This window comes from Xiphophorus couchianus, chromosome 20 (assembly GCF_001444195.1).
Source record: "Xiphophorus couchianus chromosome 20, X_couchianus-1.0, whole genome shotgun sequence".
In the NCBI taxonomy this organism is placed as follows: Eukaryota; Metazoa; Chordata; class Actinopteri; order Cyprinodontiformes; family Poeciliidae; genus Xiphophorus; species Xiphophorus couchianus.
This window is the reverse complement of record NC_040247.1, coordinates 27,587,764-27,659,592: the sequence shown is the minus strand read 5'-3', so window position 1 is coordinate 27,659,592 and position 71,829 is coordinate 27,587,764. Positions and strand designations below refer to the sequence as shown.

General features: G+C 40.6%; 3 protein-coding genes and 1 long non-coding RNA gene across 13 annotated transcripts in view; 1 reads left to right on the top strand and 3 right to left on the bottom strand.

Moving 5' to 3' along the window:
• The window catches only part of frmd4ba (FERM domain containing 4Ba), a 54,491-nt gene extending 29,472 nt beyond the window's left edge, over positions 1–25,019 (bottom strand). For 2 of the 7 annotated variants that reach the window (XM_028002282.1, XM_028002283.1), the window contains exons 1-5: positions 6,648–6,956; positions 2,191–2,256; positions 1,960–2,054; positions 1,744–1,836; positions 590–674 (exon numbers count right to left, since the gene is read on the bottom strand). In XM_028002282.1, the coding sequence (XP_027858083.1) occupies positions 590–674; positions 1,744–1,836; positions 1,960–2,054; positions 2,191–2,256; positions 6,648–6,809 (501 nt within the window). In that variant the 5' untranslated portion in view covers positions 6,810–6,956. Of the gene's footprint in view, positions 1–589; positions 675–1,743; positions 1,837–1,959; positions 2,055–2,190; positions 2,257–6,647; positions 6,957–24,772 lie in introns of those variants that run through there. The other 5 variants (XM_028002287.1, XM_028002281.1, XM_028002286.1 and 2 more) reach the window with 5 other exon arrangements.
• Positions 25,020–33,949: 8,930 nt separating this feature from the next.
• On the bottom strand, positions 33,950–35,562 carry LOC114135465 (cingulin-like). The gene has a single exon (XM_028002774.1). The coding sequence runs from the start codon at positions 35,560–35,562 to the stop codon at positions 34,297–34,299; it is 1,266 nt and encodes a 421-aa protein (XP_027858575.1). The 3' UTR covers positions 33,950–34,296.
• Positions 35,563–41,195: 5,633 nt separating this feature from the next.
• Positions 41,196–43,449, bottom strand: LOC114136123 (uncharacterized). The gene is made up of 3 exons (XR_003593740.1): positions 43,314–43,449; positions 42,018–42,097; positions 41,196–41,878 (listed from the first exon to the last, which is right to left on the bottom strand). It is a non-coding gene; the product is annotated as an uncharacterized LOC114136123 (long non-coding RNA).
• A 31-nt stretch (positions 43,450–43,480) lies between these two features.
• mitfa (melanocyte inducing transcription factor a) lies at positions 43,481–69,047 on the top strand. Of its 4 annotated transcripts, XM_028003918.1 has the most exons (10): positions 43,481–43,585; positions 48,510–48,696; positions 63,918–64,118; positions 64,198–64,293; positions 64,840–64,948; positions 65,202–65,285; positions 65,464–65,520; positions 65,655–65,730; positions 67,112–67,259; positions 68,201–69,047. In XM_028003918.1, the coding sequence occupies exons 2-10, from the start codon at positions 48,682–48,684 to the stop codon at positions 68,603–68,605; spliced, it is 1,191 nt and encodes a 396-aa protein (XP_027859719.1). In that variant the 5' UTR covers positions 43,481–43,585; positions 48,510–48,681; the 3' UTR covers positions 68,606–69,047. The 4 variants fall into 4 exon arrangements, with proteins under 4 accessions (XP_027859719.1, XP_027859721.1, XP_027859720.1 ...); XM_028003920.1 differs by lacking the exon at positions 43,481–43,585 and having other exon boundaries at positions 48,525–48,710; XM_028003919.1 differs by lacking the exons at positions 43,481–43,585; positions 48,510–48,696 and adding an exon at positions 63,199–63,458 and having other exon boundaries at positions 68,170–68,601.
• Positions 69,048–71,829: the final 2,782 nt, after the last annotated feature.

Genomic DNA, 71,829 nt, shown 5'->3' with positions numbered 1-71,829 from the left:
ACTGAATGTAACTAATGTTAACTTGTGCTAACTTGGCCAAATTTAGGTTTAGGAAGTAAAAGTTTAATGTAGCGCTAATTGGACAAACTCAACATCATTAACACAACATACTTACTATTGGACAGCATTATTTTACCATCTCACCATATTATGTCATCTTGTGGAAGGGACTCAGTCAAATCTCATGAAGTTGTTGATTAGTTCAAAATGGCGGTTTGTAAAGAACGATGAGGCTCCTATTTATCTCTTGGCTAGTCCAACAAGCATGGTCATAAATTTTACCAATAGTTTGATAAAAAACTACTCAACTTCTGCCCCGAGAGCACAAATTCATCAGTTGGGTTGAAGTTTGTGGGGCACATTTTTCTTGTGTTTGTGTTGTGCAACGTTTTTTCTATAGATTTTGTTTTTGCTTAATGCCACTGCTAGTTATTAATAAACCCATAGGCATTCTTATGAATAACAAATGTTCAATAATTTTACAGGGCACCCACCCAAAAAGATTATTAGCACAATGACATTTAATTAAAAAACATTCCACATTAAACAAACATAACAGATACATATCACATTGCTATAAATCACTTACATTAAACACTAAAGATTTAGCGTTTAAGTAGAAAAGCTCCACGGTCGTATTCTCTTTCAATAGGGTGATCTTCACAATATAAAACCTGCAAAGATATATATATATTTTTTTTAATCAGCAAAACAACAACAAAAATTAATAAATAAAAGCTCAGTTTTTATCTATGTGCAAGTGTTGATCCACAGATCATCTTGTTTAAATCTGGCCGTATTGTTTGGAAATCTAACAGGATGACATTCATTGTGCTACATCACCGCCACCTGCTGGTTGATTGATGTTACTGATCTCAAAGGAGCACTACCTTCTTTAAGGTTCTTGTACTACAAATGAGAAAAGGGTCAGTTTGGGGTGTTGATCTATGAAGGGATTCATATATTTTTGATGATTTTAAAAAAAAAGTATGAAACACTTTCATAAATTAAAAAAATTATATAGTTATTTACTCATATGACCATCCATATATGTATTTTGTGGTCGTCATATTGTGCCATTTTTAGTGTAAATCACATGTCTGTCACCCCAATGTTCTTTATTGGGATTACACAATAAAAAAAGTAAACCAGTAAGCTTTGTTTCAAGTAGACAAATGAAGTTTACCCGAGTAAACACACAATTTATTAAGTTGTTGTTAAACAAACAAGAATAAATGATCTTTGTCAAACTTAATTTGATTACATTAACTACATTTTCTTAAGTTGTTGCTCCATTCTCTTTTTTCTCAGTTCAAGTCAAAGTGTTGCCACCGCCCGTTTCCAAAATAGGAATGCCGTGTTCAGGGTGGTGCGCAGTTTTTTGTTGCTGTTGTTTTTTTTGTCACTCTTGTAGCAAAAAAAAAAGCCAGATTTTTGGGGAGAACAAACTTGTCCTGCTGATTCTTCCACCACACTTTTCAAACTTCTATATGTAAAAAAAAAATAAATGTTGAAAACCATAGTTTGAGTTGGGCTATCGTAAAGTTCAAAGAACAGAAGTAAGTCTGCAGCCCACCATGTGGCTCACGTCTCCGCAATCTACTCTGAAGGTGAACCTGATTTCATCACGCAGTCTCTACGCTACTGTGCTCAAAGGTTTTTGACGAACAGAACGGCACATCCTTTTTGCCTAAGCATCCAATTGGTTCACATTTGGCAAGCTCTGAGAGTGATAATACTCACCTCACAAGAAACTTGATTTCCAGTGGCCCCGATGTCTTGGAGAAGGCATGATCAAGCACTTTACGATCCAGCTGGAGCCAGTTATTCTGACCACTGAGCAGCAATAAAATAATAGATCACATCTCACGCTATGCTGCTACCTCAGCCTCCTTCCTCCTTCCAGTTTCTGATTAAAGAAAATTCAAACGCCCTACAAATGAGATGAAACGGACTCACATGTCGTCTATGAAGCACAAGCCGAAGTATTCCTTCTCTTTCAGGTTGAAGTGAGACGCCACCAGATCCAGCAGCTCCCGAGACAACAGCTTCGGCTGCGGGGGTCCGGGGCAAAATAAAAGGGAAGCAGAAAACAAAGGAAGGAAAACAGATCGGCATGTGTGAGAGAGTTAAACTCCCGGTCAACCAAACCATTTCCCCTGAAAAAGAACCGAAAGTGTGAAGCTGTACCTGAACCAGCAGCTCCAGCTTCCTGCCGTCGAGGAGGTGAATCTGACACACACGACCTTCGGTCATCTATAAAGGAAGTGCAAAAAAAAGTTAAAAATCCACTGAGATTGTTTCTATAAAGTAATCTCTAGTTTCTAGGCAAAGGGGAGGCACTTTGACCACAAATGAGATTTGGTTTTAAACCTTTGAAACCTCAAAAATGTGATATTAGTCCTCCGGATCGCGAGTCGATTTCACACATTTTCATCGTCATCCTCTTGCTAGGAGACAAAACGGAAACACAACGCCATCCTGCTCCAGTGATTCACCGGATTTCCATTGTACTGTTGGCAATTAAAAGTTTTAGGTTACACTTTGCTACAATTAGAAGAAACAACCAAGTATTGTCGAGAGGAGCCAGTACAGGTGGCTCGGGCATCTGGTCAGGATGCCTCCTGGACACCTCCCTGGTGAGGTGTTCCGGGCACGTCCCACCGGGAGGAGGCCCCGGGGAAGAACCAGGACACGCTGGAGGGTCTATGTCTCTAGGCTGGCCTGGGAACACCTCGGGATTCCCCCGGAAGAGCTGAACAATTGGCTGAGGAGAGGGAAGTCTGGGCCTCCTTTCTGAAGCTGCTACCCCCGCGACCCGACCCTGGATAAAGCGGAAGAAAATGGACAGACGGACGGACGGATGGATGAACCAAGTATTCCTTTACTGGGATCCAGGTCGATTCATATACACATTTGGTATCCACATATTTCCATTTTGTCCCTTTCTACCTTACATTTATCCCTGTAAACAAAACGTTATACTGTACATCTGTTTACAAAAACACTGCATATCAGTTCCGTGGGCAGTTACAGATTTTTGATGAAATAGGAAGCAAAATAGTCATTAAAATGCTGAAATCTTTTATAAAAATGTAATTAATTGCATAATTCTTTCTGGAGGTTTTGCATTCAAACTAATTTTCTTTTAGATCTGATGCCCATATAGGACAGTCAAACTTAATAAAATATGACACATTATGACCTCTGATCAAAGTAAAACAGGTCAGACCAACTAGTAGATGTCATTAAATCAAGTCATATGACTACAGTTTTCTATCCATCCATCCATCCATCCATCCATCCATCCATCCACACAGGACCGAATTTAAAAGGATGTGGGCCTCGGGACAGGAGCCAGTTTCAGTGCCCTATCCACTAAAAAAAATATTTTAATAAGGCAAATTACAGTACATTATTAGGTAGTCCTATACATAAGCAAGTATGAACTGATGCTTTGTAGGTTTAATAACTTCATGTTGTCTCCAAAGAAATCGACAATAGCTTCATAATTGAATGTGGTTCTATTCTTTCTTAGTGATTCCAGTTTATTTCTTGTGTCTTGTCCTCTTAGTTACTCTAGGTTTAATATGTTTCTTATGTTTAGTCGTTTATTAATGTTAGATTCATTTTCTAGTCCCCAACGTGTCTTCTGTTGTTCTCCTGTCACTTCCTCTCTTTCTCTCTCTTCTCAATCTGCTTCCTGCTCATCAGTCCAGGTCTTTTGTTTCAGCATTCACCCTCACAGTATTTAAACCCTCCTTCTGCTGACGCTCCTTGCTGGTTCCTCCTGTTTAATCCAGTTCCAGTTATGTTTGTGTTCATCTGGCTGTCTGTAACTTTTGGCTTTCATCATTACTTTCATTAAACCTCCAACATGCCACTCCACGTCTCTGCCTCTCTGCCTATGGGTCTACTTCAACCACTATCAAAGATCTCTGACCTGCTGTTTATACATATTTTCTTAGGCAAATTTTATTTCCGTTTGGTACCAGTAGAGCTGTCTGCCGTCTCTGAATGTGTGCGCTGTGTCTGTTAATTCTCTGATGTCAGTGAAAAACACAGTGTTAAGCTAATTGGTTTTTAGTGCTGGAAAGTCATGGTTACTTTGAAGTCCAGCTACTTCGACCACAAGGCCAGAGGACGCCCTGTTAATTGTTATTTTTTAAACTTAATCTTCCCAGAGTGTGTTTTTAAGCGCCATAGCAGAGCTGTCATTTCACTTTTAACAGCAGCACAAGCTGCTTTCCCACTTTGTTGTTGTTTTTACTGCCCTGGACCGCAACGAGAGACGTCTCTGCAAGGAGCGTTTGACAACACTACAGAGGTCATGCCAAGACAGCATGATGCTAACTGTTAGCTCGGACAGCTGCACAGGCTGAGAGCTCCTAGGCTTCAACTCTGTGTTTCACAGGAGGCAAGAAAAAGTGTCTCTAATAAAATTAGCAAGAACAAAAAAACTAAATGGAAACTAATAGCATCTACTCTTAGAGGATGTGTAGATGCTCCCTCAAGAGCATCTACTCTTGAAGGACAAACTCATGGCCTTTGTCCCAGTGATTCTCTCTTTTCTTAGGTCTGTTGGTGAAGAAGAATATAAGCCTGACATTTAAGCTTCACAATGCCCTTCCTGTTATTTTTCTTTCAAATTGTCCTTTCAGTGGAGGGGAATATCTTCGTACAGTAAATGGTGTAGAGAAACTCAAGTAGACAACATGTCCCTCCGCTCTCCATCACTTTGATGTAAATAAACCACACAGCGAGTTTCACCTGAGCAACACACCTAAAGCCGCAGGTACAGTCTGTGTTCTCTGATCAAAAGGCGGTAACAAACTCAACGGTTTCTGTCAGAGACCTGTTGTGTACCTTTGCTAGTGGAAGTTACAGCTAGAACAGCTCCAACAGGTAATATTTGGAGGCTGATAAACGTTAACGCACTCGTTGCAAAGCCACAAAGCAGCGAACAGGATCTGTAGCTGGAGGTAAGCGAGATCAGAAGAATGAAATGTTGACACTGCTGTGGAACCTCGACTGTGAAAGGAGGCTTCGGCCTGTGGCATTTGGAACTTAAACCTAGACATGTCACAGAAGCCTAAAATACCAAAAACTAGGACTGCGGTGTGTATGGAAAGCCACAAGTGTCAAAATTCAATCATTTAAAAAGTCCCAAAATTTATATTTAAGCTTGCGAATGTTTTGATAAACATGAATACAAATTAATAAATATATTTTAATTTTAATTAAACACAAACTAAATATATTTTTTGTTACTTAAATCTTTACTAATTATAAATATATTTTTTAGTTTTTTGCCTTCTTGTCATGTACTGCAGAACATCATGAATTTATGTGATTTCGCCAGATTGCTGTAGACTCACTCAGCAGGCTTAAACATACTGTAAAAAGATGATTGTTCTGTAGCTGGGGTTCTGTGCAGATTAACCAATCAGCCATTTGGGTTTTTCCTTTATGAGATGCAGAAGCAGTTTAGATTATTTTATTACATACTTTACCATGGGAGGTAAAAACTAATGTAAAAAAAATGACATTGAGATGAATAATCAATATTTTAATTACACTTACAAAGTTAATTAACATAAAAATGACTAGTTAATTTACATAACAAACAAAAGCAGGCCTAGGAGAGAGCCATGGGGAACCTCACTGATTATTGGTGATGCTTGGGGTCTAAATTGTTTACTGAACATACTAAATACATTCTTATGAACCATTTCCAGTGAGTAAGGCACCAGTCGGTGCTGTTTTGTATGCTATTTTGTCAGTTTCTGTTGTAAAAGTGGCCCATACAACCAACCTTTTTCACACCCCATTCCGTTGTTTGTCCATAGGACGATGGAACTGTATGGTTAGGATGGAGCTACTGGTGTCACAACACAGTCTATTGATTGGGGAACAATAAAACGTTGATGCTTGCCACAAGAACGAGACATACCAGTGCGTCAGTCATAATTCAACGCTCTCCGGAATATGGCGGACCAATAAATAGCTTACCGACCCAACAAACCCGTGCCGTACTGCTCAGGGAAAATGAGTTTCCAGGGGTCCAAATTAATCCGACACATCAAGAGCCAATGATTCCCGACCTCTATATAAAAATATTCTAAGAGATTTCTTAAATTCCCTTTTCCCTACTTTTAATTTATCCTGTCCTAAAACAAACACCTTCATAATATGCAGTTTCAGGTGGTGCTTTTAGCAGGCAACTTACTGGGAAAGTTCTCAGACTATGTGATGATGGTTTCGTCACATGATTAAGAACAAAACAAAGAGAGCTCTTGACACCCGGGTCAGGTGTTTCAGCATCGATGCGTTTAAAAGTTCCCCTCTTCAGCCATGCAGACAATGAGATCAAACAACATTTTGTGCTGCTTTTCAAATGACTGCCATATGTGCAAGGCAGAGGTATTCTTGTTAAAAAGAAAAAAAAAATCTGGTTTTGTGACTCAACCGGAGGAAGCCTGATCCTCATAAGAATAAACACGGCACACAATTATGAGGCTTGACAGAAAAAAAGAAGAAAAAAACAGCAGCTGATTTGAGGAAAGTTAAGCAATAAGAACGTAATTTGTGACAAAACTAAAAAAGATGCTTGTCACAATTTTCTTGTCCTAAGATTTGAATGTTACCTGGTAGCATTTTCCCATCTTGAACCAGGATTCCAAGAGGCGCCTGCATGGGATCAGCCCACGACTGTACCACGTCCTCAGTGTCTCGTGCGCCAGGCTCCAGACGAGCTGGCTCCCCGACGCCACCAGGTCTTCCAGTCCACGTATGATGCGCACGGCCATGCCTGCCCCCCGTAGTCTCCTCTCTTGGCCGGACTGCGTCTACCCTCTAGCAATGGGACCTCATGTCTTCAGGAACAAGTCAATCGGCCGATCCACGGACCGCTTTGTTTTGCTTTGAAGCAACAAGCTGCAAGGAGCATCCACACACTGGCCCACTATGTCTCCCTAGCTGATGTAATGTCAGTGTGAGTCGGCGCTCTGGAGAGGCTGGAGCGGAGTAGTGCGCCTTAGGCTCGGTCCTGGGCCCCGGTCCAAAACACTGCCTCAGAGTGCAGGGGAGGGCAGGACAGAACCAAGAGGCCCACTGCCGCAAAATCTCCGTCTGCCCCTCCACGTTTAAAAAAGAAAAAACGAAGAAAACTCAAACACTGACCGCACAGAAACAAACCTCCAGACTTCTACACCCAACACACCCTTGAATTGCAGAGGATGTTTGTACGTTACGTCTCCATAAATGACAACATTTCTCCACCTTTTTTTCCCCCCATTTTATTTCAGTGTTTAAATGTCATTGTCTGCATAGGGCGTGGGGCCGATTTCCTGAGCAGAGGAGACCAGACATTCCCACCCGTTGCGTTGTGAGGCAGCACTAAAAATAATTGCTTTTGTCTGAGCCAGCAGATAGAACTGACACGGCAAAAACCCCCAACAAAAAACAACAAAGTGAAACTACGAGGGAAGAAAACACACATACACACACGCACATGCACAGGGGAACGTCTTCCTCTGCAAAGCTGCAGATCACACACCACCTGATTCAGCTAAAACAAGTTACAGGAACGCCAGTGGGATGGAGCGGCTCATCTGGAAACTATATCTGCCAGTTTGTTTACGTGACCCTCAGACTCAAAGAGTCTAAACAATGTTTAATGGAACGATGGAATGATGTGTTGGAAATATTCACTCTTCCAGTTCACATGGATGGATGGATGGATGGATGGATGGATGCTAGGCCTGACTTAAGAGGGGGCATCAAAATGACAGTAACCCCAGGGCCTCAATTTTGTCAAAAGGGGATGGTAAAGATTTTTCTTTTTGTTTTTCAAACATTACACTTTATATTGCATTCACAGGCCCAGATTGTGTGAGTTTTACTGTGAATCATTTTTATGAGTTTAAATAATTTTAATTGTTTGAAAATGATGATGTTGTAGTCAATTTTATTGGGAACAATATGGTGTTATTGGCAAGAAAACATTCTAAACCTGCAAGGCATCAGCTTGTACTTGCTGATGTTTAGGGCTACCTAAGAATTTACAGCAATTTGCATTAGAAAAATATTTTTTCTAAGTGGATAGGGGACCAAAACTGGTTCCAGCCCAGGGGCCCACATCCTAGTAAATCCGGCCCTGAATGGATGGATAGACGGTTCGGAAAGGAAAACAGGAATCGGGAGAATCGGTAACAGTAGGTCAAAGCCTATGGAAGTAAATACAATATGTGCCATCAGAATTTGAATTAAAAATGCCTCTGAAATTTGAATGTTGTATATTTGTACTTACTTTTTCAGTGTTAAAACATATTCAGAATATATTTTTAAGCTAAAATAATTTTCATTTTCATTATTTCTATATAGAAAAAAATTCAGTATCATTATTTGTACATGGTTGCAATTATCATTTGTTTAAAAAAATGCACGTTTACTTCCATAAAAGCCTGAAACCACAGACTGAAAATTAGCTTCAAAAGTTGATATATCCATACTTAGCCCGTCAAAATAAAGTATTCATCCAAATCCCTAACACATTCAACCAAACAGTTCTATGCTGAGGTTGGAAACTACGTACTCCGCCTAGAATAGATGTAGAAAGGCCACATAAATGTAGACATCTTGGTTTTTTATTGTAAACATAAAAAATATCTTTTCTGTAGCAAAGAGGCCTTATAAACCTTTAAATAAAAAGATTTTGGCAAGAAGAAACAAAAACATACAGCAACTTTGTAGCTTACCAATAAACATCAGGCGTGCTGGAAAATTAATTAATTTTGCCAGTGGAGACAGCCTTCGTGAGGCTGAGCTAGTTTACAAAGAGAAAAGAAGGTAAAACTTTCCGTCTCAAGATGTGCAAAGCTCTTAGAGACAGCCGGAAAAAACTTGCATTTGTAGTTGCAGAGCGATTCTACGAGTTATTGACTCAAAGGCCTAAGTGCAAATTTTCACTTCACTCTGCAGATTTTTACTTAACAAAATGCAATTATTTAGTCTTTTTCAACTTACTTTACAATTATGCACAACTTTGCATTGTTGTTCCATTACAAAAAGTCTCAATAATATGAACTGAAGTTTAACGTAACGTGAGAAAAATGCAAAAAAAGCCAAAGGAAGACGAATAATTTTACAAGTTAATACACTTATATTCTATTACAAACCATCTGAGTATCTTCTGACACCACCCATTGCCTTCGCGTGTGATTATACAGGCTGTTTCTCAGCCTCTTGTTGTCTCGAGCCTGGCACAGAAGCAGTCAGCACTATGACTTCACGCTGTAGTCATCCTGACTTTTGTGACTAGTGTCAACACATAAGCCACTCACTTAAAGGGACAATTTTATGTAAAATCCACATTTTTCAGCTTTACATCAAGTTCTAATGTTATTCCCTCATCAAAAAACACACCTCCAGTGCTGCTTTGTTTCTTCCCTGCAAGTTTGACAAATTTTTAATCTCCATGGCAACCATTCAGCTGTGCAAAAAGCCTGGGTGGAGCTATCTCCGCCTTCGAGGTGCATCTCCTCCCCAGAGCTGCATTTTCTGAACTTCTGTCCTTCTGTGTCAGAGAACAGCCGTCCCCCCGTAACTCCCCGCATCAGCTCCTTCAGACTAGCCAGCAGCAATTAGCAAACACCTGGTGAAACTGCGCATCAGCAGAGCTCATTATGCTAGCTAATTCTCAGTGCAACGCTGGTAAAAATAAATAAATAAATAGAATTAAAAAAACGTTGTTAAAGGATTAATAGAAGTCATGTTGTGATGACTTCCTGAAGGAAAAGTTTCAGAAAGAGCAGGAGTTTGTTAAAGAGACAGCAATTTCAAGGTGTTGAATTACAAAGTTGAATTTCTACATATATATATATTTGATACATGTAGCATTTTTACAACTGAAGGTAACATAGATACTTGATAGAGATATAAAATGTCACTATTAAAATACATGATACCGTCCCTTTAAATCTACAAATGTCCTTAAACTGTTTTCACAAGTACTTTATGATTTGAAGGATGATGTGGAGTTGTTTAGATTTTGATTCTGTAATTCTGCAGTACCCTCGTTCTGCCAGTAGGTGGGGAAATTGAGTATCAGAACATATTCCCTCTTTGTCCCTTAGGGACAAAGAGGGAATATGTTGAGTGAAAATTGAACAATTGTGTCTAGAGTGTTTCCTCATGTTCCCTGTTTCAACTATTAATAGGGCTTCGCGTCACTTGTGACTTAAACTGAAGGCTTAACTCAGAAAATGACCTCCAGGTTCTGCTCTGTTCTGTCCCAAAGGTTCAGAGTTAATAGGTCTGACTCTGCTGGGAATGCAAGGCGGGAGGAGGACACCAGCGGAAGCAATCGTGTTGCAAATATCATCAGTTTATCATCCCGGGGCCATTTTTCAACATCGAATGCCAATTACCCTGCATAATTGCTGTCTGATTAATCGTCTAAGTAGGGAGGGGAAAGGCCTCCTGGTGAATGCAAGCAAGATCGAAGAGCTAGAAAAAAAAAACGTGGAGGGCTGTAGAGGGGTGGGTGGGTGAGGGTGTTGGCGGAGACAGCTGTCATCCACACGGGTCTTGCAGCTGACGAGCTATATGCCGCATACTGAGACTGCAGCTGACCCGCTGAATGGAAGACATTCTGCGACTGTATGCCTGACGCAAACACGCCTGCAGAGCAAGTCATAAGCACGGCAAAGCACACGCATGCCTGTCGTGCCTCCTGCGGGTGGACACAGCTGTCAGAGATTATGATACCCCCCCTCCCGTCCCCCCAAGGAGGATGATTTGTACTCATACATCATGGATGAACTGTTAGATTAAGCTCATAAAACATGAATCAAGCCTATCATCGGTTTTTTTCATGGACTTTGCTGAAAATGCTGCGTTGCCTTTGTAGTATCCTGAAAAAGTATGAACTTTCTTTCTGGTATTATTAGTAAGGCTGCCGTTAACGATTATGTTAGTTATCGATTAATCTATTGATTATTTTTCACGATTAACCGATTAATCGGCTAAGAAAATGGGGACATTCTGTAGATATTTCATTTAAGCCTTTTTGTTTGTGCAATAATTGAAATACATAAAAATGCAAATAAACAATTAAATTCCTGTTTCAAATAAGAAAATATACATTTTATTGCCTAACATGCAATAACAAAAACATATTCATATATGCCTTGCGAGAGACTGGCAACCTGTCCAGGGTGACCCCGCCTCTCGCCCAGAACGGTAGCTGGAGAAGCACCAGCACCTCCCGACCCCAATAGGGACAAGGGTGTAAGAAAATGGATGGATGGGACGGATATTCACATATTTTAATTTTAATCTTAAATGCAAAACATACATATTCGTTGCACACTTTTGGATTAATTACTGCTCTGAATGTGCGGTTCTTTCAGCCATGTTTATTAGAACAACACAAATCAAGAGGAACTAGTGGATCTGTGTCTTGCCCAAAGCCATAAGAAAGCCTGTTAGCACCAGTTTGCTGTCGAACAAGCAGACAAAAATCTTTCCCCACATCTGCTGAGGAAACGGGAAAGTGTTTTAATCGCAGCCAATTAACGCCGTGTGATTAAGCTCCTTTTGAGGAGTGAATGGAGGCACTGAGGAGCTCATTGTGTGCGCCGCGGAGGTACAGTCAAGCTCGGCTTTGTGTGGCTAGGCAGGGGGTGGGAAGAAGAAATTAAAGGCAGGAAAAGTGGCTGCCACCATCCACCTATTGGCCCGTCCTGGGTGTCTGGGGGGTTTTATCTCCTCTTGTTGGGTTCTCTTGTGGCACACGAAGGCTCTCAGGGGCAGCCTGGAGGCCAGAGGCCGTGACTAACCATGTGTGTGCATAACCCAGACGCTATGAAGAGTAGGAGGTCAAAGAGGGGGAGGATTCTGGGTTGAGGGGGTTACAGAGGCTGCGGTGTCAGCCAACAGCTCTGCACTTGTCTGACGTTACAAACCGCCGGTCCCTAGATTAGATACTTCTAATCTAGGGATTAGAAGTAAAAGACTATGTCGGAACATTTGTAATATCATAGCTGAGCCACCAGAAACATGGGTTGTCTGTAAAATTAAGATACTGTAATCCTAAAGACAAGTTCCTAGAGAATCAGACTGGAGACAATCAACTGAAAATGGGCTTGAGTTCTGGACAAAAAACTTTTTTAGAGACGCACAGAGTAGTGGGTCACTTCACAGATGAAGCTAAATTTCACTTTGACTGACCTGTCAGAAATACAAAAATCCAATCTTTTCCCAATGCTATGAGCGCTCTACCTAAGTACTACCAGGCCACGCAGGCAATCAGTGTTGATGTTATTACTGGGGAAAAGACTCACAAACCGCTTTCAGATCATAATTCTGTGATCTACACATGTGCTTCACACATCGTACTAACAAGTCTTGACATAGACTGGAGGGGTGGGTTGAAGTCAACCCTCCTATGTCACTTATAACTGTAAAGAGAACTTTTGAATCTTCTCATCACCTAACTTGTGTCAAATGATGCCTTAGACTACGTTCGCACAGCAGGTCTTGATGCTCAATTCCGATTTTTTTTTTTGTTGAAATCACATCTCTTTTGCATGTTCGTAGACATGATTGAATGACGTGACCACAATCAGACTTCTGTGTGAGCACTTTACGACCCCAAAGTGACCAGCATCCACAGAAGAAGAACGTAGCTCTCTGTTTACGGAAGTAACAATGTATTTATGGATACATTTTAAAATTAGTCAGAGCTAACTGCGTTGTCACAAGCTCATAGCAGCACAAAGGAAGCCAATAAAAAGAAAGTACAACTAATACCGATGATCTTTTGTGGCACATTCGCTGTAGAGAAGTCAGTTTGGATGCGTAATCAGAGCCAAGAGAGGTGGGATTGTGATGTGATGCACTTCAGTGACGCAAGCCTCTGTCATCATCTCAAAACTATCATTGTCAGACACTGTTTGCTTCCGTATTTACCAAGTCTGACTTCTTCTGGTGTCAAATTATGATGCATGTCAGTAACACAGTGCTCAGGGAATTCCCTAGGTATCTCTGGCCTTTGATTTCACCGTCTCAAATGCTCTGAAAGCACACAGCCCGTGTGTGATCACACCAAAGTCAACTTGTATGACAGACAAGGACATTAGGAGACATTGGGAGGTGCAGTGTTGGGATTTTATGGTGTAATCATGATTGAAAGGAAAAAGTTGTTTTTTGTTTTTTCAGTTTCCGAAAAGTGTTCAGAAGTAGAAAGAAAAAGAGAAAATGCTGTTCATTCAGGCTAAATTCAATACTTTTTGCAGTTTGAATTGTTTTGCACCTAATTTTTGGCGGGTATGAAAAGAAGCCATCTGTCACAAGACTCTTGGGAGACATATCATTGAATTGGTGAAGGGGCATTTTGACCCGGAATCAACATCGTTGGATAGTAGAGAGACTGGATGCATCAAGCTAAAATTGCTCTGTTTTATTATTTGAGCCTTCAGACTTTGTTGGAAATTACAGCGTTAAGGCATCTATCTTCTCCTTGAATGCACATAGAGGCTGTTGTTTACAGCTACTAATGCTAACCACGCTAAATAACGCTAAGGGTAGCTTAAAAACATCAATGTAAATCAAATCACCATGTATCAAATAGCCATGCAAAAAATAAAATTACTGGTGCATAAGCCTGTCGCACTAAGCAGCAAGTCAGTTAGTCGCATGATAAATTATAAGGAGCTTGATCATTTCCATTGTGATGATTAATAGCTTTTGAAGTGCTAATTTGTTTACAGAGGCATCAAAATCCATTGTTTTCATACTTTTTGGATGGACTACCACTGCAAAGACTACTACTCTCTACTCTAATTAATACCAGTGATTTCCCTGAAGATTCATGTATGTTTACAGATGTTAAAGGTCCATTTCATATTTCTATCTAACTGGAAACCCTAAATCAATTCTGCAGTCATCGTCCCTGATTAGCGGAGTCAAAGCAGTTGATCATATCTGCGCTTCTGAAAGCCTCTGGCTTATCACTCTCAATCCAATTTACTGAACATATAATCACATCACTTACATGGCCTTATCTGACCACACATACGCTCATACGCGCGTATGAGACACCACAACAGATGTCGGGAGTTTTCAGGCTCTGCGCTCCAAAGGCACACTACAGAACTACTGTGACTCCCATAGGAATCACTTTAAAACTGGGATTTGCGGTCCTTTAGGGATGCACATCCCCACCAAACACTTTCCCATCAGTGTTAGGCCACCGCTGTGCTCGATAACCTCTGTTTACATCCTGATGAGTGAACACAATAGCTTTCACCAAGCCACTGTCACATCGAGAGCAGCTGAGGTTCGCAAATGTAGGTAGAAAGCTTGAAAACAGAGCATCTGTTCCTGCTTTCCTGTCACTGCGATGTTTTATTCAGTCAAATTGCTGCTTACATATTCACTCATTCTGAAACATCTGCTGCACCGCCGATGGGCAACATTCCTTATGGCTTTGCAATGTTGCATCGGTTGCAAAGTAAGCCACATTTATTGTTGCAATCAGTTTAAGTAATAAAAAGATAATACTGTAAAGATCAAGAGAGACACAAAAGCTGTTTTTATGAACATGCCCTCCAGCAGACGTTTTCACAGATATTTTACTCCAGCAGTAATAACTCAATTGCACAATGATGATGAGCAATTTATCTAGAAAGCTTCTTCAAACTCAACCTATCTGTAGAAGGTGAATAAACAATAAAAGATGAACACTGCCACACTTTAAAAACATTCCGATGACAAAAACCCATGAGGTGTAGTGAAAAAGTATTTTTCATCTTACAGATTTATTTGGTTTTTGCTGCATAGATGTTAGCTTGGCTGTTCCCTTCCTATGACATTTCACTCAATTCCAACCTCCCTTCAATACTCCTTCTGGGATTTCTCCCACTGAACTCGATTTCTCCTGTTGAATTTCAACCGGAATTTGAACAGAAGGAGGAGTTTTGAATAATGATGTCAATTTTTTGCCGTCTTAGAATTGTGGTCTACCTATATAGGGTGGTAGTTTGGCAATGACAGAGGAGGACATGAACCAAGCTACTCAGTCTTTGTTCACCACGCTTCCAAATATTGAGCAAGAGAAAATTTTAAGATATTTTATTGGCATGGTTGTTTCCAGTAAGCTTCATAGTGTAGCTTCCTTCACGATCGAGCTGGGTCATTACATACGTCACAACCAAATGATAGCAATTGGGTAAAATCAGATCCAACCGTTTCAAATGTTAACAGAGTCCACGCATCCAGCAAGCAAACGTTGCTCAATACCTTACGGTCCAGACCTTCTGTACGAAGCAAAGCGTAGAACAAGAGGCTGATTTTTACCAGACTATGTAGATGTTAGTACCAGATTAAAATTACAAGCATAGGTTCAACACTAAGGTAGGCCACACAAAAAGATGCTTTTAAATAAAGCTTTCATTTCTCAGGTGAAAGTGTTTTCTAAAGCAACATGGCCCTATGTGAAAACATTATTGTCATTATTGCTCAACATTAACAACCCATCGGACCAACAGCGTACCATGGCGGTGTGATGGTCTGAACTTCAACATACTCCAGCGCGATTGAATTAAAACAGCCACAATAAAAAAAAAAGAAAAAGAAGAAAAGATTCTCATTATTGACAGTTCTCATTAGTACAACAAACACAACCCTAGCTTGAGCACACTCGGTATCATCTTTCTTCCATGTGTGCTGGACACCTGCTCTAATTCGCCCTGCCCACCATCTACATATCAGCTTTCTATTCCAGTCCCCACACATTATCCAGACATTATTCCTTTCTGACTGATGATGCCTCACCATGGTTAAAGAGAGTCACATTCCTGGCTTTGCTGCGGTAATGTAACCCCGGCGGTTGCTTAGCATGCTTCTGTAAATGAGACCGACTTGTACAGGTGGACAGTCCCGTTCACATACAGGTTGGCTACTAGCTCCAAGGCATATGGTTTAAATTCCACTACTTAAAACTCCCTTCATTTATTTAAGGGAGATAATGCAGGATCGTATCTGGTTCAGAGAACATCGGTTAACCCCTCGCTTGCCAACCTTCCTACTTCTAAAATGAGTATCTAAGCAAATTCGTACAAAGTTTTGAACTAAAAAAATTTATTTGAACACGTTTCTGGTATTAAAATATCACAGATAGTCATGGTTGGACTACTACGTAGAAGAGGACGAGATATTAGTCGTTTTTAAGTAACGCTGTTCTGTCAACAAGCTGCTTGACTTAGCATGTTTGTCAGTAAAAATAAAGAATCAACAATTCTGCAGCTAACCAAAGTGATTAATTAAAACTAACAAAGCAGTTTATGCCAGCTTTCAGCCACACTCCTTCTGGCTTACGCTAGTCCCAAAATGGCGACAAGAGTTGGGAGAAAACACCAGAGTTGGTTTGGTTGTTCAACAATAATTGATTCCATTTTTTGAAAATGATATCTTCTGTTCAGTATTCATTACACAATAGATGTATACATAATCACAATACAATGACCTTTTGAATTCTGCACGTAAAAACTAAGCAAAGTATGAAAAATTACTATTTGAACTAATAAAACCTAAACTGAAACAAAACAATATTTAACTAATAAAAACTAGCAAACACACTCTAAAACAAACTGAATTAGATAAACCAAAAGTAACAATGAAATAAAACTAAACTGTGATGGAAAACCCAGAACTGTTACAACCCTGTAGCTAACCAAGCTAAATAACTAAAAAACATTTCCTAGCTTTCCAAAATGATTCCAGTCTCACTTGTTTGTATTGCCCATGTGTTTCTATGACAACCTGTGATAGTGTGGTGACATCAATGCCTGATTACCACTGATGTCAAAAAGAATATGGCAAATTTGTAATGTCACATAACTTACATAGAGGCCTACCTACTAAAAGTGAGTTGCAGAGAGTCAGCAATCATGCTTCACAATCTCATTTGGCACCATGCAAACTCTCAGTCTGTGCCCATGAAGTTTCACTTACATGACCTGCCAAATCTTCCCCCTTTCATTTTGTTTTGACTGCTACCAACATGGCTTTTACACATGTTAATTACCTTCTGCTAAGGCCGTTGTGATCAAATCATCATTGTCCTTATTCTAAGTAGATCTTGATTCACTTGGTAGTACATTTGGTTTAGATAAAAAAAAAGAGCACAGCATGCACCTCCGCCTTCACACACCTGTGAACGCCAGAGATGCGCAGCAAAGATACCAAATAAAACACAAAATTAACGGAAATATCAAGACGGTTGTGTCACAGCAGACTGAAATGCACTGTTGACACCATATCAAGTAGTACCACCATGCCGTAGTTTCAACTGTCTCACCGTATTACTTTGTATGTAATGAGAACACACCGTGAATGACATATCCCATACGTCACTCACAAATGACTTTGATTTCTTTACGTTTGCACTGATGTGAAAAGATATTCCAGCATATTCCATGCATGACAAAATGAGAAACAGTGTGACAGCAACTTTTTATTTACAGTAAAGAGGATGTGTTCTTGCTCACAGTGACTTTGAAATTTCATCTCAGCACTTGAAACTGAATTACAATCTCAGTAATTGTAGTCGACATGACCTGTAAAAATATCCATAGCTGGCCATGATTTTAACCACAGCGGCTGATGACATGTTCATTCTTAATTTTACATTGGGAATCTCATTTAAATCAAAATAACGATAAATTATATATAAACCATACATTTTTAAGATAACATTGTCGTATTTTAGCCACAGCAGTTATTACTCTTTTTCTGCTTTCAGATAAACACAATTAGATCAAAATATGGATGTTTTTTAAAGCCACTCAGTATATCAAGTTGCCGCCATCATGACAATATCAACCTATAAACTTCCTCAGTCATGAGAACTCTTTGGTGCTATATTTGGTAGACTGTTATATTTCAGGTGATTTGCTTTGAAGCAATTTTCAATGATAAATTAGATCACTTCCCTTTGTCTACAGCTGTCTTAGGGACCAAGATCAAAAAACACAAGAAAATTAGTGGGGACACCATGATGAGGAAAAATGAAGAGAGTAGAGTAAAAAAAAAAAAAAATAGTGGGTTAATCATAATTAATGTCGTGCAGTCCTAGAGGTGGTTATTTTACTTCTTGAGATTTTTTGGTGTCTTTGTAGTTGTAGTTGCATTGGACCTAACTACCACAGGAAGTTCCATTCTGACTATCTGTCAATTTAAACCAGCAGCAGTGATGTGTTGACCCACTTTGACAACCAAAGACCTAAAGTAATTTTATATGATCTACTTATAGTCTGCTGTATAGAAAGCTAGTTATGTGGCTGCAATAACTAATATCTATCAACAGGGCCACACTTCCAGGTACTTCGGTCTAATCAGGGGAGAAAGTAATACTTTGTAAAAGTCCCAAACAGGGATTCAAATAGCAATGAATAACGATACAGTCAAATACAAAGTCTTTAAAAATGATTTTGGAGTGTATAGAAATATGTATGATAATTTAGCTCTTTATGGCTATTTATCTGAGAAACTCTTAATTTTTTATGGTGGGGTATGTCTGCCATAAAAAATGTCATTTTTAAATCACATATGACTTTAAATTATTTTTACTTCTTGATTTAATGCCTTGAAATTGGGCCTCTGTCTCTTTAAAAACTCCTGCTCTTTCTGAAGCTCCGCCTCCAGGAAGTCATCACAACATGGCTCCTCAATTTAACAAAGTTTCTACCAGTGTTGCATTGAGAAGTAGCTCATATGATTAGCTCAGCGGATGTGCAGTTCCACACTGCAGTTAGGTGTTTGCTAATTGCTGCTGACTAGTCTGAAGGAGCCTGAAGGAGCTGACTAAGGGAGTTTATGAGGAGGGGCTGCTCTGTGAGTCAGAGGCGTGGAAACTGCAGCTCTGAGGAGGAGCTGCGTCTTTAAGACGGCGCTAGGTCCAACCAGGCTTTTTCCACAGCTGAATGGTTGCCATGGAGATTAAAGGATTTCTCAAACATGCATGAAAAAATCAAGGCAGCACTCCAGGTGTGTTTTTGATGAGGAAATAACATTATAACATGACGTAAAGCTAAAAAAAAAAAAAGGAAAAAAAAAAGTGGCTTTTACATAATACTTAATAATGCCCCTTTAATCCTCAAACTCATTCACCTTCCCTTAAATTCCTGATAACGTTCACACCTCTGTCCTTGTCAAAGAGCAAAGGTTTGCGGCCGGTCAGAGTGGCTCAGCGGGGGAGCTGGGTTTTGCTCCACAGAGCAGGTGGTAATGACTTTCCACACTTCCCTGCTCCTCCACAAGCCAATCTCCAATGTGACGGCGGCCGGGCGGGTGATTTCTGGCCTTCTACAACTGCAGATGATGGGAAAGCCGAAGGGGCCGACGCCATATGCCGAAGACGGGGCGAATAGCCACAGGAGCTGAACAATCAGAGCCAGAGGTACGACAAATCTATTTAAAACATCTTGGAATATAAAAAAGGAATAAAAACATTAATTTTTAAAAAAGGCTTTCATGTGGGGCATATTCACTGTTTCTGTTTTCATCCCCTCTGGCAGTGGACGCATGAAGCATTCACATGGGGTTTTACGAGCTGTGCACTATTGATCACAGCGAACATGAGGCTGCGGGGTATGTCTGCTCTGGAAGCACGGCTGTTGTTGTTGTTTCCAGACTCCACATCATGGACCTCTTTTTTTTTTCTTTGTTTTTTTTTTTTTTAGCCTGACAGGGTAATAATAGCAGCTCCGGCCTCGTGCTCCCATCCCCTTCATCCACTTGTTTGCCATGCAGGGAGCCTCTTTCTGATCAGCGCAATTAGGCTTTTAAGCGCAGCCTCTGTCTGCTGCCCGGTGCTAAAGTGTGTGTTCAAAATGGAGAGTGTTCACAATGGATAACACTCTCACAATGTCAGAAATGACCACTCCCCACACATCTCCTTAAAACCTCAGCAGCAGCAGCCGCAGCACAAACGGAGGTGGTGGAGGTTCTCCCGTTGTTATTGTTGTTTTTATTTTTTTTATTTATTTTATCAGCCTCACGGCGTCTACTTCCCAGGCGCAGAACCATGTGAAGATGTGGAGGAGGAGAAGGAGCCCAGCAGGGGTATCCTGGAGTGGAACATCGAGTACAGCTTTATCAAGTTCAAGCCGCCATCCTCTGCCCGGGGTATTAAGTAAACGTACAAGAAGAGAGGTCGCTCCAGCTGGTGTGGTTTTTTTTTTCATTTTTTTCTTGGCTTTCATACGTTCCACCTGCGCTGTAGGGAATTTCATATGCAGTGACAGTGAAAAAAAGAAAAAAGAATGAACGGAAACGCTAAAATAAAAAGCTAAAAGTGAACAGATCTCACATACTGGTGTTTCTGACCATCAAACAAGTGATCGATAAAGATAATGATAACCTGAGTCAATGATGCAAATGATGGTGGGGCTTATTAAGAGAGAAAAAAACAACATGCAAGTCCGCCTGACCCTTAGTAAAAAAGTTATTAAATCACAGTTTAACTGACACTGACCACTTTTTTTTTTTTTGGTGCAGTTTCACCAGACACACCCAGACCTGCTTGCTACCACACCAATAAATCACTGACAATCTGTTTTATTTTTAATTGGTTGGTTTGGGATTTTTTAAAATTTTGTTCCGCTTCTTTTTCTTTAAATGTATTGTTTTTTTGGGGTTTTTTTATTTACTAATTCTTTCATTTTTATTGATTCTGGGTTTGTTTGTTTTTTTTACCCTGATTCTGTTTTTATTTTTTCTTTACATAAAGAACAATGTGTAAAATAAGACACTTATGGAAGAAAGGGAGGAGAGTCAAATAAGTTCATTCTTTTGTCTGTCTCCTTATCAAACACATATCTACAAATAGATCATGTTTTCAATGTGAATATGTTTGAAATAACATACAAAACTAGACTAAACTAAACAGAACCGGCTTAACAGCACAACCCCAAAAAAATAAAAAATCTCGCAAAGAGCTAAAGAAACTGGAGAATGAATGAGAAACACAATGCTGTAATTGACATCTCTCAGTCTGGAAAGACATTTCAAATGCTTTGGAACAATAGCACACCACAGTGAGAGCCATTATCAGCTAATTGAAAAACAAAAATAAAAAAACATGGAGCAGTGGTGAATCTTCCCAGGAGTCACAAATGAACCCCAAACCCTCCATGGGAGACGGGTTTTGGATTTTTGGGGAAACACATTCCATGGTCTGATGAGAACAGAGAGAAACCTTCTGAAAGGTTTGCGTCCTGTTACATCTGGTGTTAAACTAACTGCGTTTTAGCAAAAGAACATCATAGAAATCAAAAAACTAGATTTTCTTACGGCGGAAAATCCTGGAGGAGATTGTAAAACACTCCATTAGCCTGAGTCTGTTTTTAAGCAAATGTAGTAAAATGTTATTTTTCATTAATTTATCTAAACTTGATTCCATAAAAACAGATAGCTAACAAACCACCGAAGTGGTAGCTTCTCCTAGCGTACACCGCTTCCTGAACTGGAAACGCAAGTTCAAGTTGTGATTTATATCTTTGTGACAGACTCCTGGCTAGCTCAAGTTCAAAGGTCAATAGTCACTAAAGCACATGGATAACCTATGAACCCATCCTTGTGTCCGTTTTTTAAAAAGCACATCATGAGGAGGGGCTGGCCGATCGCTGTGTTTTGAGGAATATTTGTCTGGAAACTGTCAAGCAGATGTCCTTAAACAGATTTGACTTAATGTTGCCTCTTTGATATTGAAAAAAACAAAATCCCAGAGGAATTCCCAGTCAGCTGAGAGCCTCCTTTATTCTGAAGGGACATAAAAACACAAAGCGAGTCAGAGCATGGCCTCAGAGCCGCACATTCAATTACAGAATCCCTCAGAAATCAAAGAAAAAGTACGATTCCTTTCATTTGTCGGATGAAAGTCGTTTGATGGTTTTTCTTTGTTTTGTTTTTTTGCTCTGCCGTTACAGAATCATAAATTTGAAAACACAAAATGAAATGGGAAAATAAAGAAAAAAGAAAGAATTCCTCGTGGTTCACGTTGAGGGAAAATAATATCCAGACTCTTTGTCTTCGTCGAGACGTCCTGTCGGAGGACGCAGGCCAGACACGAAACGAGGAAGAGAAAAGAAAAGCAACAGCTGACAGACAACGAGGAACCGATTCCTGGTGGCAGAACTTCACCTTTGTGTCGATAACGCTACAGAAAAGTACCAGACAAACAGCTAGAACTCTTTTATGTGGATTATTTTTATTGTGGACTCTCACAACCTCTTGGCTCAGCTGCCAGCACATTCTGACTTGATTTCCACTCCTAAACATATAGATTACTGGTGACCCACTCCCCACTGCCTGACCCTGAATTAGGGTTCAGCCAGGAAGCCAAACAGGGCTAATCTCTGACATTAAGCTTCCGGCAGCAAAATGCTGAGCTTTAAGTTTCATTCCTTTACTTAAAAACCGAGTTCCTCGTTGAACTAACAGGGACTTTACCTCACACTGTCACCTGACACAGGGCACAATCAAGGGCATGATCTTTCTGGGCGGAGGACCTGCTACACACATAACCAGTCTGACCAGAACTACACCAAGTGTTGAATTGTACCAGCATAAACACCGTATCACATAGCCTGACCTGGCGACGGTTCTCACGCAAATCTGAACAAAAGACGCTGATAATGACAACGTGTGGGAAAGCAGGTAAAAATGCTGATGAACGACTTCTTGCTCCATACGTGGGGGGCTTTGTGGAAAGGTTGGGAACAAGTCGTCGGCTCGGGTCGCACCGCTCAGGTTGAATGTTTACGTTTCTGAAAAACACGCTTTTGCCTTGGCTCACACGTGCCAAACTGAGCGGCGGCGTTTGGAGTAGCCTGCGACGGTTGACGGCTTTATTGAATCAGAAGTGCTGACCTCATTGAAAAAGCAGGAAAACATCCCAGACAGAGAGTCGACACAAAAAGCAGCGCTGCCTGTGTAGTTTGTCCCTCTGACAGACAGAGTAACGGAGAGAGCGAGAAAGAAAGAAAAGCAGCACATGTTGCTCCTACAAAGAACAAATTCAATATAGTCACCTACACAAAGGAGGTCGGCCCGGGCCTTTTGTTCTGTATCGTTCGCTCACATCTTCCTGTCACAGGCCTTTTCCTCATACCAGACCTGTAGATATCACAACTCAGTGAAAGGAAGACAACCCCTCTCACCGCGTCGGACTAAATCACCTGCTTTGAGAGACTTTTTATTCAGAATCTGGATCTTTTATTCTAATTTGTTTTGATGGATGAACACAAAGTAGTGCAAAAGCTGGATTTCGGTTGTACACAAATGAATCCCCTCGGTTGTTTTTACAGTTAAAATACTAATTTCTCTGCCACCTTTCCACCTCCGCAGAACAAAGTAGCCCAGGCTCAGTCAGGATGGACAGAAAGCATCTATAAACGTCAATTCTTCAGATTCTCCATTAGATTTAGGTCATTCAAGCCCATAAATATTCCTTGAATTAGATACTGTAGCATCTCTATAACATCTGTTTAGGGTTGTTGTCCTGGTCTTGAGTTAACCATTTCAATCTCAAGTCTATTAAGTCCTTCAACAAGTTTTATTCCCTAAGTTACTTGCATTTGGTTCCAGGATCTCCATATCACCATGGAGATGGTGTGCAGCGTTGGGTTTCTGTCACACCTTTTGGACGCAAACCAAGATGTTGGAGCCACACCCTGTAATATCAATGTGTGTAACGTGGAATCACAATTTTTGGATGCAACATTTGGTTGGATATTGTGTTTCAACTGCCATGCGTTCACATTCTGGACACCAAGACTAAATCTGGCCAATTGGATGAGCTCTAGATGCCCTTGGTTCCCAGACCTGATGTAGATTTTTGGCAAACAAGATGCTAATGCTCATGATGAGGGTTATCGGCATTATGATAATTTGAAATAAAAGAGGAAATCATCAACGTCGCAAGTTTGTTTCTTGAACTTGTGCAGCTCTAGTCCCAACTGACACAAACACCGGATCTTATTTAGAGGTATTGCAATAAAAAGGGGGCAGAATGCTGAAATTTGGTAAAAAAAATCCTTAATTTTTTTTTTTTCAGGGAAATGAGTACTTTCGCAAGCTAGAGCGTGTTGTTGGTGTTTTCATGAGCCAGGGGTGACAAAAGACCCATACAGGATGTCACATGCCTGCCTATCCCATTGTGTGATTTGGCCAGGAAACAGGATATTCACTCAGAGAAGAGTAGAGTAGAGTGGAGCAGACACAGCTGACCGTAGTGAGCTTTTCCTCACGAAGGGGTCAGGACAGATGGCCTGTTGCAACTTTTGTTTTGGAGTTGGAGATGCTCTTCCTTAAATTTTCCAAAATAAATACGACCAAAACCAACGATCTGCACGGCTCCTCCGGCGTTGACATGTCAACACTTGATCCAGCTGACATTCAGCCAGCAGGAGTCAGCTGACCTGTAACCCATTTGCACAGTCTCTGTGTCTCCGGGTTCATATGAAAACTGAGTCAGGAAACTAAATACACATTGCATTCAGTAGGAAAGTGAACATGAATGAATATGTATTACTCGGAAGTAGCTCATCCATTGTGAGCAAAGTGTGCAGAAACGCGTCAAGCATGACAAAAACAATAATAACAATAATGGAACAAAAAACGTTTTCCCTCCGTGTTAACAGGTGATCACATCCCTGCGCGTTGTGGTGGGACTGGCTAGTGAACAATCGGAATTGTTTCTTACCTTGTGTCTTTTGTTGTGATCTGATCGCTCACACTTTTATTGTCTGGCCGTGGAGCGCCGGTCAGCCACTCAGAACCCTGCTCTCTCACACACACACACAAACACAAACACACACACACACACACAAAATCCCCCAGAAAGCGTTTTTTTTTTTACGAGGAGTCACTTAATCGGCGTTAAACTCGTCCACAAAGTCCGAGAGAGGAATCTGTTGCCAGTTCGGCATAATAAGCTCCGCGGAGAGCCATCCACTCTCCGCTCCGCTCCTCTCCTCCTGCCCCGCCTCCGCGCTGCCTTCCTCGGATGGGACAGTTGAATGTCCCTCTGCCGCTGAGTCGACGCGGCGCCGTTGGCCAATAGAAAAGCGCTCTCTGCTGCCCAAACCCTCCACTGGTTGATTGGAGGAAAAAAATAAATAAAAAACCAAGAACAAAGCACGGCGGAATAAATCAACCAGCTCTGATAACAGAAAGCTTTGACTATCAGCTCTGACTATTAAGAAAAATGAAAATAAAATAAAAAAAACATCTTGTGAAGTAGCATCCACTAACAGGAGTGCAACGGTAACAGAAGGGCTGTAGATTTCATGGTATTAATAGTAATGTTTTTATTTTTAGTGCACTAAGAGTGCTTAGTGGGAGACGCAAATGACAATTTCCCTGAGGGAAAATTACACAAAAAGTATCTGTCTGTCTGTCTGTCTAACAAATAAGGCACACTTTGGAAGAACGACTCAAAGCAGTCAAGTAATGTTTGCTTCCAGGATTGCATTCGTATTCATACCCCTGTTGCTGCCACCACTGTGTTGTAGCATTGACATTGTGTGTTCAGAATGATGTACAGCGTTTTCCCAAAAGGGTCAAAGTGTTAAATCTTCTCGTGTGACCAGACAAAAATGCCTTGTTGATATCAGAGATGAGAGCAGAACCAAGGAGGAAGACTGGCTGTAGATCACAGAAAGGCAACGTTATCTTCAATAACCACTCGCTACAACCCAGGTTTGATGAATACCATCTCTGCATATACAACATGTGTAATCTCATAACAGATGAGCTACAGCAGCAGTGGAATTGCTTGGGTACCACTCTTGATGAGTCTTGGTGTCATCTGCAGCATTCAGATACAGCCTCACATTTTGCAGTTAACATCGTAAAAGCATGGATTCAACCTGGTAGTGGTCATAGTGTAACTTGGTCTGGTTATCGCCTTCCTACATAATTCTACTCAAATCTCATCTTCCTTCGGCTCTCCGTCTTGGAACAGAAGGAGGAGTTGAGAAGGTTAAAGTTGCGTTTTGAATTGTCATCTGCGTATATGTAAGGTTGTAGTTTGGCAACGGCAGTGGAGGAAGTGAACGAAGCCACTCAGTCCGTGTTGGCCACACTACCAAAGGCTGAGCAATTGGATTGCAAGGAGATTGTTTGAAACATTTTATTGGGATGGCGTTTATTTTTAGAGAGCACAAATTTCAAGTTTTGCCCTGCGACAGACTGGCGACCTGTCCAGGGTGTACCCCGCCTCTCGCCCGGAACGTAGCTGGAGATGGGCACCAGCACCTCCCGACCCCATTAGGGACAAGGGTGAACAGAAAATGGATGGATGGATGGATGGAAATTTCAAGTTTAATAACATAAGCTTCCTTCATGATCAAGATGATGTTAGTAACTGGGGAAAAAAAATCTGGCTAGCAAGCAATCATTTCTCAACAGCCGAGGGACCAGATCCTATAGACGAAGCAAAGCATAGAACCCAGGGCTGGTTGTCTTTGCTAGGCTAGGTGTCACTGCGAGAGGAATCATTTCTTGGCTCATATTGAACCTTAAATACAAATTAAACTCCACCATCAATCTGACCATGATCATACCTTTTTTGACCACAGATCTATAGCTATAAAGTAAGAGCTTCATCTTTCAGCTAAGCTCCTAATCACCACAGCGTACTAGAGCTGTGATTGTTGTAGAGGGAGTCCAGATTGGTCCATCTTTCTCACTCGTTGTCAAGGCACCAAGACACCTAAACTCCTCTGCCTCTGATGAAGACTCTTAATCCAGAACCCCAGGAACTATTGCTAAATACAGACTACAAATGTACAACCCATTGTTGATATTTTTGTCTCGTTGTCAGATGTATGACAAAAAACAGTGAAGAGAAATCCTGAAATCAGACACAGTTAAAGGTTTTACAAGCTCATATTAAAAAACATTACTTAGCGCTTCAAACAGACGGCGGACTTTCCAGCGACTGTGGTATAAAGGAAAGGAGTGTCGTGTAGCTGTGGCCTCGTAGTAGAAGGAACAATGGAAAAACCCTGTAATCCACGCAAACCGGTGGAGGAAGGAAATGGGAAGGCTGAAACTGTCCAGAAGTTCAACGAAGATTGATGGCAACAACAACAACAACAACAACAACAACATGATGATGCCCTCTGGAGGAAGAGAGGTCACATAGAAGGGAACAGAAGATGAGTCCTAACGTCTGAGCAAAGGCCCGCTCTGACGCTCGCACCTAAATGAGTCACTCTGGGGACCGCCCCTTCCCCCTTAGCCCTTTGTGAAGGTTTCTGTGAGCCTGTGGTTAGGCTCACCCCAGTGCCATGTGTGCACCATGTAGCCCACCACAACTCCCCCCTCCCGACTCCCTAAAACATGCACAGCAAATCTGTGCTGGGCCTCAACTCCTGCTGAGACTAGCCCTGGAGCTATTGTCCTGATGACACTTCATGTAAGCGGTTGATTCAGATTTTTATAGAAGGTCTCCTTTGCAACTCTATAATAGATTTTGACTGCAAGTAAAATCGATTTCTATGTTAAATGATACTGAAAAGGTAAGAGGTTTTAATGAGAGGACTTGCTTGTTAAAGGGGGGGTAATAAATAAATTTTCAGTACAAGGGGATTATGTGGTGCATGTGGAACAGATGTTAACACAGAGAGGTCTTCCCTCCTGAGAGTAGCCTCTGACTGACACAGTCTCACTGGCTTGTTGCCAATGTGTATCCCATCCTTTACTTGCCCCCACCTCTCCAACGGCAGACTAACACAGCCCACCCCCAGCCCATCAACGTTTAGCCTTGACCTTGATGGGCTGGTACTGTCTTCTTCCTTTGTGCTCACACAGACAGTATCTTGGCCAACTTTCCTGCCTTTTCTTTTTTTCCTGACAAAACTCAATGCATTCATGAACAGCTTGATGAACCAAGGCTGGGGCTCAAACAATAAGTGGGCACTGACCCCTTCCGTCCCATCTCATCCTTTCAGGCCTTTAAGCAGGTCAGCTGTTGTGTTGCAGGAGTGCATGATTGTGAGGAAGAAGGAAAGTGATGGGTGGTAGTCAATATTTATATTTAAAAATGGAATAAGTATGATAATGGAATAAGTAACTTTTCATTTAGTCCAATGCCTCCTAAAAATCTAGAGCAATCAATCGCCTTTGGAAATCACCCAGTTAATAAAAGAACATTCGCATGGATGCCATTTAATCTCAGAATAAATGCAGCTCTTCAAATGTTTTGGAGAACATTAGTAAGACAGTGTCATGAAGACCAAGGAGCAGAGCAGACAGACCAGGGATAGAACCGTGGCGAAGTGAGAAGGGAATGTCCTGATCCAATCATGTGGCCGGAAATTGGGCTGATCATGTGGTTTCAGACTCGATTAGAATCGGTCGATCGATGCATGTATTCTAACCCCTTAGGAAAAATAAGAAATAGTATCTACCATTTTGTGGTGGTTCAGTCAGACTGTCCCGAAATAACACATGCGCGCTACTTTGCAGCAGTGATTGCCGTAAAGCAAAGCAGAACACGGCATCAGCTGGAAGTGGAAGTAGCTCTGTATTTATTGACTTTTCAGACCCCCTCCAGTGGCTATGTATTTTCCCCCAAAAAGCAACTAGCCACAAACCTACCAACTTTTTCTGGTTCATTAGAGACTTTGGAGACAAAACGAGAAAGCAGCGATAGCACTGCAGTTACGATGAGCACCGAGAGCTGCCAGAACCAGAAGGTTCGTGGTGTAGCAGCTTTCAGGAGAGCAGAGAGGAGAGAGACCCATTTCATTCCTGTCCATTTCTACTTTGCAATGGAATCACGCATGCGCAAAGCTTCCGGCGATCCCACTGTGGATTACAATAAATATTGTTTTTCCATGTTGCCTAGTGGTATTTATAAATTAAAACTGTCTCACCAAATTAAATACCTGCATCTGATTTATACACCCTCAGTGTTCGGTTAGATGATAAATAAGGTCGATAAATTAAAAAATAAGGGACATCCTGAATCGGTTTCTTTGCTCTTATTAATTTTTTAATGTACTCTTGAAGTATCAGGAGTCGGTATTGGCTAAGACTCAAAAGAACTCGGATTCGGACTCTGTTGCAAAAAAACAAAACAAAACAAAACTGGGACATCCCTGGTTCAGAGTTTAAATCAATATTCTAAGCTAAGCACATATCATGAATTTCTGTCCAAGCCATCACTGAAAAATGGAAATGGTATTTACACAACTGTAAACCTGCCAAATATGGTCTTTCATTTAAACAGACAATCCGCACAAGGAGAGAACTAATCAGAAAAGCAGTCTGGCAGGCTGGAGTACCAAGCTAACTCTGTTGACAGGTCAACTATTACAGTAATTTCCAGACTATTGAGGCATAAACTAACTTTTAAGGTGTCCACATTGTAACTTGAGATATTTACACAGAAATATTTTTAACTGTTAATGAAATATATATGCCAATAACCGAAATACGTATCTTAAATGCGTTTTCCGAACACTGCTTGTAACACAGCTGCTTAATAAAAAGTACAATAATCTTACCTGGAAAAGTCTCGTGTTACGGCTGCCTGGGAAGCACAAGCAGCAGTATTTATCAGTTGCACCATTTGTCTCTCACGTTTTGAACAATGGGAGAGAAAATGTTGAAGAAATTAAGAGAAGCAGAGCAATATTTTTTTTACAATTTCATTTCTTACTTTCAACATGATCCCTTTTGTTTTTAGTTTTCAGATTTATTTATATTTGGTCTTTTGGTAACACGGTAGCCAGTTGAGCATTTAGATTCTTATATCCGGACATACTGTATTTAACCCTTTTTTTTTCATGTTGTGGTAAGGACCTGAGTCACATCATCTGGATTATTCATTCATTCATTCATAACTTTTCCCAACCTGCCTTGTCCTCTTCAAGAAGGAGCTGGAGCCTATCCAAGCTGTCAGTGTGGCAGGAGGCGCGAGGTCTCCTGTCGGTTAGAGGGCCAGCTAACCGTGCAGCCACACACTCACACATGGGGCCAATTAAGACTCTTTGACACATGAGTTTGGGCTGTAGGAGGAAACTGGACCGGACATTGAGAACCTTCACCGCTGACATTTGAACTGGACAAGGGAATTGTCCATTTGATCTGATTCTTTTTTTTTGGATGTATTCAATACATAAAGAACGCCAGCACTTGAAAACTTATGTTAGACAACCCTGGTTTAGTTTTTCTACATACATTTTTATTTTATTATTTTTTAAACATGGTTGGGAACATCTGTGATATCTTCTGCAAACTCCACCTTGTTTAATGACTGATTATGTATCACATAGTGCAAAAAAAGGCTTCAACATGAACTGTAGAGACAAAACATTTGGCATTCTCTGCAGTGCCTTGCATCACTCTTTCTCAAGTCTTTATAAACTGTGAGGGCCACAGTCCTCTCTGATGCAATGCTTTTGGAGCTGCAGTACATTCATTTCCCGTAGAACCTGCAGGGCAGGCACGTGCGGGGGGGAGAAGGGTGCTTGAGCCCCTGCCCTTTTTATCCTTGATGCCCCTAGTGCCCTTTTTAAGTTTAGTTTTTTTTTCAAAAAAATTTTTTATTTTTTATTTTTAATCTGTATGTCATAAGGCCTGTTTGTGTCCCTCAGCAATAATATTTAGCTAAATATAATAATTTAGCAAAATAAGCTAGTCTGGCTGCCCTCAGTGTAATAATGACTCTCAGAGCCTCCATGTTGTTCAGACTCCGGGTCCATGGTGAGGAGGAGGAGGGCGGATCGGCCCTCTAACTATCAAATTATGGGCAAGAATATTTTTTCATACACTGGTTTGTGAATAAAAATGTAGGTCTGATGTTGACGTTAGAAAAACTGTTTCTATTTATATTTTCATAATCGTCCTTGCAATAGCGGGACAAAACCCGCCTCGCCACTAAACACAGAAATGCTGCAGAGAAACTTCTGACTTTCACTTCATCATTCTGCTAAAGGCCCGGTTCACTACAGGCAGTCTGAGTCGGTCCCACCGACAGATATAAAGAATGTCTGTCTTTATATCAGACGTCCTGATATAAGACACGGTACCGACTGTCACCACGAGTCACAACACAGCTCAAAGCCCCGGTACCACCTGGTACCACCTGGTACCACCTGGTACCACCTGGTACCACCTGCTCTCTGTTCGCTCTGCTTCTCCTTAACGTTTCTACCAGGCAGATTAAAGCCGCTGCTGACGGGATCTGGGCTGGAGGTTCACGGCTGTAAATAGAAGTTATTGCAGAACCTCAAATGTTAAAGGAAGATTCGGCCCATTTAGAGTCACAAAATAAACATCAGAGAAAATATTGTAGTAATAATTAGAACCGCAGCAAAAAGCCAAACATGCCACAATGAAATGAATCAAAATGTCTCCAAAGCATCGGGGGACTGACATGGACCACCGGGGGATTCCAGGTGGATTCCAGGTAGATTCCAGAGATGCGCATCGCAGCGGCTCTTCATGCAGGGTAATATGTGGTAATATGGGGTCTTAGACAGAACCCCCCTCCACCCGGAACCCGTCCTACTAAGAACCTCAGCATCACTAACATGTTTAAATCTAGATCAGGTGAATCTGTGAGAGGGAGACCAGGTTTATTGGCCCAGTTTAAAATCAATCACTGATTATTGGTTATTTGCTGTGATGTATTTGTGAACAAACCCAATTCAAACACAAAGATTACATCATATTGTAGCCATGGTAACACAACAATCAAACTATCAAGATGATTCTTTAAATTTTTACAAAGTAAACGTCCTAATTAAATCCTAAATGTATTTTTTTTTCTCAGCTGAATGCATTAAATAAAATGTAATAACATTGTCATTCTCTATAAATGATGTTACAGGTTTAGATCTATGGTCTGTGTTACAATTAAACCATTTCTAGGGGTCCCTGAATGTCTGGAGGCCCCTGAATGGCCCCTACCAGCAGCTACTGTGTTTTCTTTGCCTTGATATCTCAGTCTTATAATTGTAGATCTAGAGGTTTAACATCAAACTATTATATAGAGTTAACCCCTTTGAGTTTTTTGATCTATAAATCAGTCTGCAGCCAAGTTGTTCTAGAGGTTAAATAAATATTATTAGGGCTTCATTAGTAAAATGGCAGCAAATTAGCTTATTTCATAACTTCATAACCTTTGACCTTCTCTCCTCTGATCTGTTTAACAGCTACAGTCTCAGATCAGCTCAGCCCTCCAGGACTGTCAGCAGCAGAAACAGAAACTTTATACCTGTTGAGGAAAATATAGACTATATTTGCTTTGCATTTCCCTGCATGATGGCAACGATATTGTATCCAATTAGATTCTTGATTAATATGGGTTGTTGCTATGTTGTTGTAAGGAGTTTTGTTCAATGTGCCCCTTTTTTAAATTTGAGCCCCTGCCCCTCCTGGCCTCTGCACGGCCCTGCATGTCAAGGTTGTAACATTCATTTTAATCGGCAGCTGTTGTTTTAAAAAGAAGCTATAACAAAATTGTAAAGTAAATAAATAAACGAGGTCTTCTTACGCTGTTTTGTGTTGTTATTTTAAACGCCAAGAGAATCGCTCTTTTTCCAACTTTTGTCACTTAAGTCTGACAAATAAAAGTCAGTCACCAAACACAGTTTTCCAACACGGAGTGTGTATTTCTAATTGTTCGTTGCTGATATAAGAGGATGGAAACTGCTGATAGCAGGGCACAAAAATTAAGACTTCCTGAAAAGATGAGAGTGTAGACTTCCTGGTAAATCCTGTTCTAATGTAAAATATAACAGATTACTGGATTAAGGAAATTTATAGTATATTACATGCTATCACACATAATATTTTTTGAGAATTTGGAAACAGTTGCTCTTTATTTCCCCAAGTTATGGGGGGAGGAGAGAATCGATATTTCAGCTGCCAGAAATTATTTGCCAAAGTTAAAGGAGGAGAACCAAATACTTTAGCCACCTGATATAATCCGTTCCCACTCTATAACATGGTAATAAATTAATTTACCAGCAACTCTTTAACTGTGCTTTGGAAACATTTGCTCTTCATTTCACAAAGGTAAGGGGCTATTGGATTTAAACTATCTTTCCATAGCTACCTTATATTAAAGTCCTGTAAGGATAAATATCAAACCTAGTTTTCAAAATGTAATTTATGAACCATTATACAACATACATAAACCAAATACGAACCTGGAGGCCGATGGGACCCTCTACGAAGCCCTGGAGGTCAGCCCGGAGACCAACAGGACTCGCTACGAAGCCCTGGAGGTCAGCCAGGAGACCAACAGGACTCGCTACGAAGCCCTGGAGGTCAGCCCGGAGACCAACAGGACTCGCTACGAAGCCCTGGAGGTCAGCCCGGAGACCAACAGGACCCTCTACGAAGCCCTGGAGGTCAGCCCGGAGACCAACAGGACTCGCTACGAAGCCCTGGAGGTCAGCCAGGAGACCAACAGGACTCGCTACGAAGCCCTGGAGGTCAGCCCGGAGACCAACAGGACTCGCTACGAAGCCCTGGAGGTCAGCCCGGAGACCAACAGGACTCGCTACGAAGCCCTGGAGGTCAGCCCGGAGACCAACAGGACTCGCTACGAAGCCCTGGAGGTCAGCCCGGAGACCAACAGGACTCGCTACGAAGCCCTGGAGGCAAACCAGGACACCAACAGGACTCACTACGAAGCCCTGGAGGTCAGCCTGGAGACCAACAGGACTCGCTACGAAGCCCTGGAGGTTGGACAGGAGACCAACAGGACTCGCTACGAAGCCCTGGAGGTCAGCCCGGAGACCAACAGGACTCGCTACGAAGCCCTGGAGGCAAACCAGGACACCAACAGGACTCACTACGAAGCCCTGGAGGTCAGCCCGGAGACCAACAGGACTCGCTACGAAGCCCTGGAGGCAGGCCAGGTGGAGCTTGGGGTCTGCTGACCCCAAGCTCCTCATCTGACGCCTAACTAAAATAAAAGCAAAACTAGAGTTCATAAGATAAATAAGGGTCTGATGACCAGGCGACAAAGGAATTGTCTGGTGACGAAGGAGACCTGTGTTCGATGGCCTCAAGTTCCCATGGCACCGCAGTCCTGCGGGCCTCAAGCTCTCCTGTCAACATCTTTCAAGCGTTAAGCTTTTCCGCCATAAGTCCACAAGTGTCAAGCTCCCCTGACACGGCAGTTCTGTTGTCCTCTAGCCTTTCTGCCACAGATACTCAAGCATGAAGCTTGGAGCCCTCATCACACTTCTTTATTTAGAAGTACCAAGTGTCAATCCAGTACCTGAGAGTACCTGTTTGGTACATTTTCAGGAATGTATTGGAGACGCCACTGATGACACGTCTGAATATAGGCAGCTGCTTCTGTGGCTGATCTGAAACTGATTGGATGTTTTCACTGGTTTTCTGTTCAGGTGGCTGCTGGTTCAGCTGCTCCAGTTTAAGCTGCAGGTCGGTGTTCATATTCTTCAAGTCAGTATTTTTCTGCTCCAGGATCTCGTTTTGCTGCTCCAAGGCAGTGTTTATATTCTCCAAGAGAGTACATTTCTGCTCCAGAGTGGTGCTGTTCAGCGTCAGGGCGGTGTTTATCTGTTCCAAGAAGATGCTGTTCTCCTCCAAGGAGGCTCTTTTCTGCTCCAAGACGGTGTTTATCTCGTCGAAAATGGTGTTTTCCAGCTCCAGGGTATTTCTTTCCCTTTCCAGGGCATGGTTTATATGTTTCAGAGTGGTGTTTTTATTCCCTAGAGCAGTTTTTTCCTTCTCCAGGGTACTTTTTTCTTTCTCCAGGGTGTTGATTCTCTGTTCCAGAGCGGTGCTTTTCTGCCCTAGGGCAGTTTTTTCCTGCTCCAGGGTATTTTTTTCCTTCTCCAGGACATTGTTTCTCTGCTGAAGAGCGGTGCTTTTCTGCCCTAGGGCAGTTTTCTCCTGCTCCAGGGTATCTTTTTCCTTCTCCAGGACATTGTTTCTCTGCTGAAGAGCGGTGCTTTTCTGCCCTAGGGCAGTTTTCTCCTGCTCCAGGGTATCTTTTTCCTTCTCCAGGGCATTGATTCTCTGCTGAAGAGCGGTGCTTTTCTGCCCTAGGGCAGTTTTCTCCTGCTCCAGGGTATTTTTTTCCTTCTCCAGGGCATTGTTTCTCTGCTGAAGAGCGGTGCTTTTCTGCCCTAGGGCAGTTTTCTCCTGCTCCAGGGTATTTTTTTCCTTCTCCAGGGCATTGATTCTCTGCTGAAGAGCGGTGCTTTTCTGCCCTAGGGCAGTTTTTTCCTGCTCCAGGGTATTTTTGTCCTTTTCCAGGGCATTGATTCTCTGCTTCAGGGAGGTGCTTTTGTTCTCCAAGGCAGTGGTATTCTGCTCCAGGGTGGTGTTGTTCTCCTTTAAGGTTCTGTTTATGTGCAACAGTTTGTTTAATTCCTCATCTTTGTCTCGAAGCAGCTTGTCTTTTTCAAATGTAGCTTGTTCTATGTTCAGAACTTGCATGTTCAGCTCCTCATTTCCTTCAATCAGAGACTGTTTTACAATGGACATCATGCCAACTTCTTTCAATATTCCATGGAGCTTCTGTGTCTCTTTAGCTAATGTCTGTTGTACTTTTTCCTTTCCAGAATCACAAGATGATGTCTTACTGCTGCGACTCATTGTTGATCCCTTTTCTCTGGACAAATCCAAAAATTTCTCAATGATTTTCTTTACTTGTGTGTTAGAATTTGCCTCTTTATCTCGAAAAGCTTTCATTTTCGATCTCTTGTTAGGATACTACTACGTGCTCTCTGTCTCTCTTCTTCAATGGTTATGACCGTAGAATTCAAGCGTGCAGCTCTGTGATGCCCTCTAGCTCCACAAAGTGTGCATCGCTCTTTGTGACGTCAATTTGCGTGATGTCACACATTGATGTCACTGCCTCAGCAGAACAACTAGAAAACTGCTGAAGTTTGAATAAAAACAAACTTTACGGCTGAACGCTGCTCGGCTCGCCCCTTTTTTAAATTTGAGCCCCTGCCCCTCCAAAGGTCTCTGCACGGCCCTGCTGCAGGGAGATGTATGTTCCCCCTTTTTTCATCTCCACTGCATTTTTCATCATGAACTGTTACTGTAAGGTTTGCCAGATAACTTTCTCTGGCATATTTACTAACCTTCTGCAGACAGATGGGCCTTTTGGGTCCTAATACGATGCACCCCCTCGTTTAGGGTTGAAGTTAGGTTTGGGAGCATATTGGACAGGGGACCTTCTCAACTGTCTAGTGAGCAATTACATATGAGAGGACCTTCATATAGTGTCTAATAAAAAATCCTTATACATGGGAGTTTTTAACTGGTAATTTTTTATCCTAATAAACTTAAATCATCTTATGAAATATAAACTTCATTTATCCTGAAGGTCTGAATAAACTGAAACTGAATTTACTCTTCTGCACTGTATATGTGTGTGTGCGTTCGTGTGTGTGTGTGTGTGTGTTCTTGTTTAGCTAGCCTACAGTACTTAGGACCTTTTGTGGCATATTCATTAATCTCTTGAAGACCGATGGTCCTTATGGGAACTAAAGCCTAGTCCTAATACGATAGACCCTCTATGGGGTTACGGTTTAGGTTTGGAGGTAAAGTGTGAATTACTAGTATCTAGTAAGTAAGTATTACTAGAAACTAGCAAATTAGTGCTAAGACCATTACTAGTCCAGAGGACCCCAAAGCCCTTCACACTACATTCACCCATTCATGCACACTAATGATGGTGAGGTAGGACGTGTCGTCATGGATTAGGGATTAACATCCTAACTAGCCTTTGGAAACTGCTGGGCCTTATGGGGGCTAAAGCCTAGTCCAGATGTGTTGGACCCCCTTTTTGGGGGGGTTAGTGGTTAGGTTTAGGGGTGTGGTGTAAATTAAGTTTTGGTTAAGAATACTCCGGTAATGGTTAGGGTAAGTTTAAGTGTTTGGGTTAGGCATAAATGCAGTGACTAAACGGAAATGAAACCAATAGAAGTACAAACTTGTGTGTCTGTGAGTGACAGAGCAGTGATTAAATTGTCCACTAAAACTTAATGTGATCACACCGGTGGAAAAGCGAAACCTCCAAAAGGTTACAGCTTTATTGCCAGACAGATGGAAATTGCTCTGACTCAACAGGAAGCCGAGCAGAGTGGAGAGGAATAACAAGAATGCAATAAAGTAGGAGCTTCTGAGGATATGACAAAACCTTTATCTTACTCAGTTACTCTGGCTCAAGTTTCAGTTTACCTCTTTGTTTGAAGCATTTCACTGTTTATTATAATTACTATAGAATTGTCTATTGTATGGGTAGGCAACACTGCAAAACACTCAACTCAAACTTGCTGTAAAGCATTCATTATTTATTTTAAAATGTAAGCAGACATTTTGCTTTCTTATACAACACATACATCTTTAATTTGATCCTTTTTTTGTGTCGCATGTGATTGTGTTTATCAGGGATATGTGCCTGTGTTGGAAGAGGGGCATAATTGTGTAAAGATGCATCCAACTATGTAGTTCTTCTGTAATTGTCCATGAATGAACCTCCATTTGCAATGTATTGCAGCCATAGCACCACCATGTGGGATAAACTTGTCCTTCAGCTTACAGAGAGAGCAACTTATTAACTTTTCTCATTTCCTTAATTATTAGTCAGTAGGAAGGTTAGATCAGTGATATTATAGCAGAAAAAAAATTAAATGCTTATGTAACCACTGCAGACTCATATTCTCTTTCAAAACAAATATTGCCCTATATGTCTTGTATAAATCCAGAACTGTCTGACATTGAAATACACTTTGAATGAACTTTTCTAGAACTAATAGACCTGCATATGTATGTCTTAAATATAACTAATACTTTTTCAAAGGCGTTTAAATCTCCTGCTGCTGAAGTTACATACATAATAATTAATATAAAGACAGAAATTTTGGTGATTTTTTTTTGTGTGTGTGTTTGGCTCCCTCTAGTGGATGTTTCACAAACAAGAATTGCTTCAGCGTGTCATTTTTATCTAGAAAACTAAGGTTTTCTTTACTTTACTTTTATCTAGAAAACTAAGGTTTTCTAGATAAAAAACCTTGTCAGCTCATAATATCTGTTTTTTCTGTTAGTGTTTCGATAATCTGCTTCCTGAAGCTGTAGTTTGGCTGATGTTGCATGAAAACTGTTTGGGGAAAACCCCATAAAAATCCTTCTTTGGCCTCTCCAATTTTCATGCATGTACATAACTTTAAGAGTCTCTTTTTAGTACATTGTAGAACTAAGACCCCATGCCTTAGCCACATCAGCCATCGCCGCACCTCCAGAATCGTCATTAGAAGCAGGGGCTTCTTCTCCTAGTCGGCAGCATGTATTACCTCCAGGTGGAGGGTATGTGTCACCTCTTAGTCTTTAGGATGCACCGACTCCAACTATGTGTCATGCGTCGACTCCAGTCTACTTCATCTTCAGTTTATGCATCACTCTCTCCCTGGAAAGAACCCCCGTTGTCTCCTTCGTTATTCATTAACAGTGTAAATGGACCATGAGCAAGCGCGATATATTTACAGAAAACCATACAGTCTTTATCGGAACCATCATGTTTCCCCTTATGGAGAGGGAACGTGAGGGGAAAAAAACATGAGAAAAAAAACCTTCTGCTTCCGTGGATTTTTGTTTCCATGCGTGGGTGACTTCTGTTTTGTAGTGAGCAGGGCAGATCTGAGCGGTGCTGTTAAATCTTTAATGATATATTTTAAAAGTTTAAGACTGCCAAGCTGGCTCCAGAGGCCTCAACATGAGTAAATCCCATTACCATGAGTTCAGATTTATGAAAGTCCTTATTTTCTCCACTGGACTTGTTTTACTGGTGGCTGTTAAAATTATTTAAATAAATCCAGAAGTATTACCACCTGCTGTCACTCTGGTCCTATAAGTTGCTGCAGTACCACTGTAGATCAACTTCTAATACGATCAGACGTAATAAGGGACCACCGATTACATCAGATGCTTTATATAATAATTTCTGATAAAAGTTGAAGAATATTGACATATTAAAAAAAACCAATACACTTACTATCAGATTCACTGAAGCACAGCCTAAATCTGTCACATAAAGATTGTAGTCAAGTCAAAGTTTATTTCCACAACACCTTTAAAGCAGTCGCCGACCAAAATGCAACACAGTTTAAAAATTATGAGCAGCTTAAATAATTAAGAGTTGGAAAATAAATAAAAACAAAACAAAAAAGCACAACATGGTGAAATATGACAGTTACCACAACATAGACTAAAATAACATGTTTTCTAGAACCAACAGCCAACGGGTAGAAATAGGTTTTTAAAAAAGTGCCTATGAGCCACAGTCTGTGTAGCTTGGATGTGCAAAGTTAGATTGTTCCAGAACCCAAAGCCAGTTGAGAAACATAGTCCCTCCAGTGGGTCTCTGGTCTTCCTATGGGTTTCCTCCCAGTGGGACTTGCCTGGAACAAGAGGCGTCCAGGAGGCGTCCCAACCAGACGCCTCGTCCTCTCGATGTGTGGCGGCTCTTCTCTGAGCCACTCCCAGATGGCCAAATTTCTCACTCTATCTCTTTTGACCGCTTGTGCCTGCAAGCTTGTTCTTGCGGTCACTACGCAGAGACTGTAGATGAGGGTAGAAGCAGAGATCAACCAGGTTTTCAAGAGCTTCACCTTTTGGGTCAGCTTTCTCTTCATCACGACAGATCAGTGCAGCGCCTGCCGCCACACCAATCCACCTACCATTCTCCCACTAAATTTTTCCCTCATTCGTGAACAAGACTGAGAGATACTTAAACTCCTCCACTTGGGTCAATACCCCTACCCCAAAAAACTGGAGAAGACCCTCTACCTTTTCCCCTGGTCTCAAAGTTGGAGATGCTGAAAATCTTAAACCGGATCCTCTAGTGCAGCGTTTCCCAATTCCGGTCCTCAGGCCTCCCTGCCCTGCATGTTTTAGGTGTTTCCCTTCCGCTACACACCTGGATTGAATATATGGGTGATCAACAGGTTTCTGCAGCACTTGATGGTCATGCAATCATTTGAATCAGCTGCTCTGGAATAGAGGCACATCTAAAACATGCAGAGCTGGGAGGCCTGAGGACCGGAATTGGGAAACGCTGCTCTAGTGGCTGCAGAGAGGTTTGAACCTGGTCATGTAATTTAGTGCTTGTCATTTTGTAGAGCTTTCAGGCTCTTGACTAACATTTATTTTTTGGCAGTCTGAGAAGATAAGTGACGTTGAAAAATACACAGTGCAACAAATGCATTTTTCGGTCTCGGCAGGCAGTATTCCACTGTCTTAGAGCATACGTTGTTTAGGAGAGGGAAGCATTATTTGTGCTCTGGCACAGTAGATCCGGTGAATAACTCATTATCATTGGTAGAGAACACAAGATATTGCCATGAATTGTCCCTCTGTGCACCGACAAATGGCCTTGTAACAAGTAGCATCCTCACACATTAAACAGTAAAATGAATTTCTATGCCTTCACCACTCATGGCGGGGAGCCTCATCTAGACAGTAGAGCTCAGAGTAAGAGACATTTGACACGCCATTCTGTCTTCTGTGCTGTTAGTAGACGTGTAAATGTCAAATGTTAGTTTTTGTTTTCTTTTCTTTCCCCCACTAAGAATTAGACATGAGAGACAGAGAGTATATCCAAAGCGCATTTGACAGACGGTGCCTGGAAATGGGTGAAGGTACTGAGCAGGTTTTTGGAGGAAGGTGACAAAATAAGTGACTGGAAAAGAAACCAATTTTAGAGCCAAGTTTCAGGATGGAAATGGCTGACTCATTATTCATCCTTCCCCTTTTCAGTGGCTGCATCTGTCATGGTACATTGCAAAATTTAGCCTTGTAATGGAAGACCGGGGTTTTGTTTTTTGTCACGTTTGTGTTTTCTGTTTCTATACGTTTAAATTTGTTATGGACCTTGGAGGGGGGAAAACAACAGTGAACCTGTCAGTGGTACAAATACATTTCTGTAATCAATAGGTCACTGTGTTTGTAGAAGAAATTTGGTCTGTTTGATAATGTAATAATAGTTGGTGTATATATATATTTTTGACAATTGTTTCTACCGACAGGGCTGCTGAATGAGGACACTGACCCTGTGGAATAAATGTCACAGACAGTTTTATGGTTCACATTACCCCAGTGAGACTAACAACCTTGGAAAATGTCAGCACATTTAATTTGATTACATATGTGGAGATATGTACAATGAGATAGTTACACAAGGAAAGATAAGAAGTTTGCTTCCTGTACAAGATCTTTAGCATACTGGTCATAAACAACTCAAGCACCTTATCTGGAATGGTACACAGCACTCCTATTTCCCCTTTTTGCGGCAGAAAAACACAAAGTAATGCAGAATTATGATGTGAAAACGAAATGAAAAGGATTTTATTGTTTCTTTTTTTCCAAGTATGAATATGAAACAGGTGAAACCCATGAGGCAGTACTTTGTAGAACCACAATTTGCTAAAATTGTGGTCCCACAAGTAGCTTTCTTCCAAAGATTCTCAATTGGATATATGACTGGACTTTAACTGGGCCATTGGAACACATAAACATGCATAGATCTATGCATTGTACCTCTGGCTGTATGATGAAGGCTGTCCTCCCGGCCTCTGTGTAAGCCGAGGCATTGGATACAGTTTTCTTTTTCTCACTTTTGGCTTTTATTTAGCTCCATCCATCTCCCCACTGATTCCGAACCACTTCCCTATTGAAAAAGACAAACATTCCCGCAGCCCAATTCTGCCACCACCATGCGTCACCGTGGAGATGCTGTACTCAGCTGATGCATGGTGCCTCGTCTGAATGGGACTTCTTATGGTGTTCTTTCCTCCTGTAACAAAACAAAGATCTAAATTAAATTAGAATGTACGTATGTTTATCATGTGTTTTATTTTATTTTATGTACACCAGATCCAGCAGAGAACTGTTTTTATACAGTTACAAAGAATTTGACAATTAATTTCACTCACTTGTTTGCTAGTTGTACTTTTTTTTGTGTCAGTATTTATTTGAATGTTTCTTGTGTCCAGATAAGGATGGAATCCGACTGCTGATTGGAGTAACAATGGAAATCAGTCAGAGAGGAAGTAATCTGTTAAGAGATTCTTTATAGTGATAACAACATGCAGCTGACACAGCTATAGCTTGACTTAAAGAATACCATGCTAAAGATTGTTTTTCTCCACAAGCACAAGTTTCTCCTCACATAACCATGGAACTAATCTAAAAAAAAAGAGGCTAACATCAGACCAGCGCCGAGTTTTAACTTCCAAGATAAAAGAGCTCCCGTACTTCTTTCCGCCACACATGCTATATGCTAAGCTTACATTTTGGTTTTTCGTCCTGTACTTGGCGGGTGCGGGTGATTACGCCCTTTGATCATTTTGCATTTTTAAAGTTTTTGGGGGTTTTTAGCAACCAGCATTTTCTGCTACGAAGAGTTGCTCTTTAGCGTGGGACATTTTGTGCCAGGCTTGGGCAGATTTGTAGCCACTTTTGGGACATTTCGTACCCACTTTGAAAGCCTCCAGGTCAAAAGTAGTTTCCTTTGGCCTGCTCATAGTCTGCTGCACTGCAGTATGGTGATTATATGCGACCCCATAAATACTAACTTTGAGCAGAAAACCACTTAGGAGTTTTCACAGTTCGTCAGGCGTTATAATCTAACTTTTATAAGACGTAACTGAGTAAAACAAGGTCAGTATCACAATAACTGGAAATCTTATGGGAACAGTACGCTGTAGATTCAAAGCATGTATCATTATTAGTCAGATCATTAAAAATACTTAACTAACAAAACTACTACTTAAAGTGATAAGCACGTGAAAATGAAAGTAGAAAGGTTCTACAATGGTAGAAAATGGAAACACAAATCCCTAAATCTTTCTGTGTACTACTGAAATTTCATGAAATATTGGTCTAAATATTTCACCACTGTAAATAAACACTCACTGTAAACTACACTTTGGGCCATTTTTGTAGGTGAACATTGTACGTGTTGTTTTTATTATTTTCTGCAAGCCCTCAGGGTCTTTTTCAGATTGTCAAACAAGCAAACATATTCCTTTGTTAAAAAAAGTCCCAACAACAACAAAAAAGGAAAATAGTTCTATTTCGTTCTTGGAACTGTTTAGACGTTTCCAAAAATAGCTTCCAGAGATTTTAATGGTAAAGAAGACACCAGAAGTCACGCTGAAAAAACCCCCAAAAAACAAAAAAAAAAAAAACCCACCCAGAAACTGTTATGCAGCCGTATGTTTACTTACCAGCGATAATGCACATGATAATGGTTGTTGCAAAACCACAAAACGGCTATTTCTCCTTCCCTAAAGCTGTAGGTTTGACTAAAACCGCAGAATATCTCGACAAAAAGTCATAACTTCTGAGGCTCATTATTGTGTCATCAGCAAATGAGACATCATTGTGTCAGAGCAGGAAGTTCCTAAATCTCTGAGTTCTTTAAAAAGGACCTAATTCCTCAAAGTGGAGCAATACGGATATCTGCAACTTTGGATTACGGCCGACAAAAATATATAAGGTAACGATGAGATACGTTTTTTTATTTGTCAACAAAGTTCTAAATACTTTCAACCAACAGCTTTATACAAATCAGTGGTTGAAGAAATGTTTCATGCTTGACCTTTTGACATTTTTGCATAATCAGAATGGTCAACACAGAAGTTATATAAGCAGCTCATGCATGGCAGTCATTTTGTAGCCTCTGTTAAATCATGACAGCGTGACATTGGCTTTCTGTGGTCCCTGCAAGATCAAAAGACCCTTCTTCTGAGACAAAGGGGTATAATTTTCCATTTTTAACATAAGTCAGTGGAGCAAATTTAGCTGTAGACACAAACTATTTGAAATGCTGCATCTGCGTCGTGGGTGTTTCAGTTGTTGACAGTAGCCACCAAGGCAGCCAGAAGAATCGTGTAACAATGGGCAATACGAATGTTAACTGACAGCACGATATATATATATAAATATATATATATGTGTCATAAAAAGTGACTTATTTGAAATACACACTACATAAATGTGAAATTTTATGAAAGCAAGTGCTGGAATCCAGATTATCCAGAATTAATCTGGTTTGCAGGCCAAAAGAGGTGCTTACTTCCAAAAAAACAAAATCTATCATCCACAACATGAAGTAAAAAAAAGTAACTGCCACTATTGTAAACATAAGTAGTGAGAGAGTGGTTCCCATTTATAAACCATATCTAAATTTGCCATCTTTTTTTAAATTATTTTTTACCTTTTTGCTTCTGAAATTTTTCCAGATTCTTTCAAACACTTAAGAAACACTCGTGCATAAGAAACATCCGAACCTTCTCTTATAGAAGGAAATAAGATAATAACATATATAACATAGATAATACTATCCTGTCATGGGGAGTTTTGACTGCTTTTGATCGGACGCTAGCAGATTTGCATAAATAAACATATGGAGCCTGAATTAAAGATTCATTACTTTGTGTTTTTAATTCACAAGTTTGACATTTATGTTGCGTTTACCTTGGAAGTACAATCTCGGTTGAATGACTTCACAGCAGAGCTCAGCATGTTCTACTAGCTAGTTGGGAAACCTGTGGGACTTGCTAGCCGCGACTATCAACACTGCAATTTATTGGAGTCAAATATTTTCAGATTTGAGTGAATGACTGGAGATTTTCTTTTTAAAAAAAAAGCAACAAAAACTAAAATCTGTATTTATTACTGTGCAGTAGCATTTTATAGCTTTTTTTGTGGACAAAAAGAAAACTGATAGTTAAATAGCCCTTGATGCCAGCATGTCATTTTTTTTTTCTTTAATTTTGGAGCTTGGAGCTTCCAACTTAAGCATGTTTATGAAAGATAAATTGTCCAAATCAGAAGATTTTACTGCTCAAAAGGCAGTAGTCATATCTGCTGGTCTTCCTCATAATGTGCAATAAACTGAGAATAAATTGATGCTGACGAGCTTAAAGACGGTCAGGACAGTTTTCAACTATGAGTTAAACATGGGAAAACTCCAAAACTTATGTTTTGTGTAAAAATAAATACCCATAACCAGTGGAGTTTAAGAGGTAAAATAACGGCATTTAACATAAAGGGGGGGTGTCAGTCTTTATGGCTTTGGCCAAGTGTAAAAGAGTTCAGAGAAGTGGTTTGACATGTTTGGGAATATGCTATTTTCCATTAAATTAGAAGCTTTGTAATTAATTAAATCAGTAATAGTTTTTTATAGTAGTTGTACATGTCAGATGCTAATTTAACATTCCCATTTGTCTGTTTCTCTCTTTCCTAACTAGTTTTTAACTATCAAATATTCAATAACTTTATTATCAGCACAGTGTAATGTCCAAAACACCATGCTGAAAAATCTCCTGGTTGTTTAGTCAGTCTGTGTATAGCTGTACATGCAGCTGGAATGACTACCAAACAGGATGCTTTTGTTTTGTTTGTTGGAATATCTGATTTTTAAAAAATAAAATCCAGAATTAATTTTTTCTGGAAATTTAGAAAAAGAAAATGCTTTAATGCTTTTAGTTGTTTTGTAATTACTTTCATAAAAGTGAATGGTCCAGCATAAAAAGCAATCGGATCCTATTTTAACAACAACAGAAATACATAAATAAACTCCACATTAGCATGATTTTATTGCTAATTGGTGCCAAAATAGCTGTGGAGTTTACTGGCTGAACTCGAAATTAAGCGTTTCTGGTTTCATGGAGAGCCCTCTGTGTAGCAGAACTGGGGCGTAGTGTTAGTGAGAAAAACAGCCAGAACAACAGGATAAACCATTCAGGGACCTCAGTGAATTGCACTTTTGTCCCAGCCTGAGAATACAATGAGCATAAGTAGGTTACATGGATATGTGGCCATAAGCAAGAGCTGGAATATTCTTCAGATTTAGAAGAAACCGAGTAGTTCTCTGTGACCTAATAAAGTGTTGGACAATCCAAAAACAGATAATAACCTTCCTGGTTTGGAAGCTGTGCCATTGACAATGTTGAAGTGCAAGCAGTAGATTGGGCTTAGATTTGACATGCCTGCCTAATTAGTGCGATTATCACACAGCTTCACAGGTTGAGAAGATTTGAAGTGGTTTTATCAAAAGAATCATTTTCTCTGGGAATGTCTTGTACTGACAGCGTGTGCACTCCCAGATCTATTTCAGCTTGGGATGTGCAGCTGTTGTCTGTGTGAATATACAGAAGTGAACTCAACAAGAACTTTTTTTTTCAGAGTAATATTACACATGAGTAAATACATAAAGTCATCCGATTCATTTTAAAGTGCCTCAAGCCACACACTTTAACAAAGTGGCACATACGGTTCCTATTATTTAAGTCAAAATTTCATACTTTTCCATATTAATCAATCAATCAATCAAGTGTATTTGTGTAGCACATTTCAGCAACAAGGCAGTTCAAAGTGCTTTACGTGATAAAAACACAAAATAAAAAGTCTTAAAAACATCATACAGTAACAAATGTTACATTTAGTCAATTGCCATCATCAAAATCATCAATGGACATCAACTATGTTGGTCAATGTTCCAGTGATTATGGGTCGAAACATATTCAAATTTCCAGAAATGGTCAAAGAGCGCTTCATGGACCACTTTAAAAGTTTGAATATCAAAGGTCATGGATATGGAATGACATAGGGAATAAGTCTGACAGTACTTTCTCCATACTTACCCAGCTCTTGAAGTTTAATAAAATTGTACACTTTCCTAGAATCTTCCAGATTGTGTTGGAACTCAGAAGCCATTATCCTCTGAGTTGGCAGAGGAGTACACAGCCTTAGATCCAGCCAATAATACCAAACTCTTTTGACCATCGGTTTTAGGATAATTAGCTATGATATTTGGTGATATAATCCCTCACCTAAAGATTTGACTTTTAATTCCACTGAAATGGAGGCAAGGTGAGGCAGGACTGTGTGTATAGCACCATTCATACACATGGTGATTCGATAAGACATTAAAAACTTGAATCAAAAGAAAAGCTTGTGACCAGGCGTCTGCAGAGCTGAATGCCCAGGAGGGAATTCAAGTGTGTTGGAGAAAGGATGCATCTAATGGTTACAGATTAGTTTTGATATTGACCTCTGACAAGATTTGAAATTCTTTAACGTCTTAGAGAACATTTCCAGTACCAGTTGGACTCTCATTGAGCATGCAGAGTCAAACCCAAATGCCTAACGAGGCGTCGTAGTAGTGCAACAAAAAAAAGTGACGTCTCATACATGTTGCAGTCACTAACACTTTTCTGTCAGTCAATGGATAGTGTGGTGCCATTGTCAATACAACTAGTGGGGGGTCTGGGAGTAGTGCGGTACAGGCAATGGAAATGGACAGAACAGCGTACTGACCCCACGCCACACGGCTGAGTGGAAACTAGGCCTTGGAGTTTAGTTGAGTTCTAATATCTGGCCTTCTATTTTTTTGGACCAAGAACAATGACTCGCATTTTTTATTTATTTATTTTTGAATTAAGATACTGGAAATTCTGACCCATCCACGCAGATTTTAGAACATCCTCACTCAGCGACCATGGGGGACTACGGTCAGATTGCTGATGGAGAAATATAAACTTGCATGTCATCAGCATAGATATTATATTGCAGTGTTTCTCCCAGTAATTTGATCTAGGAGGATCATGTTTACATCAAATCCAAATGGGACACGAGAAAGGTGCCTTGAGGAACCTCGCATACAAATTTGATTGTGCAGATTTATAATTACCTACCGACCTAAAGTAGTTCCCATCTGCCAAGTAATATCTGAACCAGTTTAGCGAAGTACCAGACAATCCCATTTATTTTTCCACTCTTTCAGTCAGGATATTATGATCAGCAGTTTCTGACATAGAACTGGAGTCCAGTGGACCCAAAACAAACTTTTTTGATGTATCTCTATGAAGAAAGAAGCAAATCAACAGCTTTACCAATGCAGAGTCAGTGCTGTTGTGTGATTGAAAGCTACAAAGCATTGAAGTTTAGAGGGTTTTTTAAATGAAAAATAATGAAATATGGTAAATATAGTAATATTTCCCAAACATTGGAGGTTAAATATAAGCTTGTTAATATCAGTGAGGTATTTTCAGGGCCTGGAGCAAAAAACAAACAACAACAACAAAAAAAGAAACACATTGAAGCATCTTAAATCGATGAAATACTGTTGATGATATTTTCCCGCAACTTAAATTCCACAAGATAATCCCAAATACCTCCCAAATCCCTGAAATATTGGATGCATGTTTCACTCCCCTGCCCAGAACAATTACATATTCTTAGGACAAGAATTTCTGCTTCCCCTTCATTCAATCATCACATTGTACTCCACACCACAATGCCTCACGTTGCTCCCGGACTCAGGATGGCTCAGAAAAATGGCTGCAGCTACGTTAGCCTGGCGTGTTTAACTCCTCCTTCTGCTTGTGTCCTTGGGTGGGCTGGGGGGTCTTCAGCGCTCCCTCAGACCTGCATGGCCTCTACAAGCGCCGCCAAAGACCTCCCACCTCCGAGACGCCGGGGGTCCAGGTCAGAGAGAGGCTGACGCCGGGCCGAGAGAGCGGGGAACCCTTCGCTTCCCCAACACCGTCCCATTCACACCTGCGCCCTGTGGGGAGCCCGAGGCCCATGGAAGTCCTGAAGGTAGGCCTGTTCGTGTAAGTAGTTCCTCAACCAAATCTCGTAAAAAGTCTTTCTCATCTTAATTTTAGTTAATTTGCTCCGATGAAAGTATTCGTCCTCAGAGATTTCTGTTCCAGCTCTTTGAGAGTGGGCTATGTTTAATCCATAGGGGGGGATTATCTCCTGAGAGAATTCCTGTTTCCAGACATTTTGGCATGCAAACCACCTAATCCTATTTGATCCACTACACTGACAAATTTCCATTCTGCTGCAGCCACCCTGTGAGATTCTAATTCTAATCACAAATCATAGCAAAGCAAATGAAGTTCTATACTTCTCGATATCAACTTGTCGCATTTTAAGGTTTAAAATTCACTCAGCCAGAGTTTTATGTTCGTGTGAGTGAAATTCCAGCTGTCAGACACTGGACAGGCCTTGGAGTTTAGTTGAGTAGTAGCCGATTCCTTGTAGCCAATTGCGCTGGGTTTTCTTTGATTTTCTGCACAATCGGGTCAAAGAAAAAAGTATCATCATCATTTCCGCCGATTATCACGGATACGCGTTTTAATCGCATTAGGCTGGATACGATCTGCTTGTGGATGACGGAGACATTTAAGTTGTTGACTCGTCTGGAGAACAGGTTGCTATTTATATTCAGCTCTGCAGTCGCTACTAGCCGCGCAACACAATCTGCAGCTCCATACCCCCTTCAACTTTAGCATGAAAATCCAATCCAGCTGCGGTGGTTTTTGGCACGTGGCTTTCTGTTTTCACATGGCTCTCCAACTGTGTGTGTCGTGGAAAGTTGCTTTGAGCAAACTATATCTTTACATGTATGGATTACTAAAGATATTAACTTATTTTAGCTTGTTATATGAAAGCATTGCATAGATTAGTGTTTGACAGATGAAGGTTTCTAGTGAAACTCAGTGGTTACTAGTTACACCGACTAGATTGCTGTAATTATGGACAGTTTGTCTGTAATTTGCCATTTTTTACAAAAGTTGTTTACAAAACCTGAACTTTTACTTTTTCTGGAGTTTGTTTTGAGTATATTGATAAACAAGAAAATAATAAAAAAAATATTAACACAGCTGAAAACCGAAACTCAAGCACTTAAGGACTGCGACTGCCCGAGGTTGTCATAAACAGCTTGTACCTGCAAATTTCACTTCATTTTTTGAAAAGAAGTGGACAAAAATCTTACCAAGTATTTTTGGTCTAGTTTCTGGTGCAAATGTCTAAATAACCTTGAAATGAGACAAAACCAACTTATAAGTAACTTTTGAGGACCTTGTCTGAAGTCAATAATTCCTTGATGTTTTTTTTTAAGTACATGTTCCACTGGCCGGTTATTTAATCTATAAAATACATTTTCCCATGATATACATTTAGTGAAAAAAATCTGCCAACAGTTTTAAGACTTAGAAAAAGCTCCTATATGTTGCAGAAAAGTTACTTGTAAGGTATTTTTGTCTTATCTTAAGCATGCTAAGATATACACTGGAAACTAGACAAAATATACTTGGTAATTTTTTTATTTTTTTTTACAGTGTACTAAAACTATAAAGTACTAAAACTTTGTGCATTTGAACACAAAGTAAATTGCATTGAGATTAGCCTAAAAGTTATTGTGGTTTTAAATCTAAGATAAAGTTTTGTTTGCACTAACAGAGTGTTTCTGTTATCCGTGTTCTGTGTCAGTGAGTGTTTAATTCATTGTTCTTCATAGTTGTGTGTAGCTCAGTCAGTGAAGTGACTCAATCTGTGAACAAACAGGTGGCCCATGTTTAGGGATGAAAGCACAAACTGTACATAGTGGCTGCAGGACATTCCTCTCTGACAGAATGACTAAAATAGGTGCTTTCAGTTGTTGGGGGGACTTTATTTGAAAAGTTGATTAGAGGAGCGCCACATGGCTCAGGTGCATGTTTTAGTTTTCTTAACTGAACCAAAACTCGACAAATTCTGCAGCACATCTACATGGTAAGGTTGTCAAAGTCAAGCTAGCATAACTGACCTATTCCCCTTTCCCTCAATATTTAATTTTTTATTAAAACTTTTTTCTGGCTTGTGAGATGTGATACCCTTGGATATTGTTATCTAGATGTCGAAGTATTGACAATTAATAGCAAAGCACTCTGTCCTTTTTTCTTTTGTAGATCTCGTGTACATTTGAGATTTAGCGTTTTATGCTACCAACTTGATAATTCATTGTCTGCGAGCAGCTTTTTGCCCTCACCACATTGCAGCGCATCTAAAGTTCATACAGTCAGACAAGTCTAATATTTTTTCCCCTCAGTACTTGCGGTGTTTGCGTCAGATTTTATCAAAAAATTTTTTTGATATTTTGCTTTTAAATGTAATTCGCCATGCTCTCAATGCATTTGTATAAATCCAAAAACTGAACTTTGGGGTTTACTTAAGTTCTAAATACGCTGCTGTTATGTTGAGGACAACTGTTGTAGAGATTTTGTGTGGAAACATCCAGCATTCATCATTCAGGCTTCACACCCTTGTTTATGCGTTTACAGGGTCCACGGCAGTGAGAAGAGTCTTTGTGTATCTGGGAATCCAGCTCGTTTCCCTCTGAGTTGTTTTGAGTGTTTGTGCTTCTCAAGATGGTATCGGTGCTGCTAGAGACGACTGTTGTTGTTGTTGATCTTCCCGACTTATCTGGCTCAGGCAGGTGGGGAAAAACGTACAATTAAAACAAAAATTCAGGACAAGTTGTACGACTTTCTCTCATCTCCACAATGTCAAAAGATGTTAAACACAGGCTAAAACATAGACCGATGCGTGAGACAAGCTGCTCTTCAACCAACACACATTTTGTAGCCATCAGCATTTTTCTGAGAATATACTGGTTGGACCTTTTTGGCTACAACTCTGGAGGAATAGAGTTTAATAAAACGGGTCAGTTTTCCAGCATCAACCTGTTTTGTTTTTTTTTAAACTAGTTTTATGTATTCTGAAACTAGTTTTGTTGTGTTTTGGAACACCCAACAACAATGTAAGTTTTAACCTCTTGCCTGTTGAGTTTAAGGCAAGTTTGTGGCATTAACTAGCCGCTCACCATCATGCCAGACATTTGTTGCTGTGTTGTTTGGTTTAAAAGCCTCACCATGGCTCTGTCTAGTGATTTAAACTCTGAATTAGGCATTTGAACATGACCATGTGGGAAACTGCAATTTTCCATTGAGATTTTTTTGGTCGGCACCCTTTTCTCTTCACGGTGAAAGTGTAAGCCTTGTTGAGTGTAGCCGTGTTTACATTGACCATAAAATGGTGCAAATTGGAATTACGAAAAGAAATTTGTTTAACGGAAACACAGCCATTTAAAAAAACAAAAAAACAAAACCCTTTTTGCACTATGATGAGGGTTTTTTTTTGGCCGTACTGAAATTTGTTTCGCAAAACTGTAATGGAAGCAGATTTTTTTGCACCATGTGAGACAGGTGATCAACAACCGGATGTTGCCACTGGAGCAAACTGCAAAGAAGATGACAGGAAGTGGTAGGCGGATCACCGTTTAGTTTTTATTTTTAAATTTGTATGACTTACCACGTCAACAGACTTATTCATTTGTGGTTTTAATTGAGTGTCTTATTTTATGGAAACGTCGCAATTGCAAAATTGTGTCTTTTCTACGTTAGCGCAATATCGACAAAGATTTGCTCACATTCGTGGCGGAATGGCAGCGAGCTCCTCTCCTTCTCCTGATGATGGCCAGATGGGTAACAGGTGTGTTCCTGCACACCTGTCGCTGCAGCTCCAAAACAGAAACAAAACCCACCGCACCATCTCAACGACCTGGATTCCCTACCTCATATTTTGTTTTGACCTTACTCTGCAGAAGACTTTTAAATATAATTTCACGGCCTTAAAAAAAAAAGCCCAGACTTTTAAATTTATCTGCTTTCATTCCACGTGCAGCTGTTTGTGGCTCACAGTGACCTTTGCTTCAAACTGCAGGCACATTGAGCCAAATAATGCCGCATCTTTGTGCTCTTTGATATTCCGGGCAGGCATAAACTGGAGCTGTAGTCGAGCTAAGAGAGAGGCTTTTGTCGACGAAAACCCGGAGTGCACCTAGAGCTGTGTTCTCCGTTTTGAATCGCCAGGAGAAGCTTCAAGATAAGGTTTTCAAAGAAACAGGACATGTCTCTGCATGTTTCCAGAACAATCCTTTCCTGTTTTTTTTAAATATTTTTATTCCGACTAAGTTAAATCCAGCTGGCATTTGACTCGTTGCTCCTATTGCTATGGAAACGTACAGGCGGCCATTTTATTTGAACTTTTTCGCTCGATGTTTAGCATCTTTTCACAGCTTTAACGAGACTCTGCCTCTAAGTTAAACACTATTATCCCCCAACCTAAGCAAGTGCATGTCCCAGGTCGCACAGTGGAAGGACAATGTGTCTAATTCTTGGAAGAGGACGTTGCATTCTTGCTGCTGTTACCCAAAAGGCTTCAGGGTGTTTAGCAAAGACGTCTCTTTGTCCGGAGCGCCTCCTTTTCATGAAGAGGCCTGCCTCGGCTGTCACTGCAGACAGTTGGGAAAATGTAACTGAGGGAACGAGGAATAAAACTAGGAAGCAAAAAGCCTTCAGGCATCAGTAAATAAAATGGGGAAAAGAAATCTCATTCTTGTAACCAGTTTGTTACCTCACGACCCCCCTACCCTCTTTGGAGTCAGTGTGTTTAATGATGTGGAAAATAAACATTTACTCTTCAGTCACATGTTTTATATGGATTTTCAAACTTCGATTTCCAAAAGGAGAGGAAGCTGCACTGGAGCAGTTCACGGTCCACACTGGTCATAATTCCCCCCGATGTCGATTATCTCCGGCTGCTAACTGTGAAAAATGAACACATTGTGTTCTGCAGATTTGAATTTCGAATGCCCTTTTGTCTTGAGACGTGTCCGAGGAGTTTTGCAAATGTAGTGAACGGGGAGGCAAGTAAAAATAAAAAAATTCCCACGTTTCTCCATGAAGAGCGCATTTCCGCGTTTTTGGACTTTCTGAGAGCGGCGGCGTCATGTGGGACCTGAACAGGGGAAGCGAATTATTTTGTCATATATATGACAAAAAATAATTATATATTAAAAATAAAATAAAAAGTTGCTGCATTATCACACATCTATCCAATTGAGTTTATATATCTTTGTTCTTGAGGTCATGCTGGTGCCTTGATCTATTGATCGAAGGTCAAAACATTGAGTTTGTTGAGTTTTTTTTTGTGGATGGCAGTAGAACCACAGGGGGAAAACAGAGGAGTGTGACTTTTTTCTGTCTCATGCAATACTGTCATGACAGCGAAAGCTGAGTTAATATGTCTTTTTAAATTTTTTTTAATAAAAGTAACATACTGCAACTTTAAACACTGAAAAGTGTGGCTTGAACTCATAATTTGTGAAATGACTGTCACAGTCTTAGTCAGCAGTGCAGTTGGTTCTACTGGATTTTTATTTTGGAGCTCCAGAGGTGGCTGAGTGCTAATCCAGACCAGATTATCTACATTTTTATTTCTCAAAAATTCTGAGAAAACACTCACCAATTTCTCGCTATTTTCTAGCTACGCTTCACTTTGTTCAATCACATAAAATCCAAATAATACATAAAACCTTTTGATTCAACAGGTCTGACTGCTCTGTAGGACTCTGTATGTAGAATAAGAGCAGTCCGCCTGTGGAAGTGATTTTCACCCTGACCAATGTCTTTTCATTGCGAGGGAAACTGCCGCAGGGTGTATAGTTAATATTGTCATCTCTTTTTTTTCTTCACTTTTTCTGGCATGAATTCCTGGTAAAAGAACAGTCTTTGATTCTATCCAGAGACTTGAACAATTTGAGTTTTATTTAGTTAATTACTCAACTATTTGATCATCGAGGAATACAAGATCGCATGTAAAAAGAGACATAAAAACAGAAAATGTTGTTGTTGCAGTTTGAAAACCACACATGGACCATAGATTTGGGCATTTAGATTGTGGAAATCCTCTTGTTTTACCAATGTATTCAAATTAAACCAGCTCAAAGCAGGAGAGTGTAGAACTCCTTTCACGTCCCGTCCATCATGTTTGACTTGGTCATTAAAGCTGGACTGAGGAATAGAAAAAGGGATAAAAAGACATCGTATTTCCTTCAAAAGCCAGACTCCTGTCTTTTTTTACAATGATATTTGTTAATAATGTGTAGTATTGTTCATTATCTTGGCAGAAAGAAAAACTCTTAATTAATGTTCAGTAAGTTCAATTTTTGTGCTATGTTGAAAAGTATTTGGCTGAAGGCTAATTTTCATACAACCTCATTTTCAGACAAAGCTCCCTTTCAGTTCTATCTGTCAATACATTTGGGTTTAGCTTTAGCCCAAAGCTAACTGTTGCCCGGAGCATTAGCAGTGACCCTAACCTCAAAGTGGAACTGCTGTGCAAAATGCAGTTTTTAGAAACTCTAGTAACTGTCTAAGTACTACAAAACCTCAACTCTGCCCTTTTCTGACAACATGTTAATGTTTCTTGGTGTCTGGAAAACGAGCCATTTATTAAGTCACAATTGGCAGGAACTGCTCCCAACCTGGCAACCCAAGCAGAGTGGGGTCAGCTGGTTTTACCGCTGTGTGTGCTGTATAATGGCTGCTGGGAAAGACAAGTGTTTGGTTGTTGACTTTCCATCCAGAAACCACTTGCTGCGTTCTTGTCGGTTGTGCAGGAGGCTCCACTGCTTTTGTTTCTGCTTCTGGGTTTGACTTGGGGTCAAAGATGTATGGTTGTACAATTCTGTACCTGTTCACAGCCATTTTCACATGGGGGTGTATTATGCAGGATTCATATTTTACCAATTTTTGTATATTTGGGTTTCTATTGCTTCTAAAAACAGCCAAAGAGCTTTAAAGAGCTCTCCAAGACATGTTCTGGCAATAAGTCTTTTGGTGTCGAAAATGAGCCGTTTCCAAGAACCTCTGGAATGTAAAGTCACAAATCAGCAGGCACTGTCTGTTACCTAGCAACCCAAGGGGTTTTGTTGTGGACTTATCATCCAGAAACCACTTGCTGTATTATTGTTGTGCAGGAGGCTCCACTTCTGCTTTTCAAAGATTTATGGCTGTTAGATTTAATTGTTAAAACTGTTCGCAGTCATTTTCACATACAAGTGTAAATGTTGAGTTGGTAGTGTGGGGTTGGGGGGGCGTGGCCAACAACATCTTATTTGGATTTAAAGTAACAGGACGCCCTAAAACAGCTCATTCTGAAAGAAGCTCAAAACAGTCAGAACAAAGCAGACTAAATTCTCATTATCTAAGAATGATTTTGTGCAAAAAATGTAATGAACATGTTTTGAGTAACCCACACATCTTTCCTAATTTATTTAAAAGAAAGCATTCAGTCATTTGAATCAAAATGGTGTATTAGCCTACACACATTTGTGAACCAGAAGAAATTTTTACAGGCTTTCAAATTTCCATTTTCCAACAAAAACTGGAAGAAGGGTCAACCATGGACTGGACATACTGGGGAGTCTCTTGGTCAGAGTGGCAGAGCAATTCAAGTCCATCCAGTCATTGTGAGCTGGTGTTTCCAGCAGCCATTGGGCAAGAGACAGAGTACGCCTAAAGTTAGCTTGTTGGGTAAAAATCAACCCCTAGTTTTACCTTCTTCTAGACCTTCGTCCAACAGGCAGACTACAATTAACGCAGAAACTCAACATCGTCGTTCACAACTCCTCCTTCTTTTGGCTGATTGGCCCGGATGAAAAGCGTCCTGCTAAGTCAAACTCAAACATGAATCTCTTGTGAGGCATTTTCTTACAAAACCACTCAAAGGCACTTTTTTTCCCTGCTCGTATCACCATGAGTACCATATTAGAAATTGTGGAAAATCTGGAAAAAATCTACACTGATTATGATGGGTTAAAACACTAATTTGAGATTTATGAAACCTTTGCCGTTTGCTTAGACATGAAATCATGACTTGTTCGTATCGTTACGCCGATATCTAGAACAATTTGGAGAGGTGAACATTGAAGTTTTGTGCTATGAAAACAAAACAAACGTCCACAATGGACTTACCAGTTTGTCATTTCTATTTGCTCACTATCTTACGGCTAATAATAATCCAGTACTGCAAGTGCCTCAATATGCTCTTGTGCAACAGGTCTTATGCTTTTAGTTACCGATTTCCTAAAAGAGTCATCCAAAGACTTTTTTTCCTTTTGAGTGGTAATCCTCTCCCAGGATATGTGACTAAAAACAGCCCCATAACATTTAATGGCTTTAGCCCCAAAATCTTCCCGACTTATCAGGTTTTAACCGGTTTGTCTTTAAACTAGCCACCGGCCACCGCAAACCAGTCCTCATAACCAGCTTAATGTAACCGGCCCGTCGTTGGTGGGACTCAGAACCGTTTGAAAAGCTCCCCCGTTGTGGTATTTCAACATTTTAGCAAGCAGTAAATGCTAAATGTCTTCTTTTGACGAAATGCCCCGAAGAGTGGCCGGATGCCAGGGGAATGGGAAAAGCTGGAGTGCGGAGAGGAGCTGATGTGAATGGATCCATTTCATTTCGGGGGTCAAAGAGTGACGACTATCTCTCGAAATGTTGTTGGTCCTAAAGGCACAAGTCTAGAACACAGACCCATGTGCTTTCCCTGAGAAGGTAATAAATCCCTGTCTCACAAAGAGCCTATGAATAAAAGCAAGAAGCCGGGCTCGCTCAAGGGTTGAATGCAATGCAGCTCTTGTTAATAGTTCCCTTTAAACCCAAAGGTTTGGCTGAAGGAAAAGGGCAGACTACGAAGTGGAAACAAAGAAACACTCTACTATGAGTTTACAAAGAATGCTTTTTTAGATTTTTGATCATATCAAGCTGTGTTCAGCCAGCGGCCACTTCCCACCCACCCCCTCTGTATTTGCGTTCACCTCTCCAATTAGAGAGTTTCCAGCCGTCCACAAACAGGAAGAAAACTTCCTGTTCTCGGCGCGTCACACAAGATCTGGCGGCGACCATTTGCATTATTAACTGGATAATTGAGAACACTTAGCGACGCATGAGGACGCCGTTTCTAAATGCCTTGACTAAATGCCACAGACCAGGGGCGCAACTCCATATTTTTGTGGTGGATGCGAACATATCTTCGGCGCCCCCCCATATATCGAATGATGACTGAGGCCTGCTCTTGCTTTGAAATATCAGGTGTGCAGTCCAGTTCCACTGCAAAGTACTTAGAGGACTTGATCTTGGCAGATATTTTACTCAAAACACACTCTGATATTGAATCTAAAAATTCATTCTGAGTGCACCATGTCAGATATCCAGTGGTTTGTTTGGAGACAGCCTTTCTAAGATGCTCTGCCAGTGTTACATCATATTGTGCTATGAGCTCAAGGATTCCCAGAAAATTTCCATTTTTAGGATTTCCTAACTGAGAATTTTTCCCCCTTAGTGGCAAGTTTCTCTCTGCAAGGAAAAGTATGCAGTCGATAACTCTAGTCAACACACTTCTCCAGTGTGCTTTTTCAGCTGCCATGGTTTTCTGCAGTTCACTATCAATAGTCTTACCTAGGCGTAAGCGAAATGCCATTTCTTTCCACGTCAGATAAGCATTTATGTGAGAACTACTGGTTTCATGGTGCTTCAGTGTTTTTGAAAGACATCGCCAGTTATTATACCCCTCCACAAGGCATGTGTCAAGAACTTTAGCTTCACCAAAAAGCTTACATGCAAAACAATAGACTCTGTTAGTATTTTTAGAATACAGTAACCAATCTCGTTCAACTTTCTCTCCATTAGACAGTAAATGAAAACAGTATGCTTTGGAAAAACACCTCTTATTCTTCTCTGATCTTGGATATGGACCATCAGAAACTTTCTGTGGGCCATTTACAACCATGTACTACCTAAATGTGTCCCCCATTTTGTGTGGTAAAGGCCATTCAGATGGTTCTTCTGAATAAAGCCTTGTCTCGGCTCTCTCCTCCGCAGCTCTGTGCTTCTCTCTCTCTTCATCATCTAGTCCTCTCTGCTCTTCCTCTCCCTCATCTGCACCTTTCTGTTTCTCGTGGTTGACTCACCATGACTGCCTGCACTAATTTTCCCAAAAAAAGAACACAATCAAAGATGGTCATCAGAAACTCAAACCATCGTGGTATATAGGTTTTTGTTGCTTTCCTAATGCCTACCTGATCTCATCACTTGTCTCCTCTATCACTGACCTCATGTCTGTCTCCTTCATCCCTTGTCTGTGGTGTTCTCCACTAAGTCATGTGGTCAAAAAAGCATTATTAGTTGTAAAAATTACAGATCTTACCGTTTTTAAAAATAATGTTTAAAAATTTGTGCTTGAGATGGACTAGTTGCTCCCTCACTTCCACCTGCATTAGACCAACCTGTTGCCTTCCCCTGTCTGTCCTGATTCTTCCTCTTTCATCATCTTCTCTTCTTTCTCTCCACCATCACAGCTGAATGACATCAATTTTGTGTTAAATAGGCTTAAAACATACAGCAGTCAAACTACAATAGAAATTAAACTTTAATTTAAATCATCTCCTTGTTGGATAACAGTTACTGAATGGACATTACATCTGATCTGACTTATCAGATACATCACAACACCACTGTAGTGGTATTGAATAAGACATTTAAACTCAAGTGTCCCCCTGCCAAAAAGGTTGGTAAAATAGGTCACCAACCTTTTTGAGTTTAAGGGCTTTAGTGACTCCGATGACTAATTTGTCTGATACACACATGAACTTGAACAACTCATCTTTAATTAAAGAATCCATAATATATATGAGTGAAAAAATGCACCCAGGAGGGCTAAGTGTTGGACCATAGCTGGGCACTGCCGCCACAGCAGCTTTAGCTTTCCTGTGTTAATATTTCCTGAGTTTTATTTCGGTCATTCTTACTTAGTGTGCGGTTATGTGTCTGTGACAGGTTTATGTATCAGATATTCATAGAAATACAAAACAAATCGCGTCCCTTAATGGTTTAATAGGGGAGGCAACTTTTAACAGCCAAATATGGGACGATTCCGTATTAGGCTAGCTGCTAGCTTTAGCTAACTTGATTATTTACAACCCTCCTGTCCTGCTAATACACTGACGGTACTTACCTAATATCTTTCAACCACATTGAAAGGCTTTTTTTCATCCCGCCAACATCTTTATCCTTCTCCCTTTTACTTTTTCTGTTTTGCGCCCCGGACAGCTTTTTTTTCTGCCGCTCCATTTTGTCAAGTGCACTACGAGTGGTAGTCTAAAATAAAAAATAAAAAACGCGCCTGCGTACTCTTAGGGGCGCGTGCACAGCCACCTGCATGGGAAGGGAGAGCGACAGGAAGGGAGGTGAAGGAGCAGAGGGGCGCCTAATCAGTGCTGTTCCCCTGTTATTGATCATTTCTTTCTGTTAATTATAGAAAATGCCAACAAGAAAAAAACATTTTTCGAGACGGGGTTTTGGCGCCCCCTCTAGTGCAGCGCCCCTATGCGTTGCATACCCTGCATACCCACTTTTTGCGCCACTGCCACAGACTTCAAAACGCTGTTGTGAACAAAGAATCGTGAAACAATCTCTCGGTACACAATGTCCATTCTGTTCGGTTCGTCCTCTTTATTTCCGGGCAGCGGTCGCAAGTGCAGATTCACATCGGTTTCAACAAATGGATTAGAAGCAAACGAACTGGCAGCTGAAGTGTACAGACTGAAATGAAAACCATTTGGTAACACTTCATTTAAAGTGACACGGTCATAAACATAACACCTGTTATGAACATGAAGGAGACTTTATGAATGTTTATGACTGATGTCATGAAGTGTCAAGGGGTAAATAATGGCACATTTAATGCAAACTTGCATTAAAAGTCGCATAAAAATTCCACTAAAACTGTCAACTTTGCATTAAAAGTGTCATTATTTACCAAATAACACTTATTGACAACAGTCCTCATGTTTATGGCAGCGTCATGTCAGTCTTATGCACACCCCTTCAGATAAAGGATAACCAAACATTTTAATAACATCCAATTTGCCCCAGGATGGATTATTTACAAAGGTTTGTTCAAAAACAACAACAGTATTGTGTCAGCAATGTTTTTTAAATCACTGTTTTCATGTCAAAATGTAGTTTTCTAGTTCCTTAACAGATGAAAATAACCAAAAGAAAGAAAAAACATTGAAACTTATAACTAGACCTGAAATTGATCAGTTCCAAATCAAAGTGTTATTATTTCCAAGTTTGTTTATTTAAAAAAAACAACAACTTTATTCTAGAACAAATATGAAGTTGGCCTCCTTTTGGTCTTTTCTGGTTTAGCTGTTCACCAAACCAACATGTTTAAGATCATCACATATCAGACAAAGACAAGTTTTCAAATCATGATTTCATTTATTAAAGAAAAATAAATAATAAATAAAAATATCCATACCAAACTGGAATATGTGAAAAAGTAACTGGCCCTGCAGCCTAACGACTGGGTCTACCGTCCTTTTTTTCTACTTAAATTTACACAAGAGGATTTAACTTTGAAACCCACAGGAAAACCTCTATTTGGTCTCATGTGGGGATTTTCGTGTGCGACAGAGTCGAAAAAGAAAGGAGAAGCGAAAGGGAGAAAGGCGCGGAGAGATTTAAAAGGAAAGAAGATGGGAATAGAGAGGAAGTCTCCCTCTAACCTGCAGAAAGAGAGAAAACAAAACCGAGAAACCACCAACAACAGACGGAGCGTCTGCGTATTGTAGAACGAAATTGAGCAATTTTGTTATCTCTGATATTTGAATTGAAATGACGTGTAGCGTGAATCCTCTGACGTTGCCATCATTCTCATGCTAGAGACTTTTGTGACATGTCTGAAACAATCTGAGGATTGGCTTTTTTAAAAATTTGATACAACTGGAGATGAGTGTAAGACACGGTGAGTGGAAACGTTGGATCATTTTTACTTAAAGCCATAGAAACAAAAGGGTGAAAAACAATAGTTGTACAGTAAATTAGCATCATCTATTCCTGTTTGGGGGTTTTTTGTTGTTTTTTTGAGATACAAACATTTTAGTGTTAGAAAATAAATTAAACCAACAAGTTTTAATAGAAACAAACTGATATTTTGAATTTCTAGGTCGGCGAGCAACTCCAAAAATTCTTTAAGATGAAAATTGTTGGTATGGTTATAAAAATCCACATTCTGGTCTTTGTGACTGAATTGTTTCTGTCACTTCCTGAATGGCTGTTCCAGCCTTTAAAAGACTTTTCAGAAGCTGCCTTTTGTGTGTTTTTTTGTGTGTTTTTTCCCCGTCTCTTAAGATAACTTCACACTGCTCCAGTTATTTTAAAATTAAGTCTTCGGGGAAGAAAATTCATCATTAATAGTGACCCATTGTGTGTGTTTCAGCCCAGTGCCTTTTCCTCCGTTGGGTGAAATGTTTTGGATCACTCTTGCACTGAGAGATGAATTTCTCTACCGAAAACTGTACTGGAGGATAGAATCGTATCTCAAGATCATTTTCTGTAAGATGTGGCTTTGCGACCGTTTCTCGGTTTTTGTCTCCTCTGAAGTGATCGGCTTCCTCCCCTCCGCACAGCTGAGACGTCGAGAGTTTTAGCAGGAGAAAGAATCTCTGAGCTTTGCTGCTAAATGCTTGTCCGACTGACGGCATGAAGGAAGGATTTACACCTGCATATGTCCTCTTTGCATAATTGTCTGGTTGGCGTGTCTTTTTGGTGTTTGTTGGAGCTAAAAGCTGATCTGTTTCTCACGACTCTTTAATGTTTTGTGCTTTTAAGCACTGGAGCAGTGAGTTCATTTTGTCAGATTCGACAATATGACTGATCTATTCAGGCACACATGATCAGAAGTGCAATGAAACTGTTTGCTTTCAAGATTGTTACCAAGTTTTTTGTTGTTGTTTTAAGTAAGGCAGCCATATTGGATTTTCAGAGTTTTTTTTTAGAGAAACCTTCAGCTCTCACTGTTTTTTCTGGGAGAGCTGAAGAGGTTTATGGCTCTTTCTGTTCATTTATAGACTTCAAACTGGGATAAATGGATAAAGAAAACTCTTTGTTTCGCTGATAGCTTTTGTAACATGACGCATCAAAATCCAAATCTTGTTGGACTCGTTGCTTTTAAAAAGGTTGTAATTTGGGAAACTTTTCCTAGTGACACCCTGAGTGTGAATGACAAGCTAATGGAGCTTCATCCACTTCACTTTGCATCCGGACCAGTTGGCATGTTTAACCTCTAAAAGTCAAAACAAAAAAACCCTAGCAAACAGGCTTGCTTTTTGCTTTCTTTCTTTTTTTTCTGTAAACGCTGAATACATTTCAGCTTTTATCAGGCTTGTTTGTCGGGGGGACAGTGGTGTCAATTGTGTTTCTGGCACTCAGAACAAACGATGTTTTATACCAAATGAGCAGAACTAAAGATTAAATGTTAGTTGGCCTTAAGCAAACTTTAGTTTGCAGACCGCTAGCCAATCGACAGAAAGGCTCCTTTGTGCGCTGGGGGCCGTGACGTCAAAAGGCCTTCATAAAGACATAAATTCATAGTTTAATCCGGAACAATACTGAGGTGGGAGGACGAGTCTTGATGTCCTCCTCTTGTTTCTTAACGTGCATAGCTAATGAGGCTTCTTCCCCGGATAAATAAAGCAGCTCCAACGTCGGCGGGATGTCAGATTTGGGCCGGCGCGTTCCGAGGCGTCAGGGATTAAAACCTTTTTTTTGTTCTCTCTGTTCGTTCTAATTTACAATCCCAAAATGCTGGAGATGCTTGAATACAGCCACTATCAGGTGAGATAGTCTTTTAGTTGTGCATTCTTTGTTTGATGACTAATTCAATTTCCGAGATGCCTGGAGATGTTTAAGATGTGCAAAGAAAGAGCAAACAGTCTCAGAGTGATTTGTAGCATTTAATGCTAACGGACGTTTACATTAAAGCAGAATGGGGAGGCATTTTTGTGGTCATGTGATGTCAGCTAAAGGCTCAGCTGTGATGTTTTTGCTCCATTTCCACTTTAAAGGCAATTAAACACGACATGTCGTCTGAAATGCGGTCAGGAGTTTCCTTTAAATGGATCTAAAAACTAAAACTGGAATGACTGGGAATTTTAAAGCTGGAAACCTCTGTTGAAACCTCTAGAAATCCATTCACATTCAGGAGGTTTGATTCATAAATTGTCTTAATCTGGACAAAAGCTGTAGCATCATGTAGAAAAAATGTAAAAGAAAATTGTCGTTGTTGTCTCACAGGTGCAGTCCCACCTGGAAAGTCCGAACAAATACCACATCCAGCCGGCTCAGAGGCAGCAGGTGAGGCAGTACCTGTCCTCCGGTCTGGGCGGGAAAGCCGGCAGCCAGCCGCCCGAGCACAGCATGCCGCCCGGGGCCGCCGGCAGCGCCCCCAACAGCCCCATGGCCCTGCTCACCCTGGGCACCAACTGCGAAAAAGAAGTAGGAGTGTTTCACGGGTTGTAGCAGACACCCTGATGCAACGTGGGAGGTTTTTACCAAGCTGTTCTCTCTCACACAGATGGATGACGTCATCGACGACATCATCAGCCTGGAGTCGAGTTACACCGAAGATGTCCTGGGACTGATGGACCCAGCTCTTCAAATCAACAACCAGGTTATCTTATTTTGCCTTATTGGTTGTTTTGGGTTTTTGGTTTTTAGTTTTTATGACTGCATATTAATGCCATTGTGGATAGAATACATTTCTGCCAAATCACTCAGACTGTTTTAGAAAAAAACTTGGACATTTCCGAGTTTGAAAAGTCACAAATTTCCATTTTGTGTAAAATTCCAGACATTTTCCCCTTTTGAAATTCAGAAATCTTTGAAAGTTTTTCTAGAATTCTTCTGAGCTTAAAAAGTCTCACATTTTCCAAATTTCCCATTTTTAGGAAATATTCCGACTTTCAAAAGTCTGAAATTTTGAGACGGATTCATTCATTTTCCATTTTTCAAATTCATAGCAGCCTAAAATCTTCCACTTTTGAAACTCAACATTTCCAATTTGTTGGTTTGTTGAAAATTTCTGAGATTTTTTTGGATGCAAATTTTCTCCTTTTTTTTCTCTCTCTCTCCAACGGCTCTAAAAACGCCTCCTTAGTTGTTTTTATTTATTGATTTCTTCCCTGAACAAAACACTGACTCCTGTTTCACCCTCCAGCTGCCGCTGTCTGGTAGTTTGCTGGACGTGTACAACAACCCGGGGCTTCCGCTGCCGGGCATCGCCATCGGCAACGCCTGCGCACCCAACATCAAAAGGGAATTCACAGGTAAATAATTGAAGATCCAGATACAAATTGCATTCATACCGCGCTTTAAACACAGACTTTGAAAAAAAAAAAAAAAGGCTACTGCAAATACTCCTGATTGTTTTCTCTCCCTGTGGGAAGAACAGTTAGAGAGGAGCCATGTTAGAAAACATGATATGAAATTGTTTCTGGACAGGCTCATGTGAGTATTTGTGTGCAATTATAAGTGCACAAGACACCATTAAGTCAATGCTTTGCCAAATAATCACTTCAGGTCCAGGCATGAAGCAAGTTCTGGACAAGTCGGGATCCTGTGGCCAGTTTGAAAGCTATCAGAGGCCAGACGGCTTTCCAGTAGGTAAGAATGAAACGTTTTGTCGTCGGACAACGTGTGTTTTGTGTTCGACTAAACAGCACGCAATTAAAAAAAAAGAAAAAAATCCTGTGCTTTTACAAAAAAAAAAACTCAGATAAACGTGAAGCTAAATTACCTTCATGAGTGTTTTGAGACCGTTTGTTCTCCCGTTGCTCCACAGAGGCGGAAGTTCGCGCTCTGGCGAAAGAGAGGCAGAAGAAGGACAATCACAACCTGAGTGAGTCGGTCGCACTGAAGAGAAAATGAGATGTCTATGCGTTTCTGTTTCTACTCGTGTTGATCAGAAAGGAAATGTAGTGGAATTCAAAACACCAATTCCTCTTTCTGCTCCTCCGTTCGGATCACGTCTAGTCGAGCGAAGGCGGAGGTTCAACATCAACGACCGCATCAAAGAGCTGGGAACCTTAATACCCAAGTCGAATGACCCGTAAGTATTTATTTTGTTCACTTTTGTTGAATTGGTGACTTTATGTGACAGACCACATTTTTCAAAGATAACAAACAACAAAGCTTTCCTGTTTCCTGCCTGTCCTGGAGGGACGGCTGCAGAGGGACGGTCCAGCTTTAGGGACGTTCAGCGAAATTCCTGTCAAATTTCAGACCTGAATACATTTTTGATCTGTTGGAAAACTCTTGTTCTGTGCTGACGCGTTTTCATCCGGTCTGACTACATTTGATGTTTTTAGAAAGAAGGAAGGGCAAAGCAATAAATACATAAACAGTCTGTCGATGAGTAAACTCTAGAAAGAGACGCGGCTGTCATGGCGACCAAAGGACGTTTAACAGAAGGTCGACTGGGGAGCTGAAAACACACGAAGGCCACACATTTCAGATTGTCATTGTTTCCGTTTGTTTTGTTTTTTCTTTTTTTGTTTGTAAAAAAAATTAAATAAATAAAAATTTAATTCCATCTCAATTTTCACCTACTCATCAAAATTCGGGACTATTTCTTGTTGAGCTGTCAGGTAAACGTCCAGTTTGTGGTTGTACTTAACACCCCCCCCCCCCCCCCACACACACACACACACACCCAAAAATAAATAAAGAAAGAAAGAAAGAAAGAAAGAAAGAAAAAACTTTCAAAGACATTATATAAATCACTTTGTTACTACTAATTGTTAGGATTAAAAAAAACCATTTAGAATTATAAAGTATTTTGTACATGTAAATGTATAAAATAGTAATGTATTTTTTAAATATTTTTCAGTAGGAAATGTTTTTGGATGGGATCAATTATTTATTTCGTTTTTTCATGTACATGCAAGCCACACATTTTAGATCAATATTTATTTATTTATTGTTTTACTTTATATTATTTTCCCTGCTACTGTTTTGTGTTGGGTTATGCTTAAAATAGAGTTAAACTTCGTTTCTCTACCTTTAGAAAAAGAAAAAAGTTAAATAAGGATGAATCACTTGATGAGAAACTGGACAAGTGACTTGATTATTAGAAATCACTGAGATGAACTTTTAAAAATGAGTTTCATTTTGTCAGGAGTGAATTATTTATTTCTCATTTTTACAGATCATTAAGTGGTAGAACTTTTAAAAGTTATTTATTTCTGAGAATAAAAACATATTTTTTGACATACCTTTTTTTTTTTTTTTAGAAAACCCAGCATCACTTCTTTGGAAGCATCTCTTCTTCTGAACGCGCGCGCCTTGACATTTATCCATCTGCGCTCTCCCTCTTCCATGTGTTCTCTTAAAAGTGCATGACTTATTGACCCGGGTGATCCGTGAAGATTCCCGCGTTGTTCTGGTCAGCTGGTCAGCTGTCTCCTCTTTGTCTCCTGTGTTTCCCCCAGAGACATGCGCTGGAATAAGGGCACCATTCTGAAGGCCTCCGTGGATTACATCAGGAGGCTGCAGCGGGAGCAGGAGAGGGCCAAGGAGCTGGACTGCAGGCAGAGGAAGCTGGAGCACGCCAACCGCCACCTGGTGCTGCGCATACAGGTGGGCCGGAGCGGCGTCCGCGACAAGCTGACCACGACTTTACGCTCGATTTGCGATCGAGGGCAGAAAGAGAGAAAAAAAAACAAACATTTTGTGCATAAAAGATCATGATCGCACCGAAGAGCCCACTGCACTGAACCCACTGAAAACCTCCTAGTTGTTCCACCAAATATTGATTTCTGAACTCTTCCTGAGTTAAAACGTTAGTTTTGTTTGTTTTCTTTGCATTATTTGAGGTCTGAAAGCACCGCTCCTTTTCCGTTAGTTTGACCATTTCTCATTTTCTGCTACTTAGAATTTCAGAGACATGTTGTCAGTAGTTCATAGAATAAAAAAAACAATGTTCATTTTACTCAAACATATACAGTACCTATATATATATACACTTGTAAACTTGTTACTGTAAATTTGGTTTATCAGTGTATGTTACTTTCAAATAGTTGGAATAATATGATACACTTAAATACCACTCTGCAGTTCAAAATCCATTTTTTAGCTCAATTCAGTATGCTAATTAAATTCTTTTTAAAGGATAAAAACAATCTTTTTTTTTTTGCTCATCTTCCCTCCAATTTTCTGAGGCCCCCACTTTGAAAAACACTGGTGTGCTTTATATGTGGGGGAGGGCCCAAAAGGATGGATGGATGGATGGATGGATGGATGGATGGATGGATTGGATGGATGGATGGATGGATGGATGGATGGATGGATGGATGGATGGATGGATGGATTGGATGGACGGATGGATTGGATGGATGGATTGGATGGATGGATGGATGGATGGACGGATGGATTGGATGGATGGATGGATGGATTGGATGGATGGATGGATGGATGGATGGATGGATGGATGGATGGATGGATGGATGTGTTAAGGTGTTTGATGATGCCCCTCTCGTATTTCATGCAGGCGATTAAAACTCTGCTTCGTGTTCATCCAGGAGCTGGAGATCCAGGCTCGGGCTCACGGTCTCACCGTCGTGTCGTCCCCGTCGCTCTGCACGTCCGAGCTGATGGCGCGGGCCATCAAGCAGGAGCCCGTCCTGGGGGACTGTCCGTCCGAGCTCTACCAGCACAGCTGCACCCCGGACATGTCCCCTCCGACCACGCTGGACCTCAACAACGGCACCATCACCTTCGACCACATGCCCGCCGACGCCGGCGACTCGGCCCACTACGGGAACTCCAGGACGTGTAAAATGAAGGAGCTGGTCAGGGACAACAGCCTGGGGCCGGTTTCGCCCAGCGACCCGCTGCTGTCCTCCATGTCCCCCGACGTTTCCCACCCCGCCAGCAGCCGCCACAGCTCCAGCTCCAGCATGGAGGAGAAAGACCATGGATGTTAGCCCCACGCCACAACGAGCGGCTGAGCGGGCGAAGGAACTCAGAGGTTGTTTTCTTTTCAAAGGAGATTTTTGAAGAAAAAAGAAACATTTTTCAATTATTGCTGATTGATTATTACTTTGAGCCAAGACTCTTCAGACCTTCTCTCCATGTTTTTCATAAACTTCTCAGAAATACTAGACAAACACCCGACATACGAAACCTTGAAAACCTTGACGCAGCCTGTTTAATATTTGTTGTTGTGTATTTTACATTTCATCAGAAATGAAATGAATCTGCCCCCCCAAAAAAGTGGATGATGAAAACGCTATGTTGTTGAAATTATAAGAAAGAGCACAAATATGAGTTTGAAACATGTTTCATCTCAACAATGGCCCCATATTTAGGAAATAAACAGCCAATCCAATAATAATAATTTTTAAAAAAAAGTTTATGTAGCATTTATTTATTGTAAAATTGTATTCTTTTTCTTCCAGATATCTCGTTTTGTTTTTGGTCCATAGACCTGATTTGGTTTTGCTCAAAGAGTCGAAGGAAATTCTTCCATCGCATCTGCTCATCGTAAAATCTAAAACAAATCTAAACTATAACGACGACTTTTGACGGAAAGGTACTGGAAAAAAACCTTTTCCTTTCTCTTCAGTGACGTCGACACATTTGCATCGCAGCTGTTACCTGCTTCCTGTTTACCCGACTGTTTGGGTGCTGTGTGGCCGCGACGCAGCAGAACTCTTGACTTTTCACGCCTTCGATCGCAGAACAATAGACACGCAGCGCTCAGAACAGGAGCTCAACAAAAGCAGGAGGAAAACATGGAATAAACGACACGGCTTGATGTTCCACCAAACCCTCGTCATTTCTCCACCCTAAGGCCCACCTGACATGTTTAACCCAACCAGCAGCTGGGATGAGAAACTGTGCGACTGAAGCGTAAAAGATTCAGAAACTACACACATTTATTTATCTCAAAATAAAATCCAGTGGGTTTAGAGATCATCTAAACGCCCAGTGTGGAATCTAATCTCAGTGTAAATCCACTTTTTCTATTAGTAACGTAAATCTGCAGTTTGTGACTTTTATGAAAAATATCCTGTCTGCACAATAAAACTGTCTCCATGCTGTGACACTGTAACATGAGACAGATGACGCGTGAAAGACTCGCTCTCCTCCGCCGCCACCCTGAGCCACTGAAGAAAAGCCCCACTTCGACCAAACACAGCCAATCAGAGCCAGGAGGCGGGTCTTAGCGCTGTCAATCAACCTCGTGCTGATCGACAGTTCAGTGTGTGCTAACGGTGGAGAAGCAACTTGCAGTGACAGGAAAGCTGTGCATCTGCTGTCTTCGGTGGCTATGCTAACTAGCTTTAGCATTCATGAAGAGAAGCCGCACCGGAGCAGAGATTTGCACTGATTGTCATTGGAAAATGTCAATAATTTACCATAACAGGCCACAGCCACCATAGGTTTAGATCAGGGGTCTCAAACTCCAGTCCTCAAGGGCCGCAGTCCTGCAGTTTTTAGATGTGCCACAGGTACAAAACACTGGAATGAAATGTCTTAATTACCTCCTCCTTGTGTAGATCAGTTCTCCAGAGCCTTAATGACCTAATTATTCTATTCAGCTGTGGTGCAGCAGAGGCACATCTAAAAGTTGCAGGACAGCGGCCCTCCAGGACTGGAGTTTGAGACCCCTGGTCTAGATCATGTGTCGGTCAAAGTCCACAGACCAAAATCGAATTAAAAATCTGAACCACAATGTGAGACCTGATGTTCACAGACGCTGATGTGACTGAGCTACTTAGGAAAGAGAAATATGGGGAAACAAATAGTCTCTGCATAAAGGTCATAGAAGCTCTGACCTGAAAGGTCACACTTTTAAGTGTTGACTCAGGAGTGCTAAATACAAATTCATGCTCACATTTCTGTTTTTATTCATGACACCACGGTGCGTATGAGTCATTTCTGTTACACTTCACAAGTGGTTACTTATCTCTAGCCAGAGTCTAAAAACAGGGAAAACATTAAAAGATGGATAAAAATAACAATCAATAAGAGTTTAATATATAAGTTTCATAATATTTTTACTAAAATAAATCATTGATAAACAGTGTGTGAGGTCATTCATGGCAGCAGGTGCTGCCAACTTCACACCCAGAGGATGCTTTAATCAGCAGTCAGTGGTGAAGTGAACCAGATAACAGAGTTAATTGAGGCTGCTGCAATCTAGATGTTTCCAAAATTTATGTTTTGGTTTTCATGATTCTTTATATTTTTTATTAGCTTGTCAGTAATTTAGAAAACACCATTTGGCCGAGAAAGAGAAAATAAAGACAAAGTCAGTAAACACTGACTAAAGGTTTGAGAGTGTTGATGCAACAGTGAGGACTGGGGTAAGTATGAGACCGTTCTAATCTAAACCAATCATGCAAAATGTGGGTTCAGTGTTTCGTCCAAGAGCAAGAACAACCTGAGACAATCTTGGGATTATTCATCGACCCACCAGGACAGTTGTCATTTCCTCCTATGTGAACTTTGGCTGCTGCTGGTGCTGCATTCAGGTTTGTTACATGCTCTTTGCTTCCTCTTTGTCCTTACATGCCTCGTCCTGCTGTCTGTGATGTTATTGTTCCTTTGCACATTTTCAGATTTCGCTAAATCAAGAGGATTCATTAGTCTTTATTGTTACATATTGTTCCTGGCAGCGATGGAGCCGTATTTTTACACCATTGTTATATTTAATAGTGGTCCGTAAGTTGTAGCTACTCAGGAAGCCTTTACTATTTGTGAAATTGTTAACTGTACCGGTCTTTGGCGCAGAGATGCAGCAAACACGTTGCCTGATTTAAATAAGTCCGATTAGGTGATACTCCTGTCCACCAGAGGGCAGTATCACTCCTCTTCTGAGTGGCGGGTCGCTCTCTCCTCTCTCTGTTGAGTCCGACGTGTCGGTATGACTGACTTCTAATGTAAATATGTATCCAGGGTCTCTGCTTGTAATTTTCTACAAATATTATATCGTCATTGTATAGTATGGCGAAAGAAATGAGCAAAAATGACCCAGTCATTTGTATAATCATACACATCTTTACATTCTCATATACTATGTGTCATATTTGCTCATTTTCAACACATATGAGTATAGTGAGTATACTACATCGAAAATGGTCAAAAACGTCTCAAAGTTATGTCCTTTTTGCTCATTTTTATTGCCAGTATCACGTCATTT

What these genes read in the sequence shown, in the direction of transcription:
- LOC114135465 (XM_028002774.1), bottom strand. Translation starts at nt 35,562, where the DNA reads ATGTCCATTGTAAAACAGTCTCTGATTGAAGGAAATGAGGAGCTGAAC.
- mitfa (XM_028003917.1), top strand. Translation starts at nt 63,426, where the DNA reads ATGCTGGAGATGCTTGAATACAGCCACTATCAG. An exon ending in CATCAAAAGGGAATTCACAG is followed by an intron (nt 64,949 to 65,201) that starts GTAAATAATTGA and finishes TAATCACTTCAG; the next exon opens with GTCCAGGCATGAAGCAAGTT. An exon ending in ATACCCAAGTCGAATGACCC is followed by an intron (nt 65,731 to 67,111) that starts GTAAGTATTTAT and finishes TGTTTCCCCCAG; the next exon opens with AGACATGCGCTGGAATAAGG.